Source organism: Lithobates pipiens, unplaced genomic scaffold, assembly GCF_037356315.1.
Source record: "Lithobates pipiens isolate NorthernLeopardFrog02 unplaced genomic scaffold, aLitPip1_a1.2 Scaffold_18, whole genome shotgun sequence".
Lineage (NCBI taxonomy): Eukaryota > Metazoa > Chordata > Amphibia > Anura > Ranidae > Lithobates > Lithobates pipiens.
Window position 1 is genome coordinate 364800831 of NW_027507758.1, and position 72089 is coordinate 364872919.

The following is a 72089-nucleotide window of genomic DNA, read 5'->3' on the forward strand; positions in this document are numbered from 1 at the left end:
CACCTTACCGCTGACCGCCCTGTCCAGCGAGTCAAGGACATTGCCTTCCACATGCCGGTAGAGAGCCGGAATCGCCTTCCGTGAGAAAAAGTGGCGTTTGGGGACCTGCCACTGAGGAACCGCACATTGTACAAACTCACGGAAGGGGGCAGAGTCTACCAACTGAAAAGGCAGTAGTTGAAGTGCTAGCAATTTAGCCAAGCTAGCATTCAACCGCTGGGCATGTGGATGGCTGGGAGGGAACTTCTTCCGCCGGTCCAGCAGCTGGGGCAGGGACATTTGCCTGCTATAATCGGACGTGGGTGTACCGCTAGCAGAGTTCCCGGAAGCACTTGGCTGTGACACACCTAATTCTACACCTTCATTCCTCTCAGAGCAGATTTCAGAGAGGACTGAAGGTCTAGTGGGGTTGGAGATGCCAGCTGATGAGGAGCAAGGAGAGGTCCGCTTTGTTCTTTGGTGTGGGTCTTTGAGGTACGCTTGCCAACGAGCTGCATGGCAGGTCAACATATGTCTGGTCAAGCATGTGGTGCCCAAGCGGCTGATGTTTTGGCCACGTGAGATACGCTTGAGACATATGTTGCAAATAGCAGTGGTGCGATCTGATGCACTCATCTCAAAAAAGGCCCACACCAGAGAACTTTTAGAATAACGCGCAGAGGCAGCGCTCTGCACAGGCGGAGCTCTGCGGTGTGATTCAGTCAGTGTGCTGCCCCTAAGCTGGCCCCCGGAGGGCATCCTGCCTCGTTGGACATGTGCCTCTTCCTCCTCCTCCTCCTCCTCCTCCCTCCTTCCAGGCACCCACGTGGAGTCAGTGCCCTCATCATCCCCTCCCTCTTCATCGCTGTAGCAAACCTGGCAGTATGCTGCAGCTTGTGGAACATGACTGCCAGATTGCTGTCCTTCTTGAGCATCCCCTCTCTCTGCGCTCACGCTACTGCCTTCTTCTAGCTGAGTGTCATCATCAGAGCCCACAAAACACTGGGCATCCTCCTGGAGCATGTACCCAACACTGTGCTCAAAGAGTTCAGGAGACTCCTCAGGAGGACGTGGTGGGTCTAGGGAAGGAGTCACTGATGATGACATTGAGAGGAGGGAAGATGATGCGTTGGCAGCTGCTTTGCTAGTACCCTGAGACTGGGTGAGAGAGGATGAGGAGGATGAAGAGGGCTTGGTCATCCACTCTACCAAGTCGTTGGCATGTTGCGGTTCAACATGTCCAGCTGCCGAAAAGAAGGACAAGCGTGTCCCATGGCCACGTGCTGATGACAATGCACCGCGTCCACGACCAGCACTGTTGTCTCTAGACACAGAGCCTGCTTGCCCTCTTTTATCGGCTCGCGCCTGTCTGCCTCTCCTTGCTGGCCTTCCAGACATGGTAATGGCCTGAAGGGAGTTGGGTAAAAAAGCAGTTGGGTAGTGTATATTATGCTAGAGGCACACAACACCCACTAACTCCTGCAGATGCCTTTATTATAGAACACCAGAGATAAAGGGGTATATACAGATGTATACTGTGCTGTGCTGGAGGCACACACAACTTCCAATAACTCCTTCAGATGGCAAGTGGTCTCAAATAGAGAACAGCTATGTAGGTGGATATAGCAGTATGTACTGGGTACAGAGCACGCAGACAGCATCTCCTAACACTACTGACTGCAAGCTCTATTATAAAAGATAGATCACTAGCTATATAGGTGAGGTGAATATAGCGGTGTATACTGCGGGCAGGGCACGCAGACAATAACCACTACACAACAGCAAGATCGAAAATCGGCCGAAAACGATCGGTGTGTACTGTGTTGAAGGTACACAGAACACCCACTGCTTCAGACGCCAACACACTACACGAGGCCGCCGCGATGGCGGCCTTATATAGTGTGGGGCGTGCACTACACAGCCTGAGCTATGATTGGCCACGGGCATCCTGCCTGTGGCCAATCATGGCTCTCCTCGCTGCTGGCGCTGCGATTGGCCAAGCATGCGGGGTCACAGTGCATGCTTGGCCAATCATGAGCCAGCAATGCACTGCGCCATCGCAGTGAATTGTGGGCCGTGAGCGCCACACGAATTTGACGCGAACGGACCAAAATGTTCGGACTTCGCCGAACGGACGAACAGCCAATGTTCGAGTCGAACGTACGTTCGACTCGAACACGACGCTCATCCCTACTGTATAATTGCTATACAAATCATTTGTGTATATGTGAAAAGCAGTGCTCCATTCCAATAATACTTATACATATATACCTTTGATTAATATCACAGTACAATATACCAATATAATTAAAAGCAAAAATAATAAAAAATATAAATAAAAATGAAAAAGAAAAATCTTTGTGTGCCTTTATTAATAACTCAACTTTATACTGCGTGTTTAACAGCCTCCCAGTGCATCTTTGTTAGTCCACTCTACTGTGTGGACTAAAAAACACTGTAGGTATTCTTTTAGGCTACTTTCACACTTGGGCGGCGGGTCCATTAGTAGTAAAGCTCTGCTAGTTTTAGCGGTGCTTTACTGCTGTTTAACCGCTTGCTGACTGCCGCACACAGATGTGCATCGGCAGAATGGCCAGGCAGGCAAATGGGCGTACCTGTACGTCCCTTTAAACTCGATGTTCACCAGCAGCCCGCTATTGTGGCGTGGAGAGGCAGAACGGGGAGATGTAAACAAGGCATTTCCCTGTTCTGCCTTGTGACATGACAGACATCCTCCTCCTATTTTGCCATAAAAAGTTTTCGCCAGACTGGGGGCATACTTAGCCCCCATAGCCACTCCCATATCCTATCTGTAAAAATTATTGTCGAACCAAAAATGATTATGGGAGGTGGCGTACACCAGTAAATCCATCAAAAAAACTCTTAACTGTCTCCAGGCCCAGGTCATGTGGGATTATGGTGTATAAAGATGTCACATCTGCGGTGACTAGCCACATCCCAGATTTAATCTAGACTTCGGAGAGCAGTTTGATGCCTAGAATCCTTAACATACAAAGGCATCATTTAACCACTTGCTTACTGGGCACTTAAACCCCCCTCATGCCCAGACCAATTTTCAGCTTTCAGCGCTGATGCACTTTGAATGACAATTGCGCGGGCATACAACACTGTACCCAAATGAAATTTTTATAATTTTTTTCCCACAAATAGAGCTTTCTTTTGGTGGTATTTAATTACAGCTGGGAGTTTTATTTTTTGCTAAACAAACAAAAAAAGATGCAAAAAAAAATAAAAAATCATGTTTAATAGTTTGTTATAAAATTTTGCAAACAGGTCATTTTTCTCCTTCATTGAAGTGCGCTGATGAGGCGGCACTGGTGGGCACTGATAGGCTGCATTGGTGGGCACTGATAGGCTGCACTGGTGGGCACTGATAGGCATAGTTAAGGCAGCACTAATAGGCACAGATAAGGCGGCACCGATGGGCACATTTAAGGCAGCACTGATGGGCAAAGATGGGCACAGATAAGATGGCACGGATGGGTGGCACGGATGGGTAGCACGGATGGGTGGCACTAAGGGGCACTGATAGGTACCACTGATAGATGGGACTGATGGGCACTGATAGGTGGCTCTGATAGGTGGCACTGCTGGGCACTGATGGGCGGCACTGATGGGCACTGATGGGCACTGGTAGATGACACTGATGGGCACGGATATGTGGCACTGGGGTGCAGCACCTTTGTTGAGGCAGATTGTGGGCACTGCTGGGTGGCACTGTGGGCACTGCTGGGTGGCACTGTGGGCACTGCTGGGTGGCACTGACGGGGGGCACTTATTTTTTATTGAGGTGGCACTGGCAGGGGGCAGGTGGGCACTGGCAGGGCTGGCCGTGATCAGGACTGATGTCCCGATCACGGCCGCCGGTGATCAGCTTTTTTTTTCTCCTCGCGCGCGAGGAGGAATAATAGCCGATTACCGGCTCCGTTGTATCACATGATCAGCTGTCATTGGCTGACAGCTGATCAAGTGATAAGGGGTCAGGATCGACCCCTTGCTCGGATCGGTGATCAGGCGAGTCTCATAGACTCGCCGATCACAGAGCGCGCCGCGCACGCCCCTCAGGGGGCGCGCAGGCCGCATGTGCGCGGGACGACGTCAATAGACGTATTCCCGGCAAAGGAGGTCCGCGCTGTAGCCGTCATTCGGCTATAGCGCGGGTCTCAAGTGGTTAAAGGAGAGGCTGTAGGTAAAAACCAATGTATTTGCCCACCCAGGATGTCAGTGAATCTATACCACTAACGATAGGATGTCCCAGGGGGCAGTTGGATTCTTATGAACTTTAGGTAAATAGTAAATGGTAGGCGTGTGTGGAGCTCTAGGCACTAAATACAGACCCTCCTCTTTATTAAGGATACCCACCTGGCAACCCCTATTCACAATCACCTCTAGTTCCTTCAAATATTTATTCTTAGGGTCTGAAGGAAGCAATGTATAGGTATCACGATCATTTAGAATCCTATACATTTCGATAATGTAGTCCTGATTATCCAGAACCACAATTCCCCCCCCCCCCCTTTGTCGGCTGGCCTTTCAACTAAATCCCTATTCTTACACAGGGAATCCAGACCTTCCTGTAACATTTTGTTTAATCTTGCTTTTTTGACTTCTAAAAGATCTAAGTCTCTGAGCATAACGTCCCTAAAAACCCGCAATGCAGGTGCCATTGTACCGGGGGGTTGAATAATAAAACATTAGATAGCCCTGAATGAACAAATTCAGCTTCTCTCACTGTATTATTCCTTAATTTCCTGACAAATTTATGGATGTCCATATAGGTTTGTAACTTATCCAGCCTAGTAGGTGGGACAAATTTCAAGGATAGCCTTCTCTGAGTCTGTTAGCACTTTAGAACTAAGATTAAAAATTCCCGTACTAACTATATTTTTGGCCTTTTGAGCTGCTCGTACCCGCCTCCCCCCTCTGACTCCTCTCCTCTTTCTCCCTGCCTTTTGATACCTTGGCTGGTTTTGTGAAAACCCCAACGTGTCTGTTCAACAGGAGCAGATGCCCCTTGGGGAGGAAAATACCCATTGGGAGCCAAATAAGATGAAGTGGGGGTAGTCGCTCCCTTAGAATAATAGGGTTGGGGATAATCAAGAGAGAAATTACCCTCAGGACCATCCCTATCTGTAAGTGGAAAAAAGCTATTAGCTGTAGGAATGGAAGCTTCCCATTCAGATTCAACACCTGAATATCCCAATCCTGGTGACTGGTAATCAAAATAACCATGTGGTCTGTGTCTCCATATTTATTGATGGTCAACATTGTACCTTCAACCACGTTGGTTATAATGAGGCCCCCTAACCCCTACCCCTAAAAGGGGGTGCCCTAACACTAGATGTAGAACCTTGTTGGTAGAATCTTTGATCTTGACTAGGTGCTTGTGTAGGTCTAGGGGGACCAGTCAGTTGTGGTTGTCCTCGAGAGGAAGAACCACCCCTAATACCCCCATTACCTCTACGGGGTGACTGATAAGGGTAATCAATCCCTCCATTTCTTTGTGATTTAATATTGGGCATACCTCACTTGTTAGGGTTAGGTAGGTAGGTGGTACAATGGGTAAATCTCCACTACCAGTAGCGACTCCCACTCCAGTGGAGATTTCCATCTCATTGCTGTTTTGTTTGGCCAACTCCTCCGCCAACTTCTGCCAATCAAAAACTACATTACCATGATAATCTGATAAATCTCTATTGTACTTTTTCTTTTTCTTAATCCTTTGATCTTTATCTTCCTTCTCAAGAATTTTAAGAAGATTCTGGGATTTATCTTTATATTCTTTTTGTTATTTATTAGGATTAAGTTTATCTTTAATGATTTTGATTTCCTCATCCAATTTGGCCAGTTTTCCTTTCAACCAAAAATTGAAGGAAAAAGACCCCTGCCTGATTAAAGTAATTGAACCACCCCTCTAATTCTATATCACCTTTTTGGGGGGCAGTATCCCACCTGAGGCTTCTGGGGACCATTGAATGTTTTATATAGGTCTCTAAATAAGATTTGTCCCATTTAGTGTGGGTCTCAGGTACCATAAGATTTTTTAGCCTCATGAAAATCCCTCCCAGGTCATTTTCATCTTCTTTATAGGCTTCAAAAACACCCTCAACATTGACCACTTTAGTGGCCTGAAAATCAAAGATATCCATACTTAATACAACAATATCACATAAAATATACAATCAAGTATATATAATCTGTACTCAAACAGGAAATTCCAGCTGCAGTGGGCGTATCATAAATAGTAACAGACAAAAAAGAGAGGGGATAACGCGCTAGTAAATAATTTAAAATTAGACAAGACTCACAGAAAAGCAGCAGCATACAGTGCGATAAAACAATCAAATACAAAAAAAAAAGCTGCGCTAAAAAGTCTCAATGTGATGAGTCCACAGAAACGAATATAAAAACAAGAAAGTCAATATCTTGAACCACTTAAAAGCTTGGAACCACCGCAGTGTGCACACACAAAAAAAGGAAGAGTGCCCGACCACCATAGCTGTAAATTCTGCTTACCAGACGGCAAGCTTAATGGACAAATGGCTTTATCCCAGCCGAGGCCTTTAAGCTCGCTGATGACCACAATAGGAATGGTAAATCGGATGGTGCAGATTGCTTCCTCTGTCCCACTAAGATGTCCATATACACTCAAAAAGGTGCTCAGGGAAAAAGGAAACTGGCCATAGTGTAATATAGTCTAGATTCCAAATTTATTAAAATATAGTATTGCACTTACATTTAAAAAAAGTAGTAATGCGTATAAGAATGCCGGCTGGCACAAACAAATGGAGCATGTCCTCCTACTCCAATCGCGTGGTGAAGCTACTACGTACCTTCCTCCAGACACGTTTCGTCATCAGCAGACATTGTCAATGGGGAACGGGCAGCGTAGTGACTCACCACCTTAAATACGGAACCATGCCTTATTCTGAGTCAGGAGTACACGGATCAAGGTACGTCATCTTAATTGTGGGAAGTTATCCCTTACTATCAGGAACGGGGACAACTACATTCACAGCGCCCCACAAAGAGTGTTATCAATGCTCAAAACAACAAATAAAGCATTCAAGATGGTGTGACGTCTGAATACCATAGAGCCATCATCTAAAAAATATATATAATGCCTAACTATATCAAGACCCAATGCGGATCAACCAATAAGTTTAATATCTGGCCAATACAATGGAGACCATTCATTTTAAGATATTGTTAGGAATTTCCCTTGTGATCAGTAAAAACTCCAGGTGTTCTTGAGAAGCAAACAATTTATTTCTGATGTGGCCCACAACAGGGAGACATGCTTACAGGACAAGCTGCAGGAAAAAAGTCCCAACAAAAGAAAGTGTCCCGCCTTCACATACCCCACAAGAATAACATCTCTATGCTTCTATTGGCTGAGGGAACATAAATAACGTTGTCATGGTACGAACTGATACCTTTATTAGCTATCCATGTTCCGTACATTCTTAGGCTATCATATTTAGTTAAATCTAATCATCCTACTTACTATGGAGTTAATTAGGACAAAACAATACAATGAGTTAATACAATAATGTGCTCAGAAGTAAGCTTTTTAACAAATCAGTCTCAGGACTATTGTTTTTCTAATAGTCACACAATAAACATTTAAAACTTTTCTAACATTCCCTCCTCTTTGTGTGACTATTTTATCTCAACACATTTCGATGAAAGTCCCTGTGTTATACACTTTCGGACTGTATGTCATTAAGTTGAGCTTCAATGTCCACATAGGTCTCCTCAGAGGTAGAGAGGGTTTGATACATTGTTCTTGAGACTGCAGTTTCAATGAGTTTTTGTGAAAGTCCTCGAATACAGGGAATGCAGCAGCATCCGCAAGTGATCAAAACAGCCAAAGCCACAGCGATTGAGATCAAACATGATGTGATAAATCCAGTCCATTTACCGAACCATCCTTCAAGCCAAGTTGTGAATGGATCATTAATAATATAGTTTTCCGCCAATTCATTCGATAGCGCAGTCAGTCCTTCCAAGGCTCTGGTCACTGTCTCTCCAGGAGCTGTATTGTAGGGTTAAAGGTACAACACATGCTACCAAACATTTTGCATACCCTCCTCTTTCAGCTAAAACCATATCTAAAGCCATTCGTTTCTGCCAGGCCATTAGAGATGTGGGGGCCAACTGTTCTGCTAGGCCCTTCACAGCATCCCTAGTATAGTTTACAAATCGTTGTTGGTTATAATATATATATATAATTAATCCAGTCAACATTTTTATCTATAGTCACCCACCAGAGAAGAGACTCAAACCCAGCTGTCACCTGATTCCTGGCTTTAAACTCGTCCGGCACCCCGCGAGGAACCCCAATCTCATCTATGTAGATCTGAGAGTCAAATGACCCCAAGGGAGAGGTGTCCCTACGATACTGTCGGTGACTCTTAGTCCACGGGTATTCTGACAGGATTCTCAGGGGCATAGCCAGCTGGACCATAGCGCAATCCCCTTGGGCATTGGCCGGTAGTCTAGCTCGCAGTTTCTTATCCCCACACATCCACCAGACATCAGCTCTCTGAATGTCATGTCCAACCCAGTCACCGTTGTCCGTGTTAATCCTCTCCACACAGTAGTCATCAGGCAGTGACCCAAGATCCACCGCGCTACGGGTCCCTGGGAGTGCAAAACAAGTAAAGTTGCCCGGATAAGCGGTAACCGCTGGAGGTATCTGAGGTCTCTGTACTGGGGGAAACAACAAACTCAATGTGTGACAAGTAGAATTTGTTTCAGGTTTATAGCTCTTATTATACAATTGCAACATACATTTGAAACCTTCTGGATCTGTATTGTGATCTAGAGGAAAAGGAACTGTTGCTAAATGTGGTCTGGCTCCGGCACAAACTAAACAGTTTTCCTTTTTCAGAGTTCTAACCGTGTACCTCAACCATTCTAACCGCTCATTTTTTTCTTGGTAGCCCGTCTCCAAAGCTATGGCATCTTCTATTGTTACGTTAGTGAATCTTATAGTTATACTCAGAACTTCTATTTTAGTATGGCCTTCTTCTTTCCCTTCTGAGTCTACTTTTTCCTGTTGTCTAGTTTTATTTGGTAGTAATACCTCAAGGAAAAATGTTCCTGAGGGATCAGTTCCTGACACCCATGCTCCCATGGAATACAACCGCTGATCTTCCTTCCTCGGTTCCTTTAATGTTATTAATAGTTGGTTACAGTTCTTACTATGTATGCAGGGGGAGTTGGCCGCTTTTGTGATTATGAGTCTCTCCTTTATTCCACTCTTTTTAGCCCCTGGTTGATTATACCCCCAATCTTGATGTGCTGTAGTCCACATGGCCTGATCCCATGCTTGACATCCTGTCTTATTCCAGAGCCAGCAGATATATTTATCTGCCCATAGAAGTCCTCTAGCCCCAGTTGTATCCCCACAATCTGCAATCTGACAGAAGTCTACCAGTATAGTGCTAGTTATTCCCTCTATAAAGGTTAGATTTAATGCTTTTCCTGTTCTTTCCCAATCCAAAGGTTCCTCTACTCTTCCGTAGCGCCTACCCCCTCTTATGGATGCCTCTCCTAGAGTCACCAGTAACCCAAGGATAATTACTGTCCCTTTCATCCTAACCAGCTACAGAGTTCCAGCGGATAGGATAGGGGAGTTGGAAGGGGAGGGAGACTTCACCGGTTTGAGACAAGTCCCACCTTGTGTGAGACCTCCCTTTGTAGCCGGATTTTCTGAACCTCTGGTAGCCATCTGGCCCTACTCTGCCTGTGAAACGTTTTTACAATGGGACTGGTGAATCCAGGTAGACCTCTCTGCAATCCTTATCACAGTAGGGGTAGTTAAAAGGACTTTGAAAGGACCATCCCACCTTGGGGAGTTACCACTGCTTTTTTTCTTATTACTTTTTATTGAGACCCCAATCTCCCACATGCACCTTTTTCATCTTCTTTTGTGGGTGTGATATACATACTGGTCACAGCTACTAGAAGGCAATACATCCAATTATTTTTACCTATTTCTTCCATAACTTTTCTCAGTTTGCTTTTTAGAATGCCATTATGTCTTTCTACCAATCCAGCTGATTGGGAATGATAGGCACAATGGTATTTCCCTTTAATTCTCATCACTTCTATCAAATGTTGTATATTTTTTAATTACAAAATGGGGTCCATTATCACCGTAAATCCTTTCAGGGATTCCAAATCTAGGAATAATATCTCTTAGTAATGCTTTGGCTACAGTCTGTGCATCTGCACTTCCTATCTCCACCCATTTGGTCAGGGTGCCTGGGTACCAAACAATATTTCTTCCCTTCACATTTGTCTAATTCAATAAAATCCATGCAAATGTGTTGGAATGGATATTGTGGTGTAGGGAACTTCCCTTTCTGTGGTCTTATACCTCCCTGAGCATTGTCTCTTGCACATATAAGACATTGAGAGCAAAAAGTTTTTTGAGTAATTTGTGAATCCATAGGCTGTACATACTTTATTTAACATCTCAGTCACCCCCCTGTTTGACACATGCGTTACTCCATGTGTCAATACTGCTGCATACCTAAATAAAGATTTTGGTAATACCGGTTTCCCTTCAGGTGATGTGTAAATGTCATCAATTATTGTGCAACCCTTTGTTTTCCAATATTGTTTTCCCCAGGGGGGCATTTAGCTGCATATCAGTAAGGACTGTATGATCTATCACTATGATTTCTCGTCATTATTTTATGTGCAGCTTCATCTGCCCTTTTATTTCCCTTTGAGATGGGGTCCGTATATTTTGTGTGTGCTTGACATTTACAGATTGCAAGCTTTTTTGGTAACTGTATTGCATCTAGGAGTTCTAAAATGAAGTCCGTATGTGAAATTGGTTTACCACTGGAGGTGACCATCCCCCTGTTTTTCCATTGTTGTGCAAAAACATGTACTGTTGAAAAGGCATATTGACTGTCAGTGTATATGGTTACAGATTTTCCTTCTGACAGTATACATGCTCTTGTTAGTGCTACAAGTTCTGCAACTTGTGCTGAATAATGTTTTGGTAGTGGCCCCGCTTCCAAAATCTCATCCTGTGTCACTACTGCATATCCTGTTGCATTTGTGCCATCTGGATTTTTTCTTACTAGAACCATCAACAAAAAGTATCATGTCAGAGTTAGATAATGGTACATCTTTCAGATCACTTCATGGCAGTACCTTTTCAGCGATGGCAACAGTGCAGTCATGTTTATACCCGTCCGTAGGAAGTAGTAGTGTGGATGGTTTTAATGTAGTACACCTCTGTATTGTTAAGTGAGGTTTTGTCAAGAGTATTGTCATAAAGGAAAGGTGTCGTGCTGGGCTCAAATGTGATACCTTTTGTTGTAACAGGATAACAAACACTGCATGTGGTACCTTTTCAGTTAGTAAAGTTGAATAAAGACACCAGTCCATCCGGTTCAGCCTGAGTGAGTGTCTAGCCCCTACCCCTGTACACCCACATCATTCTCCACCCCCAAGGATCCAACGTCCCCATTCATATACCAAGGCAAAACCGGGACAGAAGCCAATCAACCCACCTGCATGTCCCCGGAGTGCGGGAGGAAATCCACGCAGGCACAGGGAGTACATGCAAACTCCAGGCAGGCAGCGCCATGATTGGGATTCGAACCGGTGACCCCCTTCACTGCTAGGCGAGAGTGCTAACCACTACACCGCTGATGCTACCAGTGCTTGTACACAGGGTGGAAGTACTCTCGTTGCACTGTCTATTTCTGTAGAGTAATCCTTCCTCTAAAACCACCTGTGCCTCTCCCTCTATGAGACCCCTCTGGTTCTGCCTCAGCAGTGTACTCTTCTGCATCCTCCTCTCCATCACCTTGCACAAAAACCTTTACTTTCACATTCTTTTTTGCTTTTAAATACTTCTCAGAATGCTTAGCATATTGTAAAACATCTAAAACTGATGCAGTTCGGTAAGTAACCATGTTTTTAACAATGTAATCCTTATGATCCTGCTTCAATCCATTTAAAAAAAACAATCTTTAGCTGTTGTTAATATGCACTATACACATGCTCAGCTTCGGGGAGCCCGGAGAACACTCTAAAAATCTCTCGTAATTTATTTAGGTAGTCACTGACACTTTCCTTGTCTTCTTGTACTGTCATATTTATTTTTTTGCCAATCAGTCCGTTGTACCCATCTAAGATGGCATCTGTTCAGTAGGGCAGTCAACCTGTTTCCTAAGTCTGGGCTTTCTGGAGGCAATGGATCCCCCCGTCCCTGTGCATTTTCTGGGGCGCAGGGGTATTCCTCACCGTCCTCCACACCATACCTAATAGGAGGTTTACTTAGTCTCTTGGCTCCTGCTGGGGCACCTAGTACATGAGTTATGGCATCAGTTAATGTTTCAAGGATCGATCTGTTCATCTCCAGGACTGAACTACTGTCTGGAGAGATTGAGGAAGTGGAGTTGGGGTTTTGTTCAGAGGCGGTTCCTTTGACAGGGGTGGATGTCACAGGGAAGGTGTTACTCTGGGCAGTTACTTGCACCTGAGGGGGAGGACCACCATAGGGAGGTGGTCTCTTGGTACAGCAGATGAGATCATCCTCTTTGTCCACTAGGGGCAATTGGGCTTGGCATTTTTCCTTTGTTCTTTTTCCTTCTACCCTAATTCTAGCATGCTGAAGCCAATACTCCGCCATTTCCAACCCATACCTTTTTTGAACTTAGCCTTTTGACTTTATAAGTGTACCCAAATATAAACAGCATTGCATCATCAACTCCAATCCAATATAAATATTTACTTTAAGACTATTATTCAGATTCTTTCCCACCAAAAGTCCTAATATTTTCACAGATGCACAAATTAACCTCTGTCAGGCAATCTGCATTTTCTTGTTTCTGAGAAACAGCTTCTTGACCTTCATAGCAATGAAAACATTCTCAGCCTTTTTTTTTTTCTTTTTTTTTCACATTCATCAAGCCACCTGATAATTCTACAACATTCTATTTACTCCAAAGTGCAATCTACCTTCTTTTTCTTTTATGCTAAGTTTCAATATTTACAATATAACCCTTCTGTATTGTCATAGCTAATCAAGGGTTAACATTTAAAACTTCTGGCAGAAGCAATCCTTCCATGAGGGGAGGGGGAGAGTGAGTGCAGTGCGTTAGGTGAAGAATTACTTCTTATCTCCTTAGAAATACGCAGCACAAAAACATGTAAATGAACAAAGCAATACAAGAGAAAAAACATCAGCACTCCCCACACTATCGAGAGAATCAAAAAGGGTTAAACATGAACAAAGATAAAGTAAACACACACAGAAGAAAGTTAGCCTTGCGATCTTTTTAGATCACTTAACTAAACAGCGCTTAAATAGTCAGGCATTCAACCTCTGACATTCGGTATACCTCAAATCTTTTTGTTATCTGTCCGGACAGCGGGCGACGTAATTTTTTACCTTAGACAACGTCCCCAAGTGTCTCTGTCTACGAGCACTGGATCATCTAGATATTATACGATCAATACCAATGTTGGCAATTACAACACATTAAACCAGAAGCAAAGAGAGAGAAGAAAAGACTCTTAGAAAGAATTAAGAATAATTTAAATTATCTTACCTCTCAAACACCTGGACTGGATCACACAAGGTTCGGAAACAGACAGTGGAATCCAGATCTTTTGGCCCCGCCCCTTTTTCACCAATAACATTGATTGGGGGGACTTTAATATTCAGTGAGCTTCAAAGTCCAATACTCACCGAAGTTTTGTCGGGCCGTCTGATCTGAAAACCAGCGTGTTGCTTCCGGCTCGAAAGACCAAAAATGTTAGGAATTTCCCTTGTGATCAGTAAAAACTCCAGGTGTTCTTGAGAAGCAAACAATTTATTTCTGATGTGGCCCACAACAGGGAGACATGCTTACAGGACAAGCTGCAGGAAAAAAGTCCCAACAAAAGAAAGTGTCCCGCCTTCACATACCCCACAAGAATAACATCTCTATGCTTCTATTGGCTGAGGGAACATAAATAACGTTGTCATGGTACGAACTGATACCTTTATTAGCTATCCATGTTCCGTACATTCTTAGGCTATCATATTTAGTTAAATCTAATCATCCTACTTACTATGGAGTTAATTAGGACAAAACAATACAATGAGTTAATACAATAATGTGCTCAGAAGTAAGCTTTTTAACAAATCAGTCTCAGGACTATTGTTTTTCTAATAGTCACACAATAAACATTTAAAACTTTTCTAACAATATATAACAATGTTAAACTCCCATCAAATACCATGAGAGACTAATAGTGAGCTAATAAATCATAGTGATTAGTGAGTCTCATAAATCTCAATTTATGAGATTTAAATAAATCTCAATTTATGAGACGTGAAATAATATAAAATAGCGATATTAATAAATTTGTGAATACCTGAGTAAAAAATAATAAATATTAAATAAATAATAATAAATATTTATATATCAACTCTTATCAGGTGGCAGAAATAAATAATATACAAAAAAAATTAATTTGTGAAAAATTATATACGTGTAATCTAATAATAATTAATCACTTCATCAAGTGTCCATATATTGGTCCCATCGGCCATAAATAGATTATTATACTTCTAATCACAAACATATAATATCCCCAAATACTATTAAATTAATATAAAAAAAATATATAAGGAGAAAAAAGACGTGGTATAAGTGGCCCTTTTGAGCTGCTAGCTGGGTGGTTTTAACCCCCAAGAATGGGTTAAGAAGGGGTTAAAAGCGCCATGTTGCGGTGATTCCCATTCATTAAAATGGGCAGGGGTGGTGTAGGAGCGCTGTATACAACCTTCCTACACCTCCCCAAAGATCCTTAACATGTGCTATTTTTAGCGCTAAAACACCTGAAAACTGCCTCAGTGTGAAAGGAGTTTTATTCACTCCCCACCACCCCTTGTGCTTAAACACCAGATGTGTTCTCATCTCCTCTTTTGACCTATACGGTATGTTATAAAAGGTCAAAACATGCTTGTTTCCCCTTAAAAGTGGTTGTAAACCCTTACATATACCCACTGAAGTGACTAGCATTTGGTGGTACACAGAGATAAAACAAATCCTCCTATACACTGTAAGTTGTACCGGTTTTTCTGCAGCCATTTCTTCTGTAGATCATTCTGAAAACACAAAGGAAAAGATTTCTTCTATGATCCAGGAGCAGGGAATGGGGATCTGAAGTGTTCACAGAGCTGACAGATCTGTACTCTGATTAGAGGGAAGGGACACACACCCTTCACATAGTACAGAGAACAAGCATAGCTGTGAACATATGTCACAGACTGAGTGCTGTAGCTCCCTCCTCCATCCCCTTTTTAATTCTTGGTGTCAGGAAAAGTTGCCAGAAGTGACTTATGCTGATAACAGAAGAACTAGGCAGCGTAGAGATATAGCACTCAGAACTTTGGAGAAAGACAAGTACACAGTATAAAAAAAGATACTGTATGTTATTTTTTCATATTTCATGTCTGAGGTTTAAGGGATCTGTAAGCTTCTAACTCCAGAAAGTGCCTGCTCTCTCATTTTTATCATAGAAAAGAGAAACACAAAAACTCCATAGTGCTTTATCGTTTTAACCACTTGCACTCCGAAAGATTTTACCTCCCCCCCCCCCCAATAATAATAATAATAATTTCTTTACTATTCCGCACTGTGCTACTTTAACTGGCAATTGCTCGGTCATGCAACACTGTACACAAATGAAATTTTTATGATTTTTTTCAAACAAATAGAGCTTTCTTTTGGTGGTATTTGATCACCACTGGATTTTTTATTATATAAGCGAAAAAGGACAATATTTTTTACGTTCTGCTATTAAACCTATTCAATAAAAAAAATGTAAAATCCAATTTCTTTATAAATTTAGGCCAAATTAATTCTGCTACATGGCTTTAGTAAAAAAAAAAAAAAAAAAAAAAAAAAAGAGTGAAAATTAATTGGTTTGCATGGAAGTTATAGCGTCTGCAAACGATGGTATACAGTATATACTGGAATTTTTTTTTTTTATACTACTAATGGCGGCGATTAGCGACTTATAGTGGGACTGCGATAATACAGCAGGAAATCTGACACTTTATGGGAATATGTGCCTAATAATGTGTAATTTCTGTAAAATGTTCTGATTTTTACTACGGTCTGATTTGTTTGCAAAGCAGGGAAAAGACACAAACCGATCTTTCGGTGCGATATTGTCAACACAGAGCTCTGATATAGCCGATCAGCAGGTCCCAGCCATGAATCATTGGCCGGGATCTGCTCGTAAACTCCAACTGCATCAAATCATGTGGCCGACACCCAGAAAAAGATAGCAAAGTACAGGTACTTTGCAGTGCCTGTAGGAGCTACGCCGTCACAGTATATGTACTGCAGCAGGTTAGCAAGTGGTTAAAATATTTATTAAAACCAATTTCCCCAATATACCCACTGATATGAATAAGTGTACTTTAGCTCTGTGGACCAAAGATGTCACCCCATTAAACAGTATTTGCAGGGCAGGGTTACCAGCATTCGGTATGCATACATCTTTAAAAAAAAGTTCACTTCCCAGTTCATCTCTACCTGATGATGTCACCCAGGCTCCATCCAACATGTTACATCACCAGTCACATGACTTCCTTAGGAGGATAACATTTTAACTTTATTCATGTTTGGAGAGTAGACAGCTATGTGCTGAATTATGGAAAAAGTGATATGAGCATAAGTAGATGATAAAAATGTTAGAGCCATTCATTTTTAGAGTGGGCGCTGACTGACACACTGGGGGAGGAATTATTAAAAAGTGTCTGAGCTAATCAGCTTTTAAATTTTCATTTTTTAAGCCATGTGGGGGAAAAATGCGAACAACACCAGCTAAGACTGAACTTGTCTCTGACACTTTTTATTAATTCCCCCAATGTTTGGCTGCCAAAATAATATATTGTTAGTTTTTATTCCTTGAAAGATCACTGAAGGATTTGTTTTTTCTATTGTTGCATGTGGTGATGGCATCACCAAGCCCCCACTGCCACTTGTACTGTGATTGAGGAAGCCAACTGAAACTCCAGGCAAAACTTTCTTTTTAGCCCCCAGTTAAGTTGCACCCTATTGTCCACAATGGAAGTTGTCAAAGCGGTGCGACTCCGATTCCAACAGAGTCGCACCGATTTTGAAAGTAGTTCTTGCCCTACTTTTTGCAAGTTTAGGTACAACTTGCTTAGACATCTGTGCATGAAAATTCACAGATGTCTTCCAAGTAGCACCTGAAGTAGTACTACTTTGAAGTAGTACTACTTTGAAATCGTGCTACTTCAAATGAAGTAGCACGATTTTAACGTTGCAATCGGTGTGACTGGCCAGGGTGTTAGTTCTGGATAGACAGCATGTGTGAAGTAGAATCTCTATCATGTGCTTAGTCCTGTCTATGTCCCTGATTTGAAAAATGTATCTTTATTTCCTGTCCAGGTGACCTAAATTTCCGGTTCTGTTAACCTGTCATGACAGGTCTATTACAAGACCTTCAAATCATATAGGTTGATTTTTTTTCCACTTACACTTATTTTATATTCTGAAGAATGCAGAAGTGAGAAGTGTTTAACTGATTGAAGGGTAAACAGAAAGAGGAACTATGACTATATGAAATTTTGGGAGTTAAAAATCACCAAAATGTGATCCAGCTTGTAAACTGCAACCAGTTTTGAAAGAATGTAGCCTGGTGTAGCCTTTTCTTTCCAGTCCCCAAAAGACGCAAGCTGCCCACACTGTCAGCCCCTCTACTGAAATGTATTTTATTTTTTTTAACCATCATTTTGTTTTGAGCTTTACCAATGTTGATTACACACATACAGATACAAGAAACAGATATACATATTAATGATCCCATAATTAATTAGGAATAATATTTAATAAATATAGCAACATTTTTACAAATATGGAACTAAACATAAACTATACCACAACTACAACTTACTTGCATAGAAACGGTTAGTTGTTTCTCCATCATTATTTAAAAGACAAAAAAAGAACTAAAAAAAATAAAAACATTTCTATTCTTTCTGTTAAAAATATAAGATCTGTATCTGAGTTTTTAGGCTGCAAGGACTGCTTGTATGTAAACTAGTTCATCTCCCAACCAAGCAAGAATTATTGTGTATATACCTGTCCTGCTATATATTTAGCTGTTTGGCTTGACTTCATGTAAAGAAAAATCACAGAGCTCCTTGTTTTCCCAAAATGTACTTATGCACCTTATCAAGTAAACAAATAACATCTATATCGTTCTCTCTTACCAGAAATATGATGGGGTTTCACACTGCAACAAGTAACCTTCATGTGAAACAAATACCTGTCACTGTGCTACAGTAAATTGCAATTTAATTGTTTTTATTGAAATACCTCCCAATATACAGAATTCAGGACATAATGAAAGGGTAAGACAACCCAAAGTCAATATTGGAGTATATTGGTGGGTATTGCCCAATGGTCTTTGGGTTTTCTTATAAACTTTATTCTAGATCTCCTCCCTTCCCCCTGGAGTTCCCTAGTCATTCATTCTAATTATCTGTAACAAGAGGCCACATACAGGTTGTTGCGTAATATTAAAATAAATATAAAAAAAAAAAACTGAAAGTGTGATTCCCCAACAAAAAGTGGAGGCACTTGCTTGGAGTTGGAAACTCAAGTGCCGAGATCTAAACTACTAACATAAGAAGACAATTTTTTTTTTCATTTCTCAGCATCTATCCAAATATCCAAAACCAAAACATAATTTGGGTGGCCTGATCCTCAATGGTTATCCCTGCATATCAATATTTTGGACAAGCACATACATTTTTATTAAAGCGGTAGTAAACTGCAAAACAAGAACGTGATGTCACCGCTGACAGGGCTTCCATCTTCACCCCGGTCTTCCTTCCATGTTCCTGGGCTTCGGCTATTTGACTGGCCAAGCCAAGTGATGACATCACTTCCACGCATACGTGGGAGTCACTGCCGCAGCACAGCTCTATTAATGGATGGCACGCCGTCCATTGAGAGTACAGCTCGCATGCGCTGGTGACGTTACTGGCTGGTACTTTAGTAGATATCTCTGTACCTACAGAGATATTTACTGTACCTACAGGTAAGACTTATTGTAGGCTTACCTGTGGGAACAAGTAAACAAAAGGGACTTTAGTACAACTTTAAGCAACTCCCCACCACATTAAAAGGTGAAACATGGGTTGTACCACAAATGCTCATCAGTCGCTGACACAGTTAAGCTACAATCTATGGTTCCTATTCCAGTCATACCATTAGATTGTGTAGTCCATTAAAATGATTGGCTGGTCTTATAATTTTACACAGTGTAAGTCTGTTTCCAGATTAGTTAAAATCACATATTGACATTGGGATTCACAGCAGATTTATATGTCAATATAGAAAAGCAATGTCAAACAGTGTTTTCCCCATATACAGTATCCCCTATGGGAACATGATTGTAGCATATTCCACTTGCTCCTGTATGGATATTTCTGCTGATTTTCTGTAGGGTTGATTATTCCCAAAATCTAACACTCCATAGTCCACAGTGTAAACTTCAGAATTCTGGGATGGTTTTTCCTGCAAAGATATAGGGAAAATAATTACTTCATTTAACATCATTGCATATACCACAGAATGGAAATATATAGGCTAATATGCAATTAAAATACTGTACTGCATTTAATGTGTCCTAACTTATTAGTGCTTGCACACAAATAATAAACCCCAAATAACACTGTTATGTAACTGGGAGGTTCACTAATATTGTATATTTTTGTCTGTGTATATTTCACACAGCAAAAGATGTAAAAAAAAAAAAAAAAAAAACAGCATTATTAACAAAATAGTTATAACAATATAAATAACTATTTTGCCCCATGTTAAAACAGAACTAGAGGAAAGTGGCTAATCTCAAAATAAATCATTTTAAATAAAATGTTCTCTTTGAATTTATTGTATTTATATTAAAAGTGAAATAAATCTTAAATATCCAAATTATAGTCTAAGCTAATCCTTATATATTTGTCTTCGTATAAAGGACAGAATGGTTACTCTATTTTCTGTTTCATTTTATAATTCTACTTAATTATAATATATTGTTGATCGGAAAAAGTCACTAATTTCTTTTTTATTTGGGGTTTTTAGAGCCATAGCTTTTAGCTATAGTATGCCTTATTTTATTTAAATTTGCCAATTTTAGACTTGAGTTTGGAATTTGAGAAAAACACTCTGAAGATTAGTATAACTCCATAGCAGAGGCATAGAGAAATGACTTGTAATATATGACTCTTCCTCTCTATATTTGTTTAATTCGTTTTTCTTTGCCAATATTTCCAAGTTGCTTTTTTATTTTGAAAGCAAGTTCATTGTTTTATGTGTGTGTTTATGAGATTTTAGATTTTCATGTATCTGGGAGCAGTCACAAAAGAATGCATAACCAAGAAGTTTTGAACACCATGGTGTTTGCAAACCAAACAGAAGATGAGAAAAATTATTAAAATATATACCGGTATATGTTACATGAGATGAAAGTTAAGAAAGATCTTGTGAGTATCACTGTATGATCTACATAATATTTCACAATATAAGATATCTCTTCATTTTAAAACAACTCCTTAACTTTGCCTTTGTAATAAATACATACTGTATATTTAAGGTATATTGAAAAGCAAAAAAATTGTGGCTGACTATTTGTGGGGGGGGGGGGGGGGGGATACTTTTGAATGCTGCACCAAGTAAGCAGAGCTATATGTTATATACGCCTGAGCGCACTCTATGTAGGGTGCAATATACAGAGTGCGCCACCATACTTCATATATTGTGCTGACTGCTGTACTCTGTACACTGTGCTATAAGGTACATACACTGGGATGTACATTACATACTCCTGCATGCTGGCCTGTGTGTTACTGACCCCTGCATTCTATGCATTATGTTCTCCTGACTCTTTCGCTCTGTGCATTTCATACTCCTGAACCCCAACACCCTGTGTCTTACATTCTTTTGACCCCTGCACTTTGTGACTTATGTATTGCTTCCCCTGCTGCCTGTACTTTACCTAGTCCTGCACTCCTGACTGTGGTGCTCTGTATGTTACGTACTCTTAACCCTTGCCTTCTTTGACTTAAATGCAGTAAACACTTGTAATCTATATGTTCTGTGTCCCTCACCCCTGCACTCTGTGCCACCTTACTCCTGAATATTGCATTCTGTACTTCTGATCTCTCTGCTCTGTGTGCTACATACTCCTGACCCCTGCACTCTATGCCTTAAGTACATCTGACCCTGTGTTCTGTGCATTAGTCTTGACCCCTGTACTTTGTGTGTTACATACTCCTGAACCTTGTATTCTGTGAATTATGTATTCCTAATCCCTACACTCTACATTACATACTCTTTATCACTGTACTCTGTGCATGACATATTCCTGACCTATGCACTCTGTGGTTTACACACTTATGACCCCTGCACTATATACTATGTTGAACATAACATATTCCTGACCCTTGCACTCTATACATTATAAACTCTGACCTCCACACTCATTATGCCTTCTCCTGACCACAGTTTTTATTGTCTCAACAGTTTTTGTTGCTAAGTAGTCCCCAAATACTTTAATGGTGTACCTGTTTAAGGTAGGCTCAATAATAATTCTCTGTTTAAAAAAAAACATATAGGTTTATATGTGTCTGTGAGACTCTTGCATGTTGCACAATAATTAAAGCATATTTTGTGACTATGTACTGTACATTGTATAGTATACACATGTGCTGTGTATACAGAGTATACAAATGAATGGGCTGTCAAAATGCACCACACGGGAACAGGTGGCAATTGCAATGTTAATTGTCCCTAATGCCGTGTACACACGATCAGGCTATCTGGCAGACTTGGTCCGGCGGATCAGAGTCCGTCGGGCAATCTGCCCATGTGTGGGCTCCAGCGGACTTTTTTTCCCCAAAAGTCCGGCGGACTTGGAAAGTAGTTTTGACTCAAAAATTGTCCGCTGGACTCGCATCCGGCCGTCTGTGTGATAGTCCGCCAGACTTTTGAAATTAACGGATTTTCCCACACACGGAGGAAAGTCCGTTCATTTTGAACGCGGCTCCAGGTAGCCGGGACTAGCGAAGGAGGTCAATGTCTCCGCCTTTGGCGGTGAGATTGACGCGTCGCTGGCCTCATCACCTGGTATGGACTTAAAGGGGAAAAAAACAGTGTGGGGGTCCCCCCAAAGGTCCATATCAGATCCTTATCCAAGCACACAGCCAGGCCAGTCAGGAAAGGGGGTGGGGATGAGGATGCTGGGACTGTGACATCATAATGGGTGGGAACATCACCCGGTGACCCCGCCCATTGTCCCTATATAAGTCACCGCACACCGCGTCTCTGTCATTGCGGCCAGAGAGATCGTTAAGTCAACATCTCAAGGAAGAAGAAGAGAAGGCGGTGGCAACAGCGGCGACGGCAGCGGCGACGGCAGCGACAGAAGACCGGGCCACCGCTAGTAAAAGAGCTGGAAGAAGGAGTGGAGGCCTGGCAAGAAGAACTGGAGATGGGGACAAGACCCCCGGAGTCGGAAGAAGAGGCGGCGGCGACAGAAGACCGGGCCACCGCTAGTAAAAGAGCTAAAGGAAGAAAGCGGAGGCCTGGCAAGAAGAACCGAAGAGGGGGACAAAACCCTACCAGGTGACGGAGCCAGCAACATGTCAATCTCGCCACCGAAGGAGCCACGTTTCAAAAGTACGGTGGACTCCCGCCATAGTCTGGCGGACCTAGTCTGCCGGAAAAGTCCAGCTGTGTGTGGGCAGGTCTGCTCGTTCGGAAAGTCCGGCTGACGTCCGCTTCAAAGTCCGGCGGTTTGACCGCCGGGCTAAGTCCGCTGGACAGTCTGATCGTGTTAGTCTCACCTACTGTTAGCACAATCTGTAATGCCGCGTACACACGACCGGACTTAGGTCCGACAGACTTTCGACGGAGTTCTGACAGAGTTCTGACGGACTTTCCGAATGAACGGACTTGGCCACACACAATCACACCAAAGTCCGATGGATTCGAACGTACGACTGGACTAGAATAAGGAAGTTCATAGCCAGTAGCCAATAGCTGCCCTAGCGTCGTTTTTTGTCTGTCGGACTAGCATACACACGAGCGGATTTCTCGGTAGGAACTGGGTCCGGCGGAGTTCTGGTGGAAAAATTTGAAACATGTTCCATTTCTAAAGTCTGTCAGACTTTTGCAAATCAAAAGTCCGCTGCAGCCCACACACGATCGAATAGTCTGCCGGAATTGTTCCGTCTGACTTTTGATGTTGAAAAGTCTGGTCGTGTGTACGCGGCATAAGAAATAGTTACAAAACCTATACGTTATTTTTTCATTTTGGCACCTGTATTTATTGGAGGAGCTTCCACTTCCTGGGATGTAGATACAACAGGAAGTGAGAGGAAATCTCACTAAATTGAGGAAATCACCTTCTAAACAGTTGTTACCAGAACATGTGTTCCCCACTGGAAGATTTATTTTATTTTCCTGTTCAGGAGACAACTCACATTTTTTCACCTCCACTTTTAGTCTTAGTTACAGTGGTTACCAGGACAAATAAAAAATGTTAACTTCATTTAGTGGGGTCACTTCTAGTAAAAATTCACGGAGCCGAAAACCACATGTGACTCTTTAGCCACTAATGAGTACCAACAATCTATACTATGCAAGCAGTTTTTTGTGAGGGTTACTGCTAAACAATGGTTATCCTCTGAAAATAATCTTTAGTCTAATATTCTGCAAAGGTTATACAGCTTTGTACACAGTTTATCCTAGTTTCCATTAAAGCAGTAGGGTAACTAAAAATACATATACAATTCTTACCAGATGTCTTAGTTGAGGCTGTGGCATCTTGTTTCCTAAAGGTTAAATAAAAAAGCCATATGAAATGAAAATGGTTGATGTGGAGAATAAACCTTTTATCTGTATTTAAAAGTTCTATAGGACAGGGGATATCTAAATTCCTCTTGTTTACAAGACCCCCTTATATCACGTGAACAATAACACAATTTATTCTTCCAAATTACTGACATGATTTGTTAGCAGTAAAATATCTTACAACTAACAATAATCTATGAAAGCAGTTTTCGGGTCTCAATCCTTCAAATACAATAGTGATCTGGATGAGTGAAGTATTTAAAAGCTTAAAACAGCTCTTTTATCTCCTTCATCAATAAAATACTAAGCTTCACACCCAAATGGGTCCTTCATCAAGTTATCCCCATTTGCTCTTAAACAGGCATTAGTAAACTACGCAATCACAGTTGGATAGCGCATGGTATCCAACTACTAAAGAATGTAATAGTACATCTGATGGGGAACCATACATCCTGATAGACCCTATTACAGTATTAAAGGGGTAGTTTACCTTTACCACCTATGCAGATAAGGGGTGTCTGTAGATGACCAAAATTGAATAATGTCTGTGCTATAGGTGTAGGCTATTTACGTACCTCATGAAGCCTAACCTGAAAACTCTTAGGACGCTGCTAGGATGTTGCTAAGCAAGACCTAACTATTTCTGTTCACCTTCACCATCACAAGAGTGAACTCTTTCTCTGATTCAAATCCCCTCACATCTCCCCTATGCATTAGCTCTAATCTCAGCATTTGAGACCTTGCTCCTGTAATTGTGGACATCACAATCCTTGCACAAAAAAAAACATGGCTGTACACGCTATAAAAGAAGCACTTTCCACATAATTTATTAAAGAAGAACTAAACTTGATCTTAGCACCGCCAATCAATATTTTAATTATCTTTTGCTGTTCAAAGTAAACTCATCAATATGTCCATGTGTCAATACATTATATTATAAAGAAACTACATTTCTAAACACCCTTCCCCCCTGAGTTGTTCCCCGCAGCCATCTTTAGTAAGATGGTTCAGCTATCATTCACTTCCTTGATTCTATCAGCTATTACTGTGATGATGCGCTGTAACATCTTGCGCATGTGCAATTTAATCCATTTGGACTTCCTCTTTGTTTACATGTGCCATAGCAATGGCAGAAGATAGCTTACTTTGCCTCTGTGGCAACATGTCAATAAACAGCCTAGCATTCGTGACAGTGCATTTCTGGTGGCTCAGTAAATGCTGTATTCCGTGTTGCTATTACTCATGAGCCGATTCACCACTGCGCCGATTCACTTCACCCCTGAAAACTCCTGATGTATGATGATAATATCCCAGAGGTCTGCGGACAGTGATGGCAATGTCATTCTGGCCTAGGCATGGTAATGTGGAAGTAACTACAGAAAGTTGGAGAAAATCGGAAAAATGCAGTTCTTATCTACTTACAAAACCTTGCTATGTAGCAATTTTAAATAAGCAATAACAGCAAAATTGACCCCCACAGTGGTTGAAGGAGGAAAACGTGAATGTCCTTGCATGGCCTAGTTAGAGCCCAGACTTAAACCTCATTAAAAAATCTGTGGAATGACTTGAAGACTGCAGCCCACAAATGGTCACTATTAAATTTAACTAAACTTGAGCAGTCCTGCTAAGAAGAGTAGGCAAATATTGCAAAATCTAAATGTGCTTAGTTAGTAGAGACATATCCCAACATGCTAAAGGCTGTAATTAAAGCAGACCTTCAGTCAATTTTTCAACTTTATATCTATTAAATCTTCTACCCTTGTTGTTTTAACTTTGGATAGTAAAACATTTTTCTGACAGTAAATACTTTATACAGCCCACTTCCTGTTTCTTGTCTGGTCATTAGCCTAGGCTTGTGCTAGTTGATAGTAAACTGCTATATTATATAAAAAAAAATGATATTCAAATTATACTATTCCCTTCTACACAAAGTTATTTCTAAATATGCCACATCTAAGTTTGCATACAGAAAAGCCTCTGCCCACATTATGCTATGTCACATAAATAGTTCATGAACAGTATCAAATATGTAAAATGTTACAATTTTTCAGTACGTACGTTGTTTATACCACACTAGAAAAGTGGCAATTCCAATGAGGAGCAGTAGAATAAGAACCAGAATAATGGGCATAACAATGACAGTCATTTTGTTGATCTCTTGATGCTCTGCTGATACTTGCTGCTTAGTTTGGTCAGTCACTGTTGTAGTCAAATAATGGAGATCTAAAAATAAAAAAATATGTATTTATTTCAACATAATCAGAGAAATAGTTCTTTACTATTCACAAATTTGCAAATTCTACTTCTATTAAATTAAGCCCAGTACACGCGGGCCAAATGCCGGGCGACATCGGCCGGTTCAATAAAAACCGTCCGACATTCGACCTGTGTGTATGACAGCTGATCTGACGAACATGCTGGAAAACCAGTAGCTGGCTGGCTCCTGAGCAGCACTCTCAGCCTGGTACACACTATGAGTTTTTTTTCCATTCAACCCAGTGGTCAGAGCCTCTGTACTAATTATCTGTATGTGGAAGGTGGAATTACTCTTAATGAGTTCACAGATATGTTTTCAGTTTACAGAAAATCATAAAACCAAAGTTAAACCTATAGGGTATTTTATCTAGCAGCTGACAGCCCAGCTACTTTCAGTAAAAACAAATGTTTCAGTATTTACATAAGGAATGTTTGATACAGCAGGATGTAAGAAGATAGTAGAACACCACAGTGCACTTAAAGCTGAAGTAAACTCATCCATAAAACAATTTCATTTCCAGCACGTGCCGGAAATGTAACACTCCCAAACTGTCAAGCCATCCAATGGCTGGTGTCTAAACTGATCACATGTGCAGCATCATGGCAGTTGTAGATTAAACAGAGGCAAAGATGGCAGCTTCCTTGGTGGAAAACGATAGGGGGGTTTACTTACACTTTTAACTACTAATTACTTCAATTCACTGTACACCTAACTCCTAAGGATATCCATGAACTGTTTGTGGAACATTAGGACAGGCTTGGAAAAAATTGCCTTAGGGTGTAACTATAGGAAGAGCAGGGTTAAAATGCAATATTAGATAATAAAAGGTTTAAGTTTAAATTTGATGTGAAAGCAGCACAGCCAACAGGCAAATGGTGGCGATAAGCAGAAGGGAACTAAATCAACAAGGGCGCAAGGCTTGCCACAATTCTGTTGATGAGAGATTATGGCGTGCTACATACTGATACTGATGCATAAAAAATAAAAAAAAGTTTAAATTTTGGGCCAGGACATGTGACTTTTAGCTATGGCTCTGTATTACTATTAGCCTAAAGAAGGAAGAGCACCAATAGCTATCACAAAAGTTTCCGCTTTTTAGGAATTTTTTGTTTATTCATGGTTTCCTAGTACTTGGCTCAGTGCTTTACATAAGAAATTGCTTTACACTATGATATTTTAATGACCTCTACGCAAAAGAATAATTATGTAAAAGTGTATATTTTAAATAAACAAAGCAACAAACGCATGTGATGCAACCAATAAGGACATCAATCTTAAACAAAGAAAGGGCTAAAAATACAAAGATGCAGTCAGAATTCTGTATTCCCAAAGATGACCTATTATGAGACTGTTTCAGCAGAAAATTCTATGTTTTATGCAGAACATTTTCACTAAGCTCTCACATGCAAAGTTGTTTTTTTCTAAAACAAAATTTTCAAGATTATAAAGAGTTATTTAGCCACCACAATCACTTACTAGTATTAACAACTTAACACTTAACAATTATTGTTGTGTGCTGGCATTGGAATGATTTCCCTTTCTTCCCTGTAGTTGGGCCAGAGGGGGAGATTTACTAAAAATGGAGCATGCTAAATCTGGTGCAGCTCAGCATAGAAATCAGTTTCCATGTTTTATTGTCAAGCCTTAATTAAACAAGCTGAAGTTAGAGGCTGATTGGCTACCATGCACAGCTGCACCAGATTCTGAGTGCATCCGTTTTAGTAAATCCCCCCAGAGTGTCCCCGGGCCAAGAAATTACAGAAAATCTCTCAGAGGGTTCTGAGAAAGCAATGAGACCCCATTATAGTAATGTATACAAGGTTTAAAACTCATGTCAAGCTTTTGTTGCTGTTGGTGTGTGTTACGTAGTCAGGTGGAAAAGGAAGTTTCTACCCTGATATCTTCTTGCATTATTATTGTGTTCTTGCCTATGTTCTTGCATTATAAGTTAGGGGAAGGTCTAAAACTTCCATTACAATAAAAAAAAAAAAAAAGTTTGGGGTTTTAAATATGCAGCTCTATATTTTTTATATTGTGATATAAGCAGAAATGATTTATTGAAGTTTGAGATTAAAGGGTAGATGTGCTTCATGGCAACCATTTAGGTGGCATGTTTTATTTCCATATGGTATGTTCAAAAATGCAATAAGGCAGCAGTTTGCCTGGCTGTTCTGAATCAGGCCCCTTTAAAGCTGTTCTGTATATTTCCAGGAAACATGAGTGCATTTTTCTGAAAAATTGTAACCCAAGCCAATAATCCCTCTTGTGGAGAACAGATCATGCTAAGGGGAAATATCACATAGTGGAACTTTCCACTTAACCAAGTTATATTGAAAACAATATCTGACAGAGCTGAAAAATAATTTACCAAATGTGCAAATATAACATATAGGCATGAAAAAAACAAAACAGGTAAACAACTCTTGCTAAAGTATATACTTACTTTCTACAATCAGTGCAGATGTGTTGCTGCTAAAGATTTCACCATTTTGGTCCACGTATAAATGCTGACACTTATATTGTCCACTGTCATTCAATGTTACATTTTTTATATACAGCACAGCCCTTTTCCGTCCCCAGTCTGCAGTGATGTTAAGTCTTTTATTCTCTGTATCCTTTGAGTCTGCAATTTTTTGGAATGATGTGCTGTTTGTTTTTCTATACCAGTTAATATCTTTAGGAGTAAAATTCAGAGCTGTAAAGTTGCAGGTGAATACAGCCATTTCTCCCAGCCTTACTTGAAGCCGAACTGGAGTATGAGAGAGCTTTATAACTTCTGAAAAAAAAATACAAATGAATAATTATTTTTTACACATAAGACTTTCCACAAACTCGTGATATTTTCATGGCAGGTGTTATGTATTAAAGGCCAGCTAGTATACCAGTAATAAAGCTTTGATTGGAATGACAAGGGCTTTGTAAAGCGTCAAACATATTTTATACAGAAGGTACCCAAATTCTTAATGGAGCACTGGGGGGGGGGGGCATAAATGGAGGGGATTAAGGGTGGAGAGCTGCTGTTTGAGCAGAAAATGTACAACAAAACGTTTATAAAATTCTGATGTTGTGCGTTTTCAAGCGTTCCCATTGGCGTCTGTGGGGACCAATCTGCCAAACACGAAGCTTTACCTTTTTTTACTTTTTACTTTTTTTGTACTTTTTTGAGCAACAGGCCTTTTACTACAGGCAAAATGCTCAGATGTAAACAGAGATGTAAACAAATGAATGGGATTTGTCTTGTTGAGCATTTTAGAACTTCAAGCATCAAGAGGAAAATCACTTAGGTGTGAATGGGGCCTGAGAGGGTCTAAGCAATATACTGCATAACCACACAGAAAAGTAGCTTTGTTATTGTTCATTTCCTTCAATGAAACTTTGTTTAGTTAAGGATAAAATAGGGAAGCATTAGAACCTCTGCAAGGTATGTATTGCTCCTTGCTGAGACATTTTACCCTCTGTTAGTTCTAGTATCCGCTATCAGCAGGACAGAAAACAATGGCACATTTGTACATTCTACAAATGTCACCAAAACACAAGATGAGGGAATATCATCTAATGGGGATTTCTGCTCCAATGATTACCGTGTAGACTGGAATTTCCCTTCACATTAGATAGATTTCCTCTACCTTCCTGTTTCATCTCCAGAATAGAAAGTGAAAGGAATTCTCTCCAATAGAAAACAGCCGAAAATAAGACATTCTAACAAACAAAAATTCAAATCATTCTATGAAAAACTAACAAAAAATGGCTTTAGGTACACTTTCACAATCTGCTGCTTTCTTTATTAAAGTAGAAGGCAAATATATATATATATATATATATATATATATATATATATATATATATATATATATTTTTTTTTTTTTTTTTTTTTTTTTTTTAAACCCCATTCCTGTAAAAAAAAAAAAAGTAAAAAATGATTGTCAACTTCTACTTACCCTCTCAATGCTCCAGCATTGTCCCTGACTTTCTTTTCGGGAAGAATGATACTCCATCTCACAGTACTCCAGTACTAAGTGGCACTCACATGCCATTACTTCCAAAATGCTGCAGTTTCAATTATTTGTTTTAACTTAATTTATTTTAAAAATGTGTAAATGGTTAACAATCAGGACTTTTATAAAGTCACACAGACTAGTGTCACGATTGGAAAAATATAAAGGGGTTGTATTTGTACAATCCATTTTTACAGGAATTACCTTTAATTAACATTTTAGAAGACATAAATGTATGCGATTTCAGTAAGCAGGATGTTAGAATTACAGATGAGATATGAGCTTTCTGGGTTGTAGTCCAAGGCTCACTCTTTCAGCATTTTAAAATATTCCCGCCTTGGGTAAAACTGGCCATCCACCAGCAGTTTTAGTCTCTCTATCTGAGCAGAGGTGCACCTTTATTACCGATAACATCTAATACCTGTTGCTGAAGTAATTTGAAAATATGGAGAAAATTAATTCTTCCATACATTAAAATGCTATGTTTTTACTCTGTCTTCCTAGGAAGTTACAAGAACCTTGGATACAAAAATTTAAAGGGGGCGGGATCTTCTGTACAAGCCAAGAGACCTTAGGATTCTAAGTAAGCAAAGTATATTTGTGATCTACAATATTACTATGTGTGTATTTTACAGAGATACATGCATTAGTTCTGTTTATGCCATATAGTCACAAAATACATAATATTATAATAATATTTTTTTTATACTCTGTTGCCTAGAAAGGTCTTTGTATTAACCATTTTTTTTAGATATACATCAAGTTTTTGTCATTGATTCTCTTAAATTTTTAGTATTTTGGAATTTTTGAACGTGAAACTGTTCAGATTGTAAAAAATGCTAGGTATAATAAACAAAACTGGACCTTTAAACTTTCATTCTAAGTAACCTTTCCTGTTAATAACATCCCATACTAACACTAGTAAAATGTTTTTAAAGCAAAACTTATATTAAATAAAAGCACATGTAATACTAAATTCACACAGAAGTGGTCATTTTGAATAAATAGCTGCACTGTACACAATACAATACGCTATACAATACAAGACAATACTGGAAGATTCTTTTTTCTGTGCTGTTTTTTAATTTAAATAATTTTACACTTTTAAGTACATGGCAATCACAGCATAAATATAATTTCAATGTATTAATCATGTGTTAGTCTTGGTTCATTGTGCATTGAAATAAGAAAATTGACTTTTATGACTTAATTGCTTGATGGCAGTTATTTCATTTGCAGCATATTTATTTACTGAAGGGGTAAAGAATGTTCACTTAATTCATTCACTTTGATTAGCAAACCATGTGCAGGAAAAGAAAAACAGGATATTTACTTGCTCATGCTCATGATTGTGGTCACAGTTTTACCTTATTTATTAGGCTGGACATTTACTTTGCAAAGTGATTATTCTCTAATAATTTAGTAAACCAACCCTAATGTGTTGCATATGGGGTATTTGCCAATAAGAACTTGGTTGGCCATAGGCAAGCAGATGTTTCCCTAAGAACCTATAAGTGCTGGCAACCATTGTAATGCCTGGCTTGACTTGTAAGTGGTACGCACACATAGTATCCCTACTTGTTTTATATGAAATACTAAGGAACAGACCCCACTAAAAAAACAGCTGTAACTGTAAAGTATTCCCAAGTGTTAAAAAGAAGCCCTCACTAAAGATCTTTATTTATGATTAAAATTGTCAAATGTAATTTAGCCCTTAATGGAACTGTCAAGTAAAATTATATAAGAGTATAATACTTTATACATTAATAACATTTAAAAAAAACAAAGTAGGCAACATATGCCCCCCTTAAATTGAAATATAACCTTTTTAATTTTCTTGTTTTAAATTATTACATTTAATTAGATTTTTTTAAAGCTCAAATGCCATCTGACACTTATTTTTCTGTTTGAGTTTTTCCACAAGAGTCACTAAGTTCTATATCTATATACCGGGTAGGTATATTCACATGTCATAAGAAAGGTAGGCAGTATGTAAAGTATAAACCCCACTTTCTTACCATTGCTAACAAGCACAGCACTGACACAGATACTGCAGAAGATAAGACACAAACGCTCCATTGACATCAAAGAGGGTGGGGGAGTCTTGTTTCCCCTTCTCTTATTCGGCGTGAATGGTGTGAACTTGGTTCCAAAGCAACACCTGTGTATAACGTAACAAAAATAAATAACTGACAAAAGTCCTTCTTGCTGATTATAAATAAGAACTCAAAACAGAGAAGTAGACTTGAGGCTTGTGGAACGGGTGGTCTCTGTGGTTTGTGGTCTTCCTTGACTTGTGCGATGTGGTTGTCTTCACACTTTACTTTGAAAACACATAATGACCCCTCAATTCAAATACAGTTGAATTGCATTCAAGCAGGCAGTGAACATCAGTCCTTGAGATTATTAATACAGATGTCTTCCAATGTTGAAATCTCTTTTATACTGAGTTAATACGAAACTGTTCACAGCTCACATGTCTTCTGGGACTTTTGCTTTTATCATTTGCTTCTTCTATTTTGTAGCAGGCGCCTACAGATTATATGAAGTATACATTTTTAACTTCATTGAGCAACAAAAACAAAAAAAAAAAACAAGTGCTCCTTCTGTGGATTTAAAGATCGGCATGGACTACAGGCAACAAGGTGATATCTGTGCAGCTGCACATGTGAGCTGCTACCGTAAGTGAAAAGTTCTTTTTAAAGTAGGAGGCTTTCAAGTGTCTTTCCCCTGTACTACACGTCATAGTTACACGTCTGAAGGAAGAAACAAGAAATACATCATAACAGATTAAGCAATTCGACGGTGTATATACAGGATTACTTTGCATTCTCCATCCACATCTTTTATATACATTACAGTTTGTCTATAAAACAAGCTTCAATAGCTTTTGATACATCTTTTTGAAACATACAAATAAGCCACTTTTTAATAATATTAAAATTTGGTAACAATGTACAAAAGATGAGCTGTAAAAAGTCTGACAAAATACACACCTAATTTTTGTTGCAACTATGCTTTGAAGAAGTGTCATGAGGCATCCATATATCTCTGAAAGTTTAAGCAAGTGTCACATCTGGCTTTGTTTTAGAATGGGCCTGAGTAAAAATGTAAGTTCACCCTTAACCTCCCTGGCGGTATGATTATTTCTGATTTTAGGTGCTGAAAACGGTACAATTATTTTGCATGGAAATTTGGCGTTTTATATTGTAGGCCTGTAATTCTTAGGAATAACTCACTTAAATCTGTTCAAACCAGAGTCTAGTAGACATCCCGGGTATGATAAAGTTTATAATATAATAAATAACGATAAATAATTATAACAAATAATAAGAAAAATTATTCAATAATGTAATCAAATCCAAAAACACTGAAATTTGCTCAGTTGCAGAATTGTCGCTGTCATTAGATTTAGTGTGTGATGATGAATTTCCCCACAAATCACTATCACTCAATTCTACAAAGGATTCTAATTTATTATCATTGTTTTCTAGCTGGTCTAAAATCACTTTTGACATAAAGGGACACTTTTTGGTTGCTATTAACAATCTTCAAATTCCAGGCAGAAAAAACAGTATTTATAATATAAAAGTGCATGCAGGGCACTGGACAGACCACTAGGGATAAAGGGGATGTGTATTTTTTTTATACAGTACTGTAATCTGTAAGATTACAGTATACTGTATGTGTACTGTGTTTTTACTTTTTTGAATTTGGCGCCGATTTCCACTATTGTGTGTCGTAACGTCCCAGGGAACGGAGCTCAGCGGCACTCGGGCACTGTGTAACTCGAGCGGAGGAGCTCGCACACACAGCGGGGAGGACATCGCAGGATCTAGGGGACAAGGTAAGTAACTCTCCCTGTATCCTGCAATGTGATCCCGAGTCTGGCTCGCGGTTACCGCTAGTGGTACCGAAATTCCACAGACTCTGGAATACCGCCAGTGAGGTTAAAGAAAATATGTAAGGTTAGCTTACACTGGAACTCCTCCCCATCCCCACTGATCCCACTGTACCAGCGTCCCGTGATCCCCCTCTGTCAGACATGGGGACACCGCTACACTGGTCCAGGGATTTTAAACCTTTCACCGTGTACATATAAGATGCTTTCTAATTGGTTAGCACTGTCACTTGGATGGCGCTGACCAATCAGAATCCAACTAGCCTGCCTTGTCAGTGCTGAAGGAGAGGAGAGAAAGCCATGAGTTCCCATTGGCATCTGTGTTGACCAATGTACTTTTTTCAGCAACGGGCCTTTTACTACAAGCAACAAAATGCTCAGGTGTAAACAGAGATGTAAATAAATGAATAGGATTTGTCTTGTTGGGCATTTGAGAACTTCAAGCTTCAAGAAGAAAATCACGTAGGTGTGAATGGGGCCTGAGAGGGTCTAAGCTATATAAAACCACACAGAAAAGTAGCTTTGTTATTGTTCATTCTTGTTTTTCCTTGAATGTAAAGTGTATCTACTTTGTTTAGTTAAGGATAGAATAGGGAAACATTAGAACCTCTGCAGGGTAATTATTGCCCCTTGCTGAGACATTTTACCCTCTTTGTTAGTTCTGGTATCCATTGTCAGCAGGACAGAAAATAACAGCACATTTGTGCATTCTACAAATGTCACCAAAACTGTCAGGGCTGGCTTAGCCCTTCTTTCTCTGGGCTGGCCGCTCAGCTGTCAGCCAATTGCCAGCCCTCTTCTCTCTCCACAGTTACCAGCTGTTCCTGATGATGCTCGTCTGACCTGCATACTTAAAGCCTTCCAGCTCACTTCACCTTTGCCTTCGCCTTGGTCACATCACTAGAAACCATCTCCTGCTGTTTTTTTAAAGACTGGCTTGCTGACATCCCTTCTGGCTCCTTATCCTGCTTGCTGTTGCTCTACTTGGATCCCTTACTTCTGGCCTGGCTGACTAACCGATCTGGTTACTGGACTCTGGCTATGCTTGACTATGCTTTTTCTATTTACCTTTTTATTTTTATTAATAAACAAGTGTGATTTAATTGTACTTCTGTCTCAGTCTGATTCATGGTTTCTGACACAAAACACAAGATGATGAAACATCTTCCAATGGGGATTTCTTAAAGTAGAAATCCAGCTAAAAAATAATTAGTCTGGAAAATGCCCCCTACCCCAACACCTATACTAACCTGTGTAAAAAAGATATGCTTAACAGTGTACAGTATATGCTTAACTATTTTCAGCCTGCTACGTTTTTTTGTCATGTAATCTGGCTTCCTTGTGTCAGCCAGTGGCAGCTGAAGGAAAAATAAGAGACCGCCAACAACAGCCATACCACAAGAACCTATGGGTGACATCATTGCTCCTGCCTTTCACAGCCATTGTCAGGTGCTTGCTCTATTCCCTTGCAGCCACTACTGGCTAACACAGGGGATCACATGACTGGACTGAAGCAGGCTGAAAGTAGGTAAGTACATATTTTTTACACAAGTTAATTAGTATAGGTGTTAAGAGGACGGGGAGCATTTTTAAGATTAGTCAAGCTTTAGCTGGAATTCTCAGCAGGAAAAAAAATAAACTGCCTAGGACACAAGGTGCAGATGACCCTAACTGAATGAGCATAATTTGCAAACTGTTTGCAAGATTTTTTTAAACTTTAGTCTTAAGCATTGAGAAGCATTGTACACTGACCATGTAACCGTGCCAGGTTATTTTCCTATTCTAGTACAGTTACATGGGCTGCAACTGTACAAAGTAATAGCATTCCTGCTATTACTGTGACAGTCTTCCTTCAAGAAGAAGTATAGTCAGTTATATCGCCGTGGTGTTATTTAGTGTGTGAGGTCATTAGTGCCATTATTTTCCTGAATCCTTCTAGGCCTCCTGACCATAAAGTGGTGAGTTCAGGGCTCACTTGTCATCGCCTAGCATCAGCTGAGAGCGGACAAGGTTACTCTTCATCTATTGCCGGAAGTGGGATTTTTTCACTTGCACCATTTTTCCCACTTGCACCCTATTGAAGCAACCTACAGTGACGGGCAGTAGAGTAAGGCTGCTGATGATCCATCCAGCCTTTGTTTTCCACATGTTGATTTTGACCTTTCTATAATTTGAGGGTCAGCACAATCTGGTAAGCAGATTGGCTTTCTCTCACAGTGGTAACAATTAGATCATACTCTCTCTTACTGATGCTGGTATGTGGGGATCCTCTTATCTACATAATATATGGACTTCTTCCTAATGTTCTGTGTAGCGGCGGCTCCTGAAGAGCACACGCTATGCGTTTTTCAAAGTTAAGGTTATGCCTAAACTGCAGTTTGGTTTGGGTACAATTGTCTAAATTTGGACTTCAGCATCAGTCTGACTGGACTGTGAGATGTTCAGCCTGGCCACAGGGGGCACTGTCTCTTCTAGCAGGTATGTAACTATGGTCTGGTTAGGTGCTTAAGTTACTCTCTCTCGGAGCCTGCCGAGTGGGAGTGGCGCTCTTGCTGTGCTTTCTGGGAGAGGGTATTTAAGATGCAGATGCCACGTGGTTCGGGGTTTTCAGGTCCAGAATGATGTACTGACTTCATGGTCCTGGTCCTCCTGACCAGCCCTCAGGAAGGCTATGGCCTGGGGCACGGATCCACCCGATCTTGATGTCTCGGGGCTGGCTAGCGCAAGGCAAGGAAAAGGAGGATTCTGAGATGGTTGGGTGCCGTCTCCAGTTTGGGAGAGACCCAGTGACTTTAAGCATTCCAGGGGAGGACTCTTCAGAAGAAGACCATGTACGGGTTGGTTTCTTAGTAAGAGCCTGGAAGGGCTGAAGTACCCAAGAGAATCCTGTCTCGTGGATATCGCCTAGATGGCTGAAAGATCCAGGTATCCTATGAGTGTTCTTCAAGTTTAGTTTCCTTACGTGTTCTACAACAACGTCTGTGGCAGAGACATTATCTTGTATGTTCTACAACAATGTCTGTGGCAGAGACTTGTTCCTGAGTAAGCACCTTATTGGCTGCCGGGCCTTGTGGGAGAGGGACTGTCCAACTTGAGTGGACATCCAGTTGCGAATGGCTGTTCTCTGGATGCAGTCAAAGTAAGCAAGTTCTTCAACTTTTTGACTTTGACATTAAGAGTACCTGAACTTCCTTTCCAAACCTCTGATCCCAATTTAAGAGACTGTTCATTGTCCAAGTTTTTGCAAATAAAATCCATTCTGTTGTCAGTCTCTCAAATTACTGGACCATCTACCACGGGAAACCCCTAGACGTAAAGCGAGTAGGGAAACCCCTAGACGTAAAGCTAGATGTAAGCCCAAATCTAACCAGCAGCTCCTTCTGGGGTAGTGCTACATCTATAAAGACTTTTAATGCTTCAGTTGGCATTGCCCCCTTTGTACTGTGTATTTTTTTGGTGTGTAATTAAACCATTGGTGCTGGCCGCCTTTATATATGCTTTTATCCAAGCACAGATATGTATTTTTGTTTTTCAGTCAGTCATATCGCATATGTGGTATAGGTTTCTATATAAGTAAGTTCAGACTCTGGTGACCAGTGATAATGCTATTCATTCTACAGTGAAATCTGTCCAGTGTTGTCAAGCTTGCTACTGTTGTAGCTGCTTAGATGTTGGTTGTTTGCAATTTTGATAACCCTATCAATTAAAAACTGTAATTACCCACAGCCTGTTAAATTAACGCCACATTGCTCTATCTGCAAGAGCTTGGGAAAATGATGAAAAAGCCCTACTCAGTTTTACACACCACCTATAGAACTGTCTAGAAGGGTGCAGTAGAAATCCAAATTTCAGCTGCATTTACCATACAAGGTGTACCATATAGTTGTTACGAGATTAGTTGACCATAAGGCCACTTTCAAACTGCAGAACAGTGTAGCCACGGTTTTCCTGTGAGTTACCCATGGTTTCTCATAAACATTCTTTTATGTCCTGCTTTTTTGTTGAGTTTTTTTAAAAGTGCAACAAAGATGCAGCATGCAGGATTTTTGGTGCGCTTTCAGAAAACTTACCAAAAATGCGGGGACATAATAGAAAGTCTATGGGAATCCACAGGTAAACTATGCTGAATCCACAATGCAGCCAAATCGCACCACACTAGTGTGAAAGCGGCCTAACATCCCAATCCTGAGAAAGCTAATGGGATCTACAGTATAAAATGAATATCTGTGTCTCAGTTAAAAATCGCCCCCAGACAGACTGTGAATATGTGTCCTTATATTAGTAAAAGCACAGTTAACTAAGTTAACACAGTTAACACTGAACTCAGCGAAGAGAGCATGCACAAGAAAAAAAAGGAGATTCATTATTTTTTAGTTCCACATGATATAACCGAAAATGGATATCCAAGTGTATGTTCTATCAAGTTACACTTGACTATGCTTTTAAAATTGAGATGACTGAAACCACAACCACCAGCCTTCTACAGACAAACCTCAAAGACAAATAACATGCTGCATAGGAATATATCACTAGTATAAATGCCTAAACAAAGTCCAGATACTGCTGACTCAATAATTCCAGAGAAAGGAAATAAAGGCAACCTCCTACAGTGTACAATTATGTATGAAGATCACCAATACAGCATTATGACGTTTTATTGATTTCGGTTCCACTCTATATACAATAGGTTGTACATTTCCTAATTCACCTAGATAACTCACTATAACGTGAGCAGTGGAAAAGACATCCAAGCATATGTTTAAAAAAAAACTCTAAGCCCTAAGAATATAACTTAGAGAGGGGAAACAAAAAAACATTAGCATCAATGTATAATAATAATAATACTTGATAATGTAATAGCATATAACCAATAACTACTGCACCAATAACATTCCATGGTAGTCAGGGCAAACATTCTAGAAAGAATGAGCATATAAACACCTAAGTATGCCATTTGTTATGGTTCTCATATTATTTAAATAGACCATTGGTGGAAATATCACCTAATGTAGCCACTACGATCATTTTAGTTTTTTATCAGTAAAACTATTCAAATAACAGTTTTCAAATATCTCATTCAAAAATGTGAGCAGTGCTATTGGCCTTATATATTTAAGTCCTTAAAGAGTCCTTACTCTTTATTGATAGTTTTTAATACCAGTATTCCATTGCAAACAATAAAAATTCACCCTGCTAATTATCGACCAGTACAAAACAGATTCTGATTGGTTGTTATGATGTAATAATTGACACATAATGGCCATCTTCAAATATGATAATCCCCCCCCCCCATCCCTCCATCACTCTGAACCCTGCCCCCCCCCCGCCACACACACACACACACACACACATTTTTTATATATATATATATACCTTTAGATGTGTGTTATATAATCCCCACAGCCTGCTGTCTATGTCTGTTACCAAAACTACTTCCAGGAGAGACAACAGGTGGATTCAGTGTGTAGTTGTCAAGATTTAAAAACATTTCCAGGGACACCTTTTTTTCTGTGCTGAGAAAATATACTTTAATTATGGGTGGGGCATATATTTAAAATGGGTGTTGTTCTACAATAGACATATCATTAACCAATGCCATTTTTTAATTTAAGATATACACTCACTGGCCACTTTATTAGTTACACTTTGCTAGTAACAGGTTGGACCCCCTTTTGCCTGGAGAACTGCCTTAATTCTCTATAGCATAGATTCAACAAGGTTGAAACTGTCAGGGCTGGGATCGGCCCTTTCTTCTCTGAGCTGCACACTCAGCTGTCAGCTAATTGCCAGCTCCCATCTCTCTCCACAGTTACTCAGCTGTTGATGATATCCTGCTCGTCAGTTCTGCCTACTTAAGCCGTCCAGGCCAGAGGAGCTCTGCCTTCGCCTTGGTCAACATCACAGAAATGTTCTCCTGCGATCCTGTTCAAGACTTGCTTTGCTGACATCCCTTCAGGCTCCAGATCCTGCTTGCTGTTCCACTACATTGATCCCGGACTTCTGGCTATGTTTTGACTACGTTTGTTCGTTTTACTTTTATTATTAAACAAGTGTGATTTTTACTGTTCTTCTGTCTCAGCCTGATTTCATGGTTTCTGACAGCAGGCGAAGGCCATGAATTCAGAAGATGCAATCAATCCACTTGTTGGTAATATTTTTTCCAGATTGGATGAACTGGATTACTGCATGAATCAGTTCGCCATGGTGTTACAAGCGCTCTTGAGTCACACGGCTCACCTGGAATCTCCCACTGTGGTCGCCCCTATACAACCTATGTTGCAGGCTGACCCTGCTGCTGATCCAGTCTCTGTGCAGGCACCTGCCTCGAGTATTAACTCTATAAGAGGTATGTCTTGTTCCGCTCTGCTTCCCCAGCGATTTGGGGGTGATCCCAGTCCAATGCAGAAGGTTTCTCAACCAGGTTGACATATACTTTGAAATGCTGCCCCAAGCATTTCCCACGGACTGAAGCAAAGTAGGTTTCGTGATATATTTGCTTTCTGAGAGAGCCTTGGCCTGGGCAAACCCTCTATGTGAGACACAAAAACCTGTTGTCTTGAGTTACTCTGAGTTTGTGGATTAGTTTAAAAGGGTATTTGACATTCCCACACGCTCCACTTCTGCTGCCAAGTGCCTCGTGTCCATCGAACAGAGTACGAGAACTGTTGCCGGCTACACCATTTAATTCCATACCCTGACAGCAGAGGTTGCGTGGAACAATGAGGCCCTCATAGCTGCTTTTTCTCATGGTCTCTTGGATAGGGAGAGGGACATACAATCTCATGAGGATTAAGAAGGGTGACCAGTGGAAACCTGTGTTTAATACCAGAACAGGCCATTATGAGTACCTCGCAATGCATTTTGGCCTTTGTAAGGCCCCGGCAGTTTTCCAGGAATTTATTAACGATGTCCTCTGAGATTTGTTGCAGTTATGTGTGATGGTTTATTGTGATGATATCCTCTTATTTTCCAAGTCCCTGGAGAGCCACCACACAGATGTCTGTCGTGTGCTTCAGAGACTAAGAGAGAACACTCTCTATTGTAAACTGAAGAAGTGCGAGTTCCATCGTGAAGTCATTTCCACTGCCGGTTTTTCGATGGACCCAGAGAAACTTTTGGCAGTCCTACAGTGGCCCTGACCCATGGGTTTACGTCCTCTGCAGCATTTCCTGGGCTTTGCCAACTATTATCGCAAGTTTATTTGTAATTTCTCGTCTCTGGTCAAGCCCCTGACTGATATGACCAGAAAGGACGGTAACCCACATAGTTGGTCTCCGGAGTGCATTAAGCCTTTGAGAGTCTCAAGGCTGCCTTTGTTTCTGCTCCTGTGTTGGCACATCCTGATACTACATTACCTTTTATCCTTGAGGTTGATGCTTCTGAGACTAGTGTTGGCGTCCTTCTGTCTCAACGTCCTACCTCTGAGAGTGCTATGCATCCTTGTGGCTACTTTTCCAAGAAAATGTCACTTGCGGAGTGCAATTACGAGATTGGGGACAGAGAGCTGTGAGCGATCATTTTAGCCCTGAAAGAATGGAGACATCTTCTCGAAGGTACCACTGTGCCAGTTCTCATTCTTACTGCCCATAAGGATCTCACATTGTGTGAGGCCAAACGCCTCTCTCCCAGAAGGGCACGGTGGGCTCTTTTATTGTCAAGTTTCAATTACATTGTTTCATTCTCACCCGATACTTAGAATGTAAGGGCTGATGCCTTGTCACAACAGTTTTCCTCCACTTCCAAGTTGGAGTCGGTTCTGGTTCCTGTGATTCCTCCTGATTGTATTCTGGCTACGGTTCACAGCAGTCTCACTTCTCCTTTGGGTGACAAAATTCTTGCTGTTAAGGTCCATGCTCCTCCTGATAAACCTTGTGACTGCTGCTTTGTCCCAGAGAGTCTCCTACTGCTGTGCTTCAGACTTACCATTCTCCCAAGGCAGCTGGCCACCCTGGGAAGAATCAACTTATTTGGGCCATTTCCAAACAATTCTGGTGGTCTAGTCTATGTGGAAAGAAGGGTAGATGTGGCACTGTTCTAAAATTGGGATGCTTTAAACCCTTTCCTGATGTGGTGAATTCCTAATATGGTACTCCTGCAATCCTGTTCAAGACTTGCTTTGCTGACATCACTTCTGGCTCCAGATCCTGCTGGCTGTTCCACTACATTGATCCCTGAGTCCTGTCTTGGCTGACTATCAGTTCTGGTTACTGAACTTTGGCTATGTTTTGACTATGTTTGTTCTTTTTATTTTCATTATTAAAAAAGTGTGATTTAACTGTACACTGATCCGAATGTTTTGCAAGGTGCAAAACAAGGTGTAAACAATTATTCTGCACAGTAAAGAAACAGTGGAAAAATCCTACATGCATAAAAAATGAAAGTGAAGTATGGGTAGACCTTTTTTGGCCATAAAGACTACTGTCAGCTGACGTCATATATCCACTCTGGAAGGATCCCAACAATAATGCTTAGATCCACTCAAATGCCTGGCTGCCAGATGGCTCAGCCTCTCAGTGTGCCACTGAGAGCCAAAGACAGCTGCTCGACCCTTCCTCAGCTAAGCACTCCAGCAAGGTATAACACTTTATCACCTCCTGTCCACAGCAAATCACTCTTCAGAGGGCAACACAAGTGTACACTAACACAATGTAATAATGTCCCCTGTAAGGTCTATTTCCAGGGCTGAACCATCAGCATACTCAGCCTGCACACGCCTTCAGGCTCTGACACATGGCGCTGGGGAGGCATAACTTCCTCAGGTCCCTTTTGTTGAGCGGGGGACTGGGTGCAGAAAGAAGACTATAAAATTCCCTGGGGTACCGATTGCTTCTGTGTTCATTCATCCCTGAAGCATAGTACCCCAAAGTGGTACCTCTTACTATCAACAACAGGCAAAGGTCTTGTGAAGAAGCTTTTTGAGTGAGCAGTCTTTAGCCCTAGTTCTTCAGCAAGCTAGCAATGGGGCCCAGTCCTCGTGGTGGTGCACATGAGTACAGTCCCAGTAAAGTCTGCATGTGGTAAATGATGCTGTTAGTTAGATGGTCAGTCACTGTGTGATCAGTCTCTGCTAGCAGCAACAGGTTAATCGCAGCATTGTTTTCTCACCAGTCCCAGTGATACAGCAACAGGGGTTCCTTTGTTCAGGTGTCAGCCCACTTCTATATTTGCCTGGAGCAACTGGTCCTCAGCACATGACTGCAGGCTTGTAGCAGCTTGATGTGCACACCTTGGTCTCCTTGTATGAATGAAATGAATGAAATACTTGTATAGCGCACAATGCGAACTGAATAACCTCTAGGCGCTGTGGCGAGCTTTGATCATCTGCTAAAAGAGGAAGGTCTTGAGTTTTTTCCTAAAAGCCAGGTGATTTTCTTCCAGGGGGATGTTGATTTGTAGAGCATTCCATAGCCGAGGCCCTTGGACAGCGAATCTCCGATCCCCCTTGGATTTATATAGGGCTTTGGGCACGAGGAGGAGGTTTTTGTTGGCTGATCGAAGACTGCAGTTTGGTGTGTAATGATTTATTTTCTCCATTAGGTATTGCGGAGCTTCTCTATGCACGCATTTGTGGGTGAGGCAAAGGGTCTTGAACATGATCCGATTTTTTACGGTTAGCCAATGTAAGCTCCTCAGTGAAGGAGAGATGGATTCCCAGGGTTTTTTCCTGTTATCAGCCTTGCCGCCGTGTTTTGGATCAGTAGTAATCACGCAAGTTGATATTGTGGTAATCCTATGTAAAGCGAGTTTGCGTAGTCCAGTCGTGAATTAATGATTGTTCCAACTACCACTGCTTTGTCATTCTTTGGGATAAAAGGGATGAGTCTGCGAAGCATGCGCAGCAGATGGTGAGATCCACTGACTACAGATCCTATTTGCGCATCCATTGACATTTGTGCGTCTAAAATAACCCCGAGACTCTTTGCTTTGGTCTTTGGGGAGATAGTCTGCCCAAAGACGGTTGGTGGAGACCAGGAGGTTTTGGTTGCGGGCTTATGATTTGGGTGTAAGATAAGAAGCTCTGTCTTTGATTCTTTCAGCTGGAGGGAGTTGGTGGTCATCCAGTCCTTAGCAAAGAAGAAATCCTTCAGTATTTAGCCTGTGAAAATACATCTCTCTCTCTCTCTCTCTCTCTCTCTCTCTCTCTCTCTCTTTTTGCCCATCTCACATTGGAAATTGTACAATGTAGTCCAAAAGTCCATTAACTGCCATAGTAAATTTTATTTCCTGAACTTCATCAATGCAGTGAATCATTAAGTCTCTTAATCTCCTTCTGCTTATCAGCTCCCCCTGATGGATGAAGCCCACTGGGAGCACAGAGAGCACTGCAGTGCAGTGTCTTAAATCGCTCTTTGTCTCTAGCCATGCACCTGGCTACACATGATTTAACATCTTGTTTTATTTTCCTTTCATTTTTATATGCGAAACCCTATAGCACTAACATTTATGGGTGATTTTGGCAACTGTCCTATTTAGTATCACATTACTTGGCAGAAAGGGGTATTTGCAATAGATTACATGGAGCCAAGGAGTGTACCCAACACACCTTTGAAACTAAATCACTAGATTGCTTAAGCATTTGCTGCATTATTGAAAAGCAGGGTTAATTTGTAAAACTCTGTATTTAAGGAACTGCTGTGATCTGACTTCATGTTAGGTAGTGGCTACATTCATTCTCCATGGTTCCATGGTATGTATGTTTCTACTGTATGTACAAATGTAGCCATGCTATCCTTTTTACCTCTGCAATGACTAGGGACTATGAATTATAGACTATGGGATGTGCAGTGTGCATAGAGTAGTGCATATGCCAACATGCACTGCTTATTCCAATCAAATGGAAGTGAGAGAAAAAAGGAGAATGTTTTAATGAACAATATATTACAGGGCCCTTAAGTAATGGATGTTTAAGGAAAATAAGGATATTGTTAGTGTCACGTTAACCTATTCCTGCCCAGCCTATTTTCAAATGCCGTGCTGCGGCGCAGTATTTCACTGTGTGTCCACCGGACACAACCATTGACTGATCAGTGTACTGGCCTGCTGTCAGTACCATGTGATTGCTGTGACCAATCACAGCAGATTCCATGACAATTGTAAACCTATGAATGGCTTTAATTCATGCTATTCATTGTGTTGCTAGTTGTGAATGATCACAGTAATCACATGGTACCATGTGGCTAATCACAACAATATACACTATGGTTGCTTATACCAGTGAAACTCACTAGTATAAGCAATTATAATATGTAAATAAAACAAAAAAATCCTGATCACTTCCCCAGAGTAGTACAATGTTACTGTGGTAACACTATCTTGCTCTGGTCTCAGTGTGCTAAAAGAAAACGTAAAAAAAAAGAAAGAAATGTAATAAAAAAGAAAACAACATTGACATTTTTTTTAGAACACTATACTGCACTGACTGTCTACTTTCCAAAAAGTGGTGATTTGGGGAATATTTGTAATTTAGTCTTGCAATTTTCGGGCCTCAGGAAATGAGATCGGTCCCAGTACATCAGGAAAGATCAATTTTCAGATATACTGTATATACCATAATAAACAGGGATTTGGGTTATTTTCACCAAAGAAATGTAGAAGAATACAGTTTGGCCTACATTTATGAAGAAAGATTATTTATTTGCAAAATCTTATAACAGAAACAAAGAAAAATGCGCTTTTTTCAAAATTTCAGTTTTTTTGTTTTGTTTAATCAGCAAAAATAAAAAGGGCGTGAAAGTGCACAGTACTGAAATGGTTAATTGAATGAAATGCACACAAATGAACATGTACACAAATGAAACCTGCTTGTATTTATTTATACACATATAACTATATGCAAAAAACAGGTGAATCTGATTCTGTAGTGATAGAGATACATGAAATTATAGAATGATAGGTTCCATTAGTGGAAAAAAAAGTCATTGTAAGCTGCTGTCTTTTAGAAGTGGAAACATATTAACAATGTCTAAGTGATCATATCACAGTGCCAGTCAAACCACCATAAAGCTGATGATTCAAGTGTAGGCACATACTAGCATGTCAACTGTGCTTTTCATTGAAAACTGTTGAACAGGAAATATTTGTAATATATAATACACAATTGCTATACAGTATACAGGATCTACATTTTGTAGGTATTTTTATGCTCTCAGTGCCCCCTACTGTAAAATCATTGCTCATAAATTTCTAGTATTTTAAATCAAATTACTAGCACGTGGGAGTGGGGGCAAGATTTAAATATAGTACCGTATATACTCGAGTATAAGCCGAGATTTTCAGCCTCTTTTTTGAGGCTGAAAGTGCCCCCCTCGGCTTATACTCGAGTCATCGCTGTCTGCCTGCTCGATCAGCGTGTCGAGCAGACAGACAGCGGCCATTCTATTCTAATTCAAAAGCCGCGCCTCCGGCTCCGCCTTCGCCTGTGATAGGCGGAACACTGAATTTCCCAGCAGCCTGTGTTCCGCCTATCACGGACATCCGCTCATCCTCGTACTACGGACGAGGATGAAAGGATGGCCGTGATAGGCGGAACACAGACTGCTGGGAAATTGTGTTCCGCCTATCACAGACAGGGAGGCGCGGCATTTGAACAGGAAAATGGGCGCCGACGAAGAGCGGTGATCCTGGGACGGGACCGGACGGAGGCTCGGCTCGGCTCGGGACGGGACGGGACCGGACGGAGTCTCGGGACGGGACGGAGGCTGGGGACACAGGTAGGCTGGACACACAAGGCCTCACACACACACACACACACACACACACACACACACACACACACACACACACACACACACACACACACACACACACACATGGATGGACACACACACAGGGATGGACACACACACAGGGATGGATGGATGGATGGATGGACGGACACACACACACAGGGATGGATGGATGGATGGATGGATGGACGGACACACACACAGGGATGGATGGATGGATGGACACACACACACACACAGGGATGGATGGATGGATGGACACACACACACACAGGGATGGATGGATGGATGGACACACACACAGGGATGGATGGATGGATGGATGGACACACACACAGGGATGGACAGGCATATCTCACCCTCGGCTTATACACGAGTCAATAGGTTTCCCAGTTTTTTGGGGGTAAATTGGGGGCCTCGGCTTATACTCGGGTCGGCCTATACTCGAGTATATACGGTAATTATAGTGATCACCCAGACTTTTTTTTTTAGCCGCAATGTGCAGATATTTGGTACCAGCTCCGCATGACTCCCAAACTCTGCCTAAGCAGCGATGTGAGTTAAAGCAGAGCGATAAGCCAGGTCAGCCAATAGGCGACAAGCAGCTGTGCCAGCCAATGGCAGGAGAACATGGACATGTTCATATGCTGCCACTATAAACACACAACATTTATTAACGTTTAAAAAGCATTACTTCACTCCTATGTCAAATACACACTTTATTTAGATGGATGGATGCCTCAGTATTTTAACTTAAAAAATTAAATATAGCGCTCGCAAACACAATGAAAAAATTTCACAATGTATATTAAACCAAAAAATGTCAACAAAACAGTGACAAAAATTGCTCCAATCCGAAGGTAAGCAGTGCAAAAAGCTTCAGAAATATTCAGATGTTCAACACCCCCTCACGTGTCCCCATTCACTGGATTGAGACGACCCCCAGCTTTTCAGCACTTTTTGTCACTGTTTTGTTTGGACATTATTTGGTTTAATATACATTGTGATATTTTTTCATTGTGTTTGTGAGCGCTATATTTAATTTTTTTATGTTTTTCAAGTGATTAATACTGTGTGTAGCAGCTGCATTTTTATTTTATTATATTTTTTATACAATATAGTTTCGTTTATATATTTAGTTTATAGTTTAGTTTATATTTTTTTTGTATTTTAACTGAAAGGGAACGCATACTGGGGGACATTTATCAATTCTGACATGAGGCAAAGTGATGCTAAACAGATACAATACGATGGATTGTGAGTCATACATTTTTCCTTAGCCTGCATTAAGGTCACACTTGCAAAATGAAACCTGACTTCTTAATTATGCATCTGTTTCCAGTGAGAATCTGTCTTATCTTCACTAATAACCCTGACTTTGAACTTTGCAAACTGTTGCACTTGGCTGCCAAGAGTACGGACACACAGGTCTGTAAACCTGTTAAAGAGACTTGGCTGATTTGTGACTGTGACAGACCTACCCGAGACCAAGGCTTTTAAAGGGGACTGAATGTGAGCCTCTTGCCCACCGATTATGGGCCCTAGCATTTGGAGGAACGGTGCTCTTTGTGAGCTGTATGCCTGGGGACCCCTGAGGTGGTGTTACTTGGCTTCAGGTCTCCCCCCAAGACACACAGACTCTGGATATGTATTTTCCATATTAGCAATAGTGACTAAATCATAGTGTTGGGACACAAGCTGTTAGATGCTAATGTCATCAACTCCAGCCACCTGTCTGTTGTGTAAATGAGTCTAGTCCGGCTTGTATGAGTATTCCACACATTGTTATTTGTGCTAATTAACCCTGTGTTTATGTTTATGTTAATGTGTATTGAATAGTCAGTCAGTGAGCTAGGAGACATAAAGTCTTACCCTGAAAAGTCTTATCTCTCAGACAACTAGTCTGGGTCAATGATTAAATAATTAGCTCATGCTAATTAGGTTAGGTTTTAGTCATCCTGCTGTATATATTTGTGGGAGATCTCAAATAAAAGACCATTCCTGATGTACTCCAAGACTGGTGTTGTCTAGTTCTTGGGGGTTCCTATAGCCAGATCCATTGGACTCATGTTCCAGGACTTTGGAAGCGGTATACTGACGGAAGCACTCAAATGGAGTGTGGGGGATAGGCTCCGTCACAGTGACTAATTGCACCACCAATTGCATTGATAAATACCCCTCACTGTATATTTATATTCTGGCCACTGCATACATTGCATAAGTATAGAATACTGATGGTATGTCCAATGCACAGCATTAAACAATTATGATTTTTAATATATTACAATGCCAGCTCTAGTGTACTTTTGCAGTGGCTATAATGTGTGTGGTTTTTTTTCCGTACACTGCTGTATTAGGAAATGGACATTTTATTAATAACTTGTTAGCAAGTTTTTTTTCCCCACAATTTCCTGAATAAATACAGCTTATGTTGAAGTCACATAATTATTCTTTAAGATGGTAAAGCTGTTGCTGTGTCATGGATGCTACCTCTGCTTTCTTTCTCATTAATGGAAAATTGTAGTATATTTTCAGTGAACTTCCAGTACTTTTGATTTATTATTACTTTAAACTATCTTTTTGCTTTCTTACAAGTTTTTTCTCCTATTACATAAAGCAATTTGAAAATGAGTGACCAAAGTGAATTCTGTTTTTGACACAGCATCACCCACCCTTTGCTTGTGAACTTTCAGCTTACCTAAGAGTGTATGAAAAAAAGGTTGAGGTTTAGGCGATACTCTTTTCTTGCTAATGTAACTATATAAAGCCTGAAAAAGGGATGTACGGCATTCAAAAAGCTTGCATCTTTAAGAACTTAAAGCAGAGTTCCGCTTAACAAAAAAGAAAAAGTCAGCAGCTACAAATATTGCAGCTTCTGCCTTTTAATAATCGGACACTTACCTGTCCTGGAGTCCAGCGATGCAGGGAAACAAAACCCCGCTCATCTCCCCCTCCTGTCTGCGGCCCGGCATTGTCACTGTGGGCGCCCGGCTGAGAGGCTGCGGCAGGGGCTGATCTTTGTCAGACATTTGTGAGTACAGCTAAGAACTTCTCCAGGGATTACAATTATATTATCTTAATCCAGGAAGTAGATGACATCTATGTTCAGACATTATCCATGATCAGCATCAACCTACTGATGAGAAGAACAGATGAAAACATTGTCGGGGGAGAATATTGTGTTCTCTACGAGAGGTAATAAATACCTGTAAAGGTTGCACTTACATTAAACATACTGTAGAATGTAAGCTCTTAAACTTTGGATAGCTTTGGATAGAATGGCGATGGATTAGAACACCTGTTTTTTTTTTGCTTTCTGTGTCCCTGTTACGGAGATTCACCCTCTCTCTTCGTCCTGTTTACCATTATCATTTAAAGTTAACAAACCCCCCCCCCCCCAAAAAAAAAAATTGAGTTGTCCCCAGAAAAGTAATAGAAGGGAAATCTTCCAATAGGCACACTTGTTCTGGTGTCCACAGGGGATCCAAGGGGTTCCCTTAATTTGCAGGGATTTCCTCACTTCCCATTTTGGCTGTGGAACAGGAAGTGAAGGTAAATCTCCACAGTTGGAGACAGTTGGTAAAAAAAACTGAAAGGGGGTTATAATTCTCCCTTTCACTATCCAAAATAAAAACAAAAAATAAAAAATGTATCTGAGGCTAGGTTCTTAAACCGATTCCCGCCTGCTGGCCGTCAAATGACGTCTGGGCAGCGCAGCTCTCGTTCTGGGTGGATGTCATATGACGGCCTCCTGGAACGACCACTCTCACGCACCCACACTGCTACACCGATCTCGGTAAAGAGCCTCTGACGGAGGCTCTTTACCACATGCTCTATCGTGTCCAATAACCGCTGATCACGATGTAAACAGGAAGAGCCGCTGATCTGACAGACACGAGTAGAGGAGAGCCTATCGGCTGGTCTCCTGACAGGAGGAGTCTGTACTGATTGTTTATCAGCGCCGCCCCCACTTGGATGCCCACCCAGGACCACTAGGATGCCGCTAGGACCACCAGGGATGCCACCACACTGGACCACCAGGTATGCCACTCTAGACCACCAGGGAAATGCCAATCAGTGCCCAAGTAGCTGGCCAATCAGTGCCCAGGCAGCTGCCAATCAGTGCCCATCCCCAATGCCTGCCAATGCCAGTGCCACCAGTGATGCCTATCAATGCCATCTATCAGTGCCCATCAGTGCCCATCAGTGCCACCTATCAGTGCCCATTAGTGCAACCCATAAGTAACCATCAGTGCAGCCTTTCAGTGCCCATTAGTGTCGACTATCAGTGCCCACCAGTGCCATCAGTGAGTGCCCATCAGTACCACCAACAATGCCCATCAGTGTTGCATATCAGTGCCACCCATCAGTGCTGCCAACCAGTGCCCATCAGTGCTGCCTATCAGTGCCCATCGTCAGTGCCCATTGGTGCCCATCAGTGCCCCCTCATTGGTGCCACCTCATCGGTGCCGCCTTATCAGTGCCCATCAGTAAAGGAGAAAACCTACTTATTTATAAAATTTTATAACAGAAACAAAAGAAAAACTTTTTTTTCAAAATTTTTGGTCTTTTTATTTTTTTGTTTAGCAAAAAATGCAGAGGTGATCAAATACCACCAAAAGAAAACTCTATTTGTGGGAACAAAATGATAAAAACCCTTTTTGGGTACAGTGTAGCATGACCGTGCAATTGTCATTTAAACAGCGGCAGAACTGAAAGCTGAAAATTAGCCTGCGCAGGAAGGGGGTGTAAGTGCCTGGTATTGAAGTGATTAAAGTGTAAGTTTACCTTTTCACAAAATATGAAAACATAAACAAGTTTCCTGGCCATATTTCCAGACTCCTCTACACATAGTGGCCATGATGCCCTGTCTTACCGATAAAACCTTCCATACACTGTGCACTGTAATACACAGCCCCAGAGTGAATGTTCTCGATGGCAAGCACTCATTGGTCACATGACTGTGCTGACCAAGTGAGTCTATTGCCGTGTACACATTTTTCTTTCAGAATAAACTCTGACGGTCTTTCCGACGGAGTTTCCGACGCAGTTCCGCTGAAACGGACTTGCCTACACACGATCACACCAAAGTCCGTTCGTTTACAATGACGTACGACGGGACTAGAAAAAGGAAGTTCAATAACCAGTAGCCAATAGCTGCCCTTGCGTAGTTTTTGGTCTGTTGGAACAGCATACAGACGAACGGTTTTCCCGATAGCAATTGATTCTGTCGGAAAGATTTAAAACATGTTCTATTTCTAGGTCCGTCAGACTTTTTGAGAAAAAAAGTCAGATGAAGCACACAGACAATCGGAATATCAGATGAAATGATTCCGTCTGCCGGAAAGTCCAGTCATGTGTACGCGGCATTAGACTTCTTCTGGTAAGGCATGGTCACATAAAAAATCCTTCAAAGAAGACTAAACTTGCTGGTTCTTTTATCTTTTCACTTTCAGACAGGTGCAATTTGTTTTGTTCCGAATACGTTTTTAAAGGAATTTAGACAAATTTGTTAATTCTGAAACTCTGAATTAATGAAAACCCGTTTAACCACTTAAAGTGGTTGTAAACCCTTACAGACCACTTTGACCTATAGGTAAGCCTAGATTAAGGCTTACCTGTAGGTCCAAGACATATCTCCTAAACATACACGGTTTAGGAGATATTTGCAAAAAGACAGGCACCGCTGTCTACGGCGCATGTGCCGTAGACAGCGACACGCAGGCGCACTGAGCACGGCGCTGCTAACGGCGATATGCCGTTAGTGGCGGCTCCCGTGCGCATGCCCAAGAGTGACATCATCGCGGCTCCGCCAATCACATCGCCAGAGCCACGATACCCGGAAAGAGGATGGACGCTCCATGGAAGAGTGGACAGCGGTGACCTCGCTGGCTCCTGTCTCAGGTAAGTGACGCATAATGGGCTACTATGCAATGCATAGTAGCCCATTATGCTTTACCTTTGCAGGGAAACAAAAAGGAAGTAAACCCATCAGGGTTTACTTCCTCTTTAAGCCCCGGAACATTTGGCTGCCCAAAGACCAGAGCACTTTTTGCGATTCGGCACTGTTTCGCTTTAACTGACAATTGTGCGGTCGTGCGGCGTGGCTCCCAAAGAAAATTGACGTCCTTTTTTCCCCACAAATAGAGCTTTTTCTTTTTTGCACGATAAACAAAAAATTTGCTACAATTTTGAAAAAAACACATTATTTTTTACTTTTTGCTATAATAAATATCCCTAAAAAATATATAAAAAAACATTTTTTTCTTCAGTTTAGTCCAATACATATACTTCTACATATTTTTGGTAAAAAAAAAATCACAATAAGCGTTTATTGATTGGATTTGCGCAAAAGTTATGGCGTCTACAAAAAGGGGATCATTTTGTGACATTTTTATTAATATTTTTTTTTTACTAGTAATGGCGGCTATCAGCGATTTTTATCATGACTGCGACATTATGGCGGACACATTGGACACTTTTGGCGCGATTTTGGGGCCATTCCCATTTATACAGTGATCAGTGCATTTAAAAATTGACTGATTACTGTGTAAATGTGACTGCAGTGAAGGGGTTAACCACTAGGGGGCAGTGAAGGGGTTAAGTGTGTCCTAGGGAGTGATTCTAACTGGGGGGGCGTGGCTATGTGTGACACGACACTGATCACCGTTTACGATTACAGGGAGCTGTGATCAGTGTCCTGTCACTAGGCAGAATGTCAACATAAGCATTTCCCTGTTCTTCCTCTCCGTGAGATGATCGCAAGAACCCCACAATCATGCTCACGGAGGTCGTGGCGGGCACGTGCCCGCAAACTGCTTCTTAAAGGGCAACGTACAGGTACGTTAATCTGTCTGTACATGCCCCTCTGCCGACGTATATTGGCGTGAGCCGGTCGGCAAATGGTTAAGGAATTTTTCAAAATATTTGTAAATTTAAAATTTCGAAAATTCTTAAATTGTAAATTCGAAATTCAAAAATCCAAAGACCCAAAAATCTGAAATAGCTAACTATTAAATTATAGGTATTGGAATTTCCTTTCAAATTTGGCTGTTAGTGAATGTAACGAATACAAATGTATCCAAAGGTATGAATTATCCAAAATAACGAATGCCGTATCTAAACGAATGGAACATAATGAATTAATAATAAATAACAATAATAAAAACAACTTTTTATTATTATTAACCACTTGACCACTGGGCACTTAAACACCCTTAATAACCAGACCAATTTTCAGCTTTTGGTGCTCTCACATTTTGAATGACAATTACTCAGTCATGCAACACTGGACCTATATGAAATTTTTGTACTTTTTTTCACACAAATGGAGCTTTCTTTTGGTGGTATTTAATCACCTCTCAGTTTTTTATTTTTTGTGCTATAAAAGAAAAAAAACGAAAATTCTGCGAAAAAATGAATTTTTCTTCGTTTCTGTTATAAAATTTAGCAGATTAGTAATTTTTTCTTCATAAATTTTGGCCAAAATTTATACTACTACATATCTTTGGTAAAAATAAGTACAAATTGGTGGATATTATTTGGTCTTTGTGAAAGTTATAGAGTCCACAAGCTATGGTGCCAATATCTGAAAATTGATCACACCTGAAGGACTGACGGCCTATTTCAATTCTTGAGACCCTAACATGCCAGAAATGTACAAATACCCCCCAAATGACCCCTTTTTGGAAAGAAGACATTCCAAGGTATTTAGTAAGAGGCATGATGAGTTTTTTGAAGTTGTCATTTTTTCCCACAATTCTTTGCAAAATCAAGATTTTTTTTCCTTTTTTTTTTTTTCCACAAAATTGTCATATTATCAGGTTATTTCTCACATACAGCATATGCATACCACAAATTACACCCCAAAACACATTCTGCTATTACTCCCGAGTACGGTGATACCACATGTGTGAGACTTTTACACAGTGTGGCCACATACAGAGGCCCAACATGCAGGGAGCGCCATCAGGCGTTCTGGAGCACCCAGGACAATTCTGACATTTCTCTCCTACATGTAAAAATCATCATTTATTTGCTAGAAAATTACAGAGAACCCCAAAACATTATATATTTTTTTTTAGCAAAGACCCTGGAGAATACAATGGTGGTCATTGCAAATTTTTATCTCACACGGTATTTGCGCAGCAATTTTTCGAACGCATTTTTTTGGGGGAAAAAACAGTTTTGTGCTTAAAAAAAACAAAAAAAAACAGTAAAGTTAGCCCAATTTTTGCATAAAGTGAAAGATGAAGTTATGCTGAGTAAATAGATATCAAACATGTCACTCTTCAAAATTGCACATGCCCGTGGAATGGCGCCAAACGTCGCTACTTAAAAAATCCCCATAGGCGACGGTTTAAATTTTTTTTACTGGTTACATGTTTTGAGTTGCAGAGGAGGTCTAGGGCTAGAATTATTGCTCTCGCTCTAATGTTCACGGCGATACCTCACATGTGTGGTTTGAACACCGTTTTCATATGTGGGCGGGGCTTACATATGCGTTCGTTTCTGCATGCGAGCACATGGGGACAGGGGCGCTTAAAATTTTTTTTTTTTTTTTTTTTTTTTATTGTTCATTTTACTTTATTTATTTTAGTTTGACATTTTTTTCCCCAAAAATAAGTTTTTGATCACTTTTATTCCTATTACAAGGAATGTAAACATCCCTTGTAATAGGAATATGGGGTGACAGGTCCTCTTTACAGTGAAATCTGGGGGTCAATATGACCCCACATCTCACCTCTAGGCTGGGAAGCCTGAAATAAAAAAATAAAAAAAAGATTCTGGCTTTGATCGTACTGGCGAGTTGGTAGAAGCACCAGAGGGTGGTGAGGGGTGGGGGGGGGGCGTCTATGGCTGGGTATTGCAGGGTATCACCGATTATGGCTGGGTATCTCCGAGTATGGCTGGGTATGGCAAGGTATTGGCGGGATATTGGCGGGGTATTGCAGAGTATTGGGGGGTATTGCAGAGTATTGGGGGGTATTGCAGAGTAATGGGGGGTACTGCAGAGTAATGGGGGGTACTGCAGAGTAATGGAAGGGTACTGCAGAGTAATGGCAGGGTACTGCAGAGTATTGGGGGGTACTGCAGAGTAATGGCGGGTACTGCAGAGTAATGGCAGGGTACTGCAGAGTATTGGGGGGTACTGCAGAGTAATGGCGGGTACTGCAGAGTAATGGCAGGGTACTGCAGAGTAATGGCGGGGTACTGCAGAGTAATGGGGGGGTACTGAAGAGTAATGGCGGGTACTGCAGAGTAATGGCGGGTACTGCAGAGTATTGGGGGTACTGCAGAGTAATGGGGGGTACTGCAGAGTAATGGCAGGGTACTTCAGAGTAATGGCAGGGTACTGCAGAGTAATGGCAGAGTACTGCAGAGTATTGGGGGGTACTGCAGAGTAATGGCAGGGTACTGCAGAGTATTGCAGGGTATTGCAGAGTATTGCAGAGTATTGGCAGAGTATTGGCAGAGTATTGAGGGGTTAAATTTGGTGAGCAGCGATGTGGGCACTGCAGATGCAGCCCACATCGCTGCTGACACCGATCTCTTTCCCCTCCGCTGTACCCATCGGTACAGAGAGGGGGAGGGAGGAACCGGCGTCATGTTATGACGCCGGTTTGTTTACGGCAGGGTATTGCAGAGTATTGGGGGGTATTGCAGAGTATTGGGGGGTATTGCAGAGTAATGGGGGGTACTGCAGAGTAATGGAAGGGTACTGCAGAGTAATGGCAGGGTACTGCAGAGTATTGGGGGGTGCTGCAGAGTAATGGCGGGTACTGCAGAGTAATGGCGGGTACTGCAGAGTATTGGCGGGGTACTGCAGAGTAATAGGGGGTACTTCAGAGTAATGGGGGGTACTGCAGAGTAATGGCAGGGTACTGCAGAGTAGTGGGGGGTACTGCAGAGTAATGGCGGGTACTGCAGAGTAATGGCAGGGTACTGCAGAGTAATGGCAGGGTAATGCAGAGTAATGGCGGGGTACTGCAGAGTAAGGGCGGGGTACTGCAGAGTAATGGGGGGGGGGTACTGAAGAGTAATGGCGGGTACTGCAGAGTAATGGCGGGTACTGCAGAGTATTGGGGGGTACTGCAGAGTAATGGGGGGTACTGCAGAGTAATGGCAGGGTACTTCAGAGTAATGGCGGGGTACTGAAGAGTAATGGCGGGGTACTGAAGAGTAATGGCGGGTACTGCAGAGTAATGGCGGGTACTGCAGAGTATTGGGGGGTACTGCAGAGTAATGGCGGGTACTGCAGAGTAATGGCGGGGTACTGCAGAGTAATGGGTGGTACTGAAGAGTAATGGCGGGTACTGCAGAGTAATGGCGGGTACTGCAGAGTATTGGGGGGTACTGCAGAGTAATGGGGGGTACTGCAGAGTAATGGGGGTACTGCAGAGTAATGGCAAGGTACTGCAGAGTAATGGGGGGTACTGCAGAGTAATGGTAGGGTACTGCAGAGTATTGGGGGGTACTGCAGAGTAATGGCGGTACTGCAGAGTAATGGCAGGGTACTGCAGAGTAATGGCGGGGTACTGAAGAGTAATGGCGGGGTACTGAAGAGTAATGGCGGGTACTGCAGAGTAATGGCGGGTACTGCAGAGTATTGGGGGGTACTGCAGAGTAATGGGGGTACTGCAGAGTAATGGCAGGGTACTGCAGAGTGTTGGGGGGTACTGCAGAGTAATGGCGGGTACTGCAGAGTAATGGTGGGGTACTGCAGAGTAATGGGGGGTACTGAAGAGTAAAGGCGGGTACTGCAGAGTAATGGCAGGTACTACAGAGTATTGGGGGGTACTGCAGAGTAATTGGGGTACTGCAGAGTAATGGGGGGTACTGCAGAGTAATGGCAGGGTACTGCAGAGTAATGGGGGTACTGCAGAGTAATGGCAGGGTACTGCAGAGTATTGCAGGGTATTGCAGAGTATTGCAGAGTATTGGCAGAGTATTGGCAGGGTATTGAGGGGTTAAATTTGGTGAGCAGCGATGTGGGCACTGCAGATGCAGCCCACATCGCTGCTGACACCGATCTCTTTCCCCTCAGCTGTACCCATCGGTACAGAGAGGGGGAGGGAGGAACCGGCGTCATGTTATGACGCTGGTTTGTTTACAAGTGATCACTCCGTCATTTGACGGAGCGATCATGTGGTAAACGGCCGCGACGAGCGGGCGTTTACCGTGATCCGTGATGCGCCGGGTCCACTGGACCCGGCGGTCACGGATGATCTCGTGTGCGCGCCCCAGGGGGCGCGCGAGAGCAGAATTCTGGGAGGCCGTTAATTAACGGCCTCTCAGAGTTAAACAACCGCCCTGAAGCCGTTAATCGGCAATGGGCGGTTGTTAAGTGGTTAATTATGAATTCACTCCGTTCCATTTGTTTAGATGCAGCATTTGTTATTTCGGATAATTTGTAACTTCGGATAAATTTGTATTAGTTACGTTCACTAACAGCCAAATTTAAATGGAAATTCCAATAACTATAATTTAATAGTTATTATTAGTTAATTAGTTTTTAGAATTTTCGGATTTTTGTTTAGAATTTTCGGATTTTCTTTCTTATTTTCGGATTTTCGAGTTTACGAAATTACTGATTACGTTATCACGGCTCCAGCCAATCACAGCGCCAGAGCCTGCAAACCCAGAAATAACTCCAGGATACATGTTTCCGGCCACAGCAGTTTGCGGGGACCGCTGCAACAGCTTCAATCTATGGTAAGTATTTCATTATGAGCTAGTATGCAATGCTTACTAGCTTATTATGAATTTTTCTTGCAGTTTTTTGTTTTTTTCTGAGTTTACAACCACTTTAGGCCAGGTTCACACCGGAGCGATGCGGGAACGCCGCGAATCCGCGGCGTTTTCCCGCATCGCATGCCTCCCGCCGGCAGTTCACACTGCCCTATGCGGACTGCTGGAAGTGTCAATGAAATCTTAATGACACCCCCAGATCAGTACGCATATCGCAGTGCGATCTGCAAACTCGGACAGGAATCGGATCGCATGGTGTGAACACCCATGCGATCCGATTCTGCTGCGGACCAAAAAAAGGGTCCTGTGCGAGTTTGCGGCGGGTGCGATGCGAATTCAGCCATACTATCTGTATGGCTGAACTCGCATCGCTACAGAGATCGGATGTGATTTGCACTGCAGTGCGGTGCGAATCACATCCGGGTCTCCCACCCGCAGCGGTGTGAACCCAGCCTTAAAGATACATAGTATGACCCTTACCAATGTTCAAATGTACTGTAATCAACATTGCAAAAAGATACATCTGTAAGTCATAGGAACCAATAATGGTTATGATAGAAAAGATCAATAAGTATGGCATAGTAAAAGCTAGGTTTACAGTAATAATAATACACATAATATATGAACTATGAGGATAGGCAGGAAAGGGGAGGTGGGGGAAGAAGGGGAAGGAGGGCAAAAGTGTATTAACCATAAATTGGAGTAGGTATGAGAGTCAGGCCTTGCGCAGAGGATAGTCAAGAGACGTATCAGCTAGGGCCTCCCAGAACAGGGGACCGACAGAAGAGAAAGAAAGAGAGAGAGAGAGAGAGAGAGAGAGAGAGAAATAGAACGGAATGGAAAGAAGGAAGCTTTTATCTTTTTAACAGCAAAGCTGCCCAAAGGATCTTCACATACAACATACTTCTGAGAGTGTATTCCCTGCTGTACTCTGGCTCCATCTGCAGGTCCATAAGATAATACAGTAGTAACGTGGGCAGTGGTGGATGAAACCACAGGGGAATACAGGATTCACACACTCCAGGAATCAGTGGCAGTGTGTCCATTAAGGGCGCACGGGCACCGCCCCCCTATGAATAATGGATAGAGTCATGTATTTAACGAATCTATCCATAGCCACTGCCACCACCCCCTATTCAGGCGTCCGGTCCCTTTTTGGACACCGGGCGCCTGAATTACAGAGGCAGGGGTGTATTTTTGAAGTACCTGATTAGAGCCATAGACAAAGCATTGCGCTCGGTGTCCACCCAGGTGTGTTAGAAAAGCAAATGAATATTCTTTTGCAGTTGTCATCAGAACATGAAGGACGTGAATATATTTCAATGGGAAGACCTTCTGTGATGTCAATAAGGAGATTTCTTCTTACTTAGGAGAGATTTCCGATAACTTTCCATTGATTCTGTGGGTCAAGAAGTTAAGGAGAATTTTCTTATCAGGACCAAAAAAACCCGACAGGCTGGAATATTTTCCCATTCTAACCAAAATTTTGGTTATATTTTGTCTATATATATATATATATATATATATATATATATATACACACATTTTAAAGTAGTATTAACCACTTGCCAACCAGCTTCCATCATTATACTGTGGCAGGTCGGCACGATCCCATGAACTGTCGTAGCATTACGTCGGCTCTTTTAAGCAGGATAGCGCGCGCGCCCTCCGGAAATGCAGAGGGTGTGGATGCCCGTGGCCGGAGGTCACAATGACCACTGGCCACACGCGATCATGGGCACGAGAGGCAGAACAGGGACACACAAATCCCTGTTCTGTGAGGAGAGGAGAGAGAGATTGTGAGTTCCTACGAGCTAGGAACCATGATCTGTCATTTCCTATAGTCAATCCCCTCCCCCCAAAATTAGAACACACACTAGGGAACACATTTAACCCCTTGATTGCCTCCTAGTGTTAACCCCTTTCATGCCAGTGACATTTACACAGTAATCAGTGCATTTTTATAGCACTGATCGTGGTACAATTGTCAATTGTTCCAAAAATGTGTCAAAAATGTCCGATTTGTCCACCAAAATGTCACAGTCCCGATAAAAATCACAGATCACCGCCATTACTAGTAAAAAAAAAAAAAATAATAATAAAAATGCCCTAAATCTATCCCCTATTTTGAAGAAAACACATAGGCCTAAACTGAGGAAAAAATTAGCTTTTTTTTTTTTTTTTTTAATTGGGGATATTTATTATAGCAAAAAGTATAAAATATAGTTTTTTTCAAAAGTGACGCTCTTCTTTTGTTTATAGCGCAAAAAACAAAAACCGCAGAGATGAAATACCACCAAAAGAACGCTCTATTTGTTGGAAAAAAAGGATTTCAATTTTGTTTGAGTACAACATCGCATGACTGCGCAATTGTCAGTTAGGCCGCGTACACACGGGCGGACTGTCTGCCCAACTAAGTTCGGCAGACAATCCGACAAACAGTCCGTTCAAAATTAGCATGAACGGACTTGACCACACACGATGAGCAGACAGTCCGCTGAAAGCGTGCGTGATGACGTGTACAGCACGTACGACGGGACTAGAAAAACGACGTCCTATACACTGCAATGCAACCTTCGGCCGTGTAAACCCTTTCTGAGCATGCGCCATACTTAGTCCGTCCAACTTGCCTACACACGAGCGGACTGTCCGCTGAAACCAAGTTTGGACGGACAAAACCAAGTTTGAACGGACTGTCTTACGGAAATTCCGTAAGACTTTGTTCGTCAGACTGTCCGCTGAAAAAGTCCGCTGAAGCCCACACACGAGCGGATTGTCCGCTGAAACACTGTTCAGCGGACTAAGTTGGGCAGACAGTCCGCCCGTGTGTACGCGGCCTTAAAGCGACACAGTGCCGTATTGCAAAAAATGGCCTGGTCATTGAGCAGCCAAATCTTACAGGGCTGAAGTGGTGAAACCCTAAAAGTAAAACTGCCCTTCCACCACCCCAAGAGCATAAAATTATTTTCTTATTTGTTTTTGGTTGTTTACATTTGGATGCATTTGTTTCCCCTTGGCAGCACACGCTATGCACAAAAATAGGATTGCAGACATTACACCCATCTGACGCATATGCAGTAGGAGCCAATGGTGCTGTCTGCTGGTGAAGTGGGAGCTGCTCACTTTCTCAGATTTTGTGCTGTGCCCAATTGGCACATATGCAGTGTAGCGCACTACTCCCTTGGGAGCTGTTGTCTGTATTCATACCTGTCTGTTAACTGCACCTGTTCTTCCACCCCTGCACGAATTTCACAACACAGCAGACAGTCCATGAACTCTTAAATGACTTTATTTTCTTGGTTGCAGTATGTTACAAGATTGCTTAGGGAAATACGAGCTGCCTATCTCTTTCTGGTTCCTGAGTGTAATTAAAGTCCTTTCCTATGATTAGCTGACCAATACCCCTCTGAAAGGCATTGTGGATATGTGAATGCTGGAAGCCCCAGGCCTCACCTGACTATCTTGACTCCTGCGATCCTCCCGCGTCAGCTCAGGAAACCTGACAAATAAGCACCGCTGGGTTGCACTCCCACTGCACTCACCCACCGACAGTCCATGATTGCCACAGAAAGCCGATCCCAGTCTAATGCATCCTTTTTGCAGCTACTTCCCGCTCCGCATGGTTGGATGCATCACAGGCTGAGATACTCGATTCACTTTTCCCAGAGTTACATGATGATGTAGTTTTGTTGAACCATCCAGCACTGAGGTCTCTGAACCCTCAGGCCTTCAGGTCTAGTTCCTGCTATCCAGCGCTGGGGTCTCTGAACCCCCAGGCCTTCAAGCCTGCTCCTTGCTGGTTACATTTCTGCTGCCTCTCTGGATCCAACTTCTCCCATCTCCCCCCAGGAGCATGTGACCCCCAGTTTATATGTGAGGCCTGCCCCTGCCAATACAATTTAATGATTGATCCAGGGCTCTCCATACAAACTGCCTGCACCCCAGTCCGCCTTCCTTCCAGAACCTTTCAATGGAAGGTAAGGGAGATCTTTCAGGGTAGAATGCAGGAAGCCACACCCTCCCCTCTCTACTCTGTCACTCCTCCCGTCCAAACCAAACAACTAGGCCTAAAGAAATGTAAGGCCCTGGCAAATTTACCTAATACTTACCTAACTAAACCTAATTAGCACCCACCTAAAGGTGGTGGGCGCTACACAGTATGGCCTTTGGCAATGTTCCCAGAAAATACATGCACACTACTGTGCTTGAAAAATTCCAAGCCACCAGGCAGAGCACCAGATCTAAGACAGCCAACAGTCCAGACAGCACCAGTGACCCCTAACATTCATGCTTCCTAAACAGGGAAATACCCTTATAGGCAGAAACTCAACAGACGAAAATTTCATAGGTCAGTAATGCTGTAAAAACGCCACAAAACTGAGAACAGCAAGAAATGGTGACATATGGTACAAGTATGCAGCTACATTTACTTGTAAAACGTTGTTAAAGGGTTTATTATCACTTAAAAAAACAACAAAATAAAGATGGACACAGTTTTGTTGGTCTCATAAATAAACCCCCCAAAAAAAATCAAAACAGCATCAGTGAGTTACTCTGAAGATTTTCAAAAAAAATCTTACTGCTGCCACCTTTCAGACTTTCATATGCAAATTTTGTTAAACTGAATTGAGTTAAATTCCACACAGTATGTCAGAAAGTTGTTAACCAGATAGTTGTGTGGTTGATTTGTAAAATAGTTAGACACGTAGGAATGGGGTAAAGCCGCTAAATGCATGTTATCAACTGCTGACCAAACGTAACAAGCGTAGTGAACAATTTTGCTTGTAGGTGTACCAAAGCAACACAGGAAGTGTACCAACCCACTCAGTGGCCTGATTGAATGATATGGTTTCAACGTAAAGATATATCTATTCAAATATAACTGCAACTGTTAAAAAAGATGATTTTGCTGCAATCGTTTGATTGATCTTCCTTCCTTCGGCAGAATAGATATTTGCAGTGTGAAGTACTACTTTAAAGTATTTATAATAGTCACTGTGGGGTTGATTTACTAAAGGCAAACTGACTGTGCGTTCTGCTGGTGCAGTTGCCCCAGAGCTTAGAAAAAGAGATGAGGCTTGAATTTGCAAAGAATACCCAATCATATTTAGGGAAATTTTAACCACTTAAGCCCCGGACCATTTTGCAGGCCAAAGACCAGAGCACTTTTTGCGATTCGTCACTGCGTCGCTTTAACTGACAATTGCACGGTCGTACAACATGGCTCCCAAATAAAATTGACGTCCTCTTTTTTCCACAAATAGAGCTTTCTTTTGGTGTTATTTGATCACCCCTGCAGTTTTAATTTTTTGCGCTATAAACAAAAAAAGAGCGACAATTTTGAAAAAAAAATCATTATTTTTTACATTTTGCTATAATTAATATCCCCCAGAAATAGATAAAAAAACATTTTTTCCCACAGTTTAGGCCGATACGTATTCTTCTACATGTTCTTGGTAAAAAAAAATTGCAATAAGCGTTTATTTATTGGTTTGCACAAATTATGGTGGACACATCAGGCATTTTTGACACATTTCTGGGACCACTGTCATTTATACAGCAACCAGTGAAGGGGTTAACCACTAGCTGGCAGTGAAGGGGTTTAAGTGAGCCCTGGGGAGTGTTTCTAACTGTGGGGGGCGCGATCGGACTTATGGAGGTACCGACCGACGCGCACATGCGATGACACGGCAGCAAATTTAAAGGAATGTACCTGTACACCCATTTGCCTGTTCATGCCATTCTGCCAACATACATCTGCATGCGCCGGTCGGCAAGTGTTTAAAAAACAGCATTTTTGACTGCACATGGTTGGATGATGGGAGTCAGTAGAGCTTTCCCTCATTTAGTAAGCTCTGGAGCAACTGCACTTGAAAATGCACAGTCTATTAGCTTTTAGTAAATCAACTCCTGTCTACTTTTTTTTTATTTTCAATTTTTTATATGTTATCCAAGCAGTGCATGGAAAAGCCAAATTAATATATATTTTACACAATGGGGTTTTTCGTTATAAAAAGTTTGCTGTGCAAATGTCCCGAGCATTCAGGAACAATCCCTGTATTTTGCCTAATACATTAATTTCCTATGATCTTCAGCACCATCTAGTGACCTTAACCACTTGCTGCCCTTATGATGTACCCATACATCCTCAATCAGATGCTTTTGAGTTTAGAAGAGCGATATTGGGTCTAATAGACCCCAGATGTCTCTGTAAACCGTATCTGTCACTGCCAATGCTATCACAAGGAATGTTGTTCATCCTTTGTGATAGCAATACAGTTGCTAAAAAAATGTAAAGGGTAAGTGTAAACATTTTTTTAAATAGTATAAATAAAAAAATAGTAACAGCAAAATGTCATCCCTGTAGTCTGCAGAACTACAAGGGGGCATCCAATGGACACCCAGCAAGACACTGGCTCTTGTACAGCTAGAGTTGGATATAGAGGCATTGTTGGAGAGAGGATTTCTTAGCATCACTGTGCTTACTATATAAAGCTGACATCAAGAGAAGATGAAAGATGGAAATCAATCCACCCTCTGCTAGTCTAGTTATATCATGCAAATTAGAGTTCCACTTTAACCACTTGAGGTCCGGGCCATAGCCGAATGGCGGCTACAGCGCGGACCTCAATTTCCAGGAGGCCGTCATAGGACGTCTTCCCCTGTGCATGCTCCCTGCGCATGCCCTGCAGGGTGCACGGGGAGCGTGCTGTGATCAGAGTCACTGAGACTCAGGTGATCACTGATCTGAGTAAGTGGCCGATCCCGACACCTTACTATGTGATCAGCTGTCAGCCAATGACAGCTGATCACATGATGTAAACAAAAGCTTGGTAATCATTTTTTATTTCTCCTCGCGCTGTCAGTGTGGGGAGAAAAAAAAGCCGATCACCAGCTTATGTTAAAGGGACATCGGTCCCAAATATTAAGGAACACAGCACCTCATATGTGCCATTCAGTACTCTCTGCCAGTGCCACCTGTTATTGCCACCTGCCAGTGCCCACAGTGCCCACCATCACGTACCAATGCCCATAAGTGCCACCTATCAATGCTCACAAGTTCCACCTCTCAATGCTTACTAGTGGTGCCATTCAGTGCCACCTATCAGTGTAAGCAATCAGTGACAATTATTGCCACCCATCAGTGCCCATCACTGCCACCCATCAGTGACCACCACTGCCACCTATTGGTGCCCTTCACTGCCGCCTCATCAGCGTACATCAATGAAGGAGAAAAATGACCTGTTTGCAAAGTTTTATGACAAAATATAAAAAAAAAAAAAAATTTTAAATTCGGTCTTTTTCAATTTTTTTAACAAAAAATAAAAACCGCAGAGGTGATCAAATACCACCAAAAGAAACAATTGTCATTCAAAGTGCGTCAGCGCTGAAAGCTGAAAATTTGTCTAGACAGGAGGGGATTTAAGTGCCCAGTAAGCAAGTGGTTACATTGCATACACAAGCATTACATTGGGGTCAATTGCAAATTATTTTTATGATGAACAGTGGCAAGGCAAGTGGCAAACACTGAGATATGGTCATTGTATTAAGAGTTCAAAGTGCTGAGACCCCTTTTTTTCAGCTCGAAGAATCAAATCCAAGCACTACAGTGACAGGTGTCAATCAGTGCCTGCGGCATGTTTAGATCTCATGCATAAAGCATGCATGCACGCAAACTCTTTTTCCTGCTGCTAAAGTCTTATACGTTTTTGCTCAGCTTGACAACAGTGTGTGGGTGGAGGGTGAAGCAAATAATCTTTACGAGTGGGTTTGGATCAGTGGGAATGGACATTTTGGACTTTGTGTGAAAATACTTTTTTTTTTTCACACACTATTTGAATTGCTTTTTGGTAAGCCACATGCTAGCTAGCATCAGCAAATAATTTTAACAATAGTTTTCAAACTGAAAGTTTCTTTTTGTTTCCTTATGTTTTCCCTGCAGCACGTGTCTGAGCAAAATAAAATAAAAAATGTTTAGTAATAAACCATTTTTTATTTTTATTTTAAGAGCTAAAAAGAGTGCTTTCTAAATATAAAGCCCCTGGGGAGGGTTAAACTAATTTTAATGCCTGAACACAGTTTTGCAACTTTGACATGTGTTAGTAAAACTGTACATATAATTGCATTGCTAAGTGTATCCAGGTGAATTATACCTTGTTTTCTATTTTGACATTCATTAGGTGGTAAATGGTAAAGGATATATCTGCTTTTTCTTATAATCGAAGAATAACTGGCACAAAATTGTAAAAGAAGATTTTTTTTTTGTTTTTAAATGTAGCTATATATTTCTTGCTGTTAACATAACTTACCACCAATTTTCCTGCTCCTGACAATCATAGTAATACCACATATGTGTTTGCTATTTTTTGTTTGTACCCATAGGAGGGCCCAGAAACAATAGTGGGCATTTTGCTTTTTTATCCTACCTAATCACACTGACAATGACACTAACTGACATGGATACTAAATTAAAAAATGCTTTTTTTTAATCCATCCTAAAATACACTGACCCTGACTTTTGACCCTGACTCTGAACTTTTGACCCCAACCGAGACCCTAAAGCCTCGTACACACAATCGGATTTTCTGACGGGAATTGTGTGATGACAGGCTGTTGGTGGAAAATCCGACCGTTTGTACGTTCCATCAGACAACTGTTGTCGGATTTTCCGCAGATAAATGTTGGATGGCAGGCTTTGTCATTTTCCAAATGTCTATTGTCGGATTTTCCGAGCGTATGTACACAAGTCCGACGGACAAAAGTCCAAAGTACAAACACGCATGCTTGGAAGCAAGGACATGTTGGAAGCGGTCAGTCTTATAAACTAACATTTGTATTGGAGAATTAACATTCGTGATGCGGCATATTATGAAATCTCGATATGCAGCACATATTCTATTCTTCTATAATGGGTTAATAATCAGGCTGATTTGCTGGTGATACTGATGGAGTTATTGCAAACAAATTTTCAAAGGCTTTTTTTTTCTAGTGATATCAAGAATAATATTATTACGCTTGTTATTTTTTATTTTTTTGGTGGAAGTTACCACAACACCATTATCCTGTAGTTTTTAAGATCAAAGATACAACTATGTTGGTGTCCTTTGTTAATTTTACATTGCATTTTTTAAAATGTAACTGCCTACTCCCAAACTGTTAATTGAAGTAAACACTTAGTCAATTATTATTCTACACAATCTTTTTTATTGTGCATTAAAAAAAATAAAACAAAGAAAATTAGACATGCTATCTGCCAATAGAACTTAACCAAAAAGTGCATTCTATGCATCCAAAAACATAGAAAATATAACAAATCAAATCATTGTTCAACCAAAAAATAAAATAAAAACCTCATGCACGTATCCTGCTTCTTAAAGCGGTTCTGTACCTTAAAAAAAAATATTAAAAGCCAGCAGCTACAAATATTGCAGCTGCTGACTTTTAATAAATTGACACTTACCTGTCCCAGGGTCCAGCGATGTCGGCGGCAGATGACGAGCGATCACTCATCTCTCTGCTGCCCCCGCCGCCATCCTCTGTCAGGGAATCAGGAAGTGAAGCGTTGCGGCTTCACTGCCCTGTTCCCTACTGCGCATGCGCGAGTCGCGCTGCACGTCTCTGCTGGTTACCGCTGTGTCCTGGGAACTGTGTGTTTCTCAGAACACAACGGGGGCGGGGCATCTGCGGCGGTCTGCGGCGGTCTGTCCCGGAAGTGGGTGCAGATACCTGGATTATCCAGGTAACTGCACCCCCCTCCCCCCTGAAAGGTGCCGATTGTGGCACCGGAGGGGGGGAGGGATCAGATGAGCGGAACTTCCACTTCAGGGTGGAGAACCGCTTTAATATAGGGGGTCAACAATGCCAAGAGTTGAAGAAAGCAGGGGTCTGTCATCCGGAGATAATTCTAAAAATTAACTGCAGCAAAGGCATATGATATAATTGGTCACGATTAATAAAGCAACCGATTTTTGGTCCAAGAAATCTGCCTCCTCCTGTTCCTGGACTGGACTTGGGTCAAAGCAATAACTCCAAGGCCAATAATAAATAACACGTTATCTCCTCCGAGTACGCAACATGGTTGGTTGACGAATGGCTGTAAATCTGAAATGCATGAAATGAAAAAGCGCAAATCAACACTCACCAAACTTCTACTAACACAAAATTAGCAGAACTAGCCCGAAGGGTGGCGCTAAAGAGCTGAAAAACCACGTAGTACGTCACTGTGTTCATGTTTGTTGGCTGACAATTCCTTGCTATTTGTATGCAAGGCAAGTTCCTGGCCAACGCCCTTCGAACAAAAGTCTGAGGTTTTGTCTGTGGAAAATCCAATCATGTGTACAAGGCTTAACCCTAACTCTGACACTGACCTAGATAAAACCCCGATCTAGCTATTTTTTTCTTTCTTTCTTTTTTTTTTTTTTACACGCATGTTTCTTTGTTTAAACTTTTCTCTAGCAAGGAGAAAAAGATACAATGTAACCTTTTCTCCATTCAAGAGGAGAAAACAACACAGAGGTGGGCTGTAGAGTGACTGATCACTGTGATAGCCAGTCATTAGGCACAGTATAAATTGTGGTACAAACCTCTTTTATCTATAGCTGGCAAAACCAAATTTTTAAAGATGATCTGGATTCTTCAATTATTGTACAAATGTGTAACTCATGGGTGCGGATTGTAAAGAATATTTTTAGAATATTTAAGGTTTTACTAAACCCACAATAGTAAAATCAGTCTGTACATGTAGCAAAGCATGCTTGTTATACTCACTGTGGAACTTAAGGGGTTAATCCTCCGCAATGTGTGAAAAGGCTGTTTGGTCCTGTCTTCTCTGATCCTCCCCTTCTTTTACTGTCCCCAATCCATCTGCTGATAGTACAGAGCCTTGGAGGCACTCTGTACATGCTCAGTTTGGTTTGTATTGTTAGAGAGTTTTTTGTTTTCTTGGAAGGCTGCATGTGATCAGCACAGGGCCAAATCAGCACTGTCCAGACAGAAAGTCAGGGTTCATGCAGCCTCATAGGACAGTCAGAGGAGAATGAAAACTCCTCCTACAAGCTTTAACCAGTGCTCAGCCAGACACGATAGAAGTCACAACACTGCTATATACTGCTGACTAGAAAGAGTATTTAGCAGTTTATATTTACTAAAATAATAGCATTTCCATGTCCTGTGTACTGTGGGAGACCAGATATAGTGAATGCAGGGTCCTGGGTTTAGTAATACTATAATACTAACAGTATTTTTAGTGATCTTACACTATATATATTGTAAAAATGCTCAAATTATGTATAGAAACAGCACAGTGGTCAACTGATGAAGGTGATATAGCTGTGGGCTGATGTAAGGGTATCCACCCTTCATGCCATTTGATAAATGCGGTAGTGTGAAAGAAGTAGATCTGTTAGATATGCTTAGAGAAGATGACGCTCTATTCTCCAGGTGGGGCTCCTATTCTCCACCTGATAAAATGTAAAAACTTGTTAAGCTATTACTAGTTATAAATAGGTTTACTGCTTTTACAATTATTTGAGGTAACTACATGTACAAAGAGGTAGCAAAGTAAAAGAGGTATTACTCCCTCTGAGGAGGTATCCACTGAAATGCAGAGATCAATTGTATCAAGACAGATAATGTTGAAGAGGATGAATGGTCAAAGATACAGTATTAAGGTTGGTTCCCTCTGTCTTGATATCAGCCTCCCAGAGAGTACGGTAACTCAATTATTTATAATTCAAAGAAAATATACCCATTCACTTTATAGAGCAGTTCTTCCAGATAGTTCTAGTTGTATCAGATGTGGACAAACCCCGGGAGATTTCATAAATCCTATCTGGAGTAATCTGGAATAAATCTTTAATACATTTTACCACTCTTCACAATCTGGAGCTGAATTGTTAACTATAAAGATGAACTTCCTAAAAAAGAAAATAGTATGATTAACTAAAGTAGTTGGGAATCTTCACACACTAAATGTTGTGAATATTCACTTAAATTTTCCTATAATGATAAAAGCTAATTCTTGTTCACTTTGAATTCCCAGTGTGCAGATAAGAAAGTAAACAGTACATGTCATTAAGTTCTCCTTGAGGCCGGGTTCACACTGGTAGGACATGACAGTCCGACTTCAATGATCTGGGATCTGACTTTGATCCCAACAATGCCAGGCACTTTGTCTGGTATGAAAATTCAATGGCAGATAAAAAAAAAAAAAAAAAAAAACGCATGGGTTCCCCCTCCAAGACCATACCAGACCCTTCAGTCTGGCATGGATTTTAAGGGGTACCCCCCACACTGAAAAAACCTGCCCCCCAAAATCCATACCAGACCGCTATCCGAGCATGCAGCCTGGCAGGTCAGAAAAGGGGAGGGGGACAAGCGAGTCCCCCCTCTTCCTGGACCATACCAGGCCACATGCCCTCAACATGGGTGGGTGTTTTGGGGGAAGGGGGGCTCTGCGCCCCCCCACCCCAAAGCACCTTGTCCTAATGTTGATGGGAACAAGGGCCTATTCCCAACAACCCTGGCCATTGGTTCTCAGGATATGCGGGCAATGGGGCTTACATTGCACCCCTACCCATTCACCTAAAAAAAAGTGTAAAAAATAAAATGCAGTACAAAGGCTTTTAAAGTAATTTATTAAGGCAGCTCCAGCGTCTCTTTCCATTTCCGGGTCTTCTGCCTCCTCTGCTGATGTATTCTGCCAGTCCTTCTTTCCTCTCTGGTTCGTCTCTGCTCTCCGCTGATGTCTTCTAGCCCTTTCCGATTCTTCTCCCTCTGTTTTCTGTCTTCTGCCTCTGCCGGGTCTCCTCTCTGTGCTGTCTTTTCCCTCTGTTCTTCTTCTGTTCTTCCTCTGATGTTGACTCACAGCTCTCTCCCACTCTAATGCTAGGTGTGCGGTGTGCCACTACTTATATTGGCATGGGACAGGGTCCCCGGGTGACGTCATCTGGAGGCCCCACCCACATTGTGACATCACCGCCCCACCACGCCCCATGCGGTAATGCCATAAGGGGTGGGCCATTCATGTGACATCACCAGATGACGCCATATCAAAATGAGTAGTGGCACACCACGCACCTAGCATTAAAGCAGGAGAGAGCATTGAGTCAACATCGGAGGAAGAACATAGGGAGAAGACAGCGAAGAGAGGAGACCCTGTAGAGGCAGATGACAGCAGACAGAGGGAGAAGAACCGGAGAGGGCTAGAAGACATCAGCGGAGAGCAGAATCAGAGAGGGGATAAGAACTGGCAGAGGCAGAAGACATCAGCAGAGGAGGGAGAAGAGCCAGAGAGGGGAGAAGAAATCAGAAGAGATGCCGGAGCTGCCTTAATAAATTACAATATACCCCATACTCATTTCCATAGGGTGGAGGCCAGGATCTGGGGGCCCCCTTATGGGCTTCCAGATCCCCATAAGCCACCATTCCACAGACCCTGACAGTGGGGGAGCTTGCTCTACTCCCTTTTCCTCACCTGCTAGGCTACGTGCTCAGATAAGGGTCTGATACAGTCTTGGGGTCTTGGAG

General features: G+C 41.6%; 1 protein-coding gene across 1 annotated transcript; it reads right to left on the reverse strand.

Moving 5' to 3' along the window:
- Positions 1 to 17770: 17770 nt before the first annotated feature.
- Positions 17771 to 32887, reverse strand: LOC143988203 (programmed cell death protein 1-like). Its single transcript, XM_077487584.1, has 5 exons — positions 32204 to 32887; positions 28634 to 28966; positions 25992 to 26156; positions 23880 to 23914; positions 17771 to 19595 (listed from the first exon to the last, which is right to left on the reverse strand). Exons 1-5 carry the CDS (start codon positions 32268 to 32270, stop codon positions 19458 to 19460), a joined length of 738 nt encoding a protein of 245 aa, XP_077343710.1. The 5' UTR covers positions 32271 to 32887; the 3' UTR covers positions 17771 to 19457.
- Positions 32888 to 72089: the final 39202 nt, after the last annotated feature.

Coding starts and splice junctions, on each gene's coding strand:
- LOC143988203 (XM_077487584.1), bottom strand. CDS start 32,270: ATGTCAATGGAGCGTTTGTGTCTTATCTTCTGCAGTATCTGTGTCAGT. Junction 28,967..32,203: donor TGCTGTGCTTGTTAGCAATG/GTAAGAAAGTGG, acceptor TTTTTTTTTCAG/AAGTTATAAAGCTCTCTCAT. Junction 23,915..25,991: donor TCTAGTGTGGTATAAACAAC/GTACGTACTGAA, acceptor TTTAACCTTTAG/GAAACAAGATGCCACAGCCT.